The 66,520-nt window shown below is 39.6% G+C and overlaps 2 protein-coding genes across 25 annotated transcripts in view; one reads left to right on the plus strand and one right to left on the minus strand.

Annotated features, from left to right (window-relative positions):
- itsn1 (intersectin 1 (SH3 domain protein)) overlaps positions 1-13,184 on the plus strand; it is a 230,712-nt gene extending 217,528 nt beyond the window's left edge. The window contains 4 exon segments of the mRNA XM_052015098.1: positions 2,352-2,434; positions 2,524-2,607; positions 4,951-5,124; positions 7,692-13,184. Of these exon segments, the coding sequence (XP_051871058.1) occupies positions 2,352-2,434; positions 2,524-2,607; positions 4,951-5,124; positions 7,692-7,840 (490 nt within the window). The 3' untranslated portion in view covers positions 7,841-13,184.
- A 6,650-nt stretch (positions 13,185-19,834) lies between these two features.
- LOC127569099 (sodium/myo-inositol cotransporter-like) lies at positions 19,835-57,579 on the minus strand. 24 transcript variants are annotated; one of them, XR_007956147.1, is made up of 9 exons: positions 57,416-57,579; positions 41,236-41,361; positions 40,586-40,635; positions 37,271-37,481; positions 31,880-32,015; positions 29,234-29,261; positions 25,849-26,522; positions 25,262-25,341; positions 19,835-21,610 (listed from the first exon to the last, which is right to left on the minus strand). XR_007956147.1 is itself a non-coding variant. In XM_052013434.1 (5 exons), exon 5 carries the CDS (start codon positions 37,147-37,149, stop codon positions 35,002-35,004), a length of 2,148 nt encoding a protein of 715 aa, XP_051869394.1. In that variant the 5' UTR covers positions 37,150-37,481; positions 40,586-40,635; positions 40,859-40,899; positions 41,236-41,361; positions 57,416-57,579; the 3' UTR covers positions 32,035-35,001. The 24 variants fall into 24 exon arrangements, 13 of the variants coding, with proteins under 13 accessions (XP_051869394.1, XP_051869396.1, XP_051869393.1 ...); XR_007956149.1 differs by lacking the exon at positions 29,234-29,261 and having other exon boundaries at positions 25,849-25,928; XR_007956146.1 differs by lacking the exon at positions 29,234-29,261.
- Between the last annotated feature and the right edge of the window lie 8,941 nt (positions 57,580-66,520).

Raw genomic sequence — 66,520 nt, forward strand, 5'->3', positions numbered from 1 at the left:
CGCAGGGCTTGGTGCTGGGTCTTCCACTTTTTTACCATTTGTATAAAGGGCTAGGATGAAGGGACCAAAGATATAGTTGCTTTATTTGCTGATGATCCAAAGATAGGTAGGAAAGTAATTTATGAAGAGGACATAAGGAAGGTACAAAGGGATCTTCATAGATAAGCAGGCACAGTAGTGTAGGGACAGGCACAGTAGTGTAGCGGTTAGCGTAACATTATTACAGCACCAGTGACCTGGGTTCAATTCCAGCCACTGTCTGTATGGAATTTGTATGTTCTCCCCGTGTCTGCGTGGGTTTCCTCCGGGTGCTCCGGTTTCCTCCCACATTCCAAAGACATACGGGTTAGGAAGTTGTGGGCATGCTATGTTGGCGCCGGAAGCGTGGTGACACTTGTGGGCTGCCCCCAGAACACTCTACGCAAAAGATGTATTTCACTGTGTGTTTCAATGTACATGTGACTAATAAAGAAATCTTATCTTATCTTATAAGATTGTATAAGATCATGAGGGGCGTAGAGAGGGTGAATGCACTAGGTCCTTTTCCCAGGAAAAGGGAATCAAAAACTTGAGGGCATAGGTTTAAGGTGAGAGGGGAAAGATTTAAAAGGGACTTGAGGGGCAACTTTTTCACATGGTGGTGGTGCATTAATGCAACAATCTGCCAACGGAAGTGGTTGAGGCAGGTACAATAACAACATTTAAAAGACACTTGGACAGGTACATGGATAGGAAAGGCTTGGAAGGATAGGGCCAGCTGTAGGCAAGCGAGGCTAGCTTCGATGGGCATCTTGGTCAGCATGGACCAGTTGGGCTGAAGGGCCTGTTCCTGTGCTGTATTACTTTATGACTCTATGATAGGTTAAGTGAGAGTACAAAGATCTGGCAAATGGAGTATAATGTGGGAAAATGTGATTTTGTACATTTTGGCAGGAAATGTAAAAAAAAACATTATCTAAATGGTGAAAGATTACAGGGCTCTGAGATGTAGAAGGATCTCAGTGTCCTCGTGTACAACTTGCAAAAGGCTAGTATGTAGGTACAACAAGTAATTAGGAACAGGAGAGAAATGGGTCATTTAGCCCCTCACGTCTGCTCCACCATTCAATGAGACCAAGGCTAATCCAATTTTGACCTTGGCACTACTTTCCTGCTCTCTCCCATACTCGTTGACTCACTCGCACAAGCTCGTAGTCTAAACAAAGTATGGCTGATACATTCTACTTTTACCTAGATTGTTTTGCAGTAAGTTTTGTACCATTCCATTTAATTGATTTAATTATAATTCTCTAATTTTGAGTAATTCTTTTCCCAATTTTACTTTTTGGGATAACACCACTGGAATTTAGAAATATTTTCACTACTTGTACAGCCTTGAGACTCTTGTCACCCTCACTTGTCTTTTTATAGAAGTAGTCCATAGCAAGCAAAGCACTCTGTTTAATGAAAAGAAGAACACATTAAGAGGTTCTAGTTACAGGTTACATCCTTATAAATATGTGCTTTGATTCAGACCTGTGACTGGAAAGATGATATGCTAATTACAGTTCTGCTGAGATTCATCTGGAGTTTGAATCTCAAAAATATTATGGATTAATTGGAGGTTTTAGCCATACAGTAAATATTGCAGGAAAATACTGAGACTAGGCATGTGGGGAAACTGTCAGGTAATGCCAAAGAATTGTAATCGCATAACGCGCTTTTTTCAGGTAAAGAAAAGCTTTGAGTCATTTATGTCACAGTCCTTTATGGATCTCTATGAAGGTAAAAAGGACAAGTGCAAATTTGGCATTCTAGCAGAGAATGTAAGAATTTGTTTCTGGGCCCAGTCAGGCAGCTGAGAAGGTTGTGTCACCATTTCAGTTCTAATGGAGGAGATCCTTTCCCCAATTTGTCTTTGAGAAACAGATCGTACTGTATTTTCTGTTTCATTGCCCTCACATTCTTTCAAATCAGCGTAACATACATTTTTGATTTTGTATTCTTCAGCATAAAGGATGTTAGGGGGATGGAACTTTGTAATTTCATTAACACAGTCACAATTACACACTCTCAGAAGCAGATTAAAATTCTCTCTGTTCCGACCCAGCAATATGCTTCAGCCCCAATCTCATATGATTGCACTGCATTACTACTGTCATCAGCCTTCCAGAGTGATGTTGCACATTAGAGCTAAGTTAAGGATGATTATGTGCTGGACTTCATTGCCATTTAGAAATCAGAGTGCAGATTCCTAGAACAGCTATTTAATCCATCTGTTTTATCTAGATTTGAACCTTATCACAGAAATGAAAGGCCATCACGTTATCTTTCATCTGTCATTTAATCTTTGTTTTTTTTTCTTTCAACAGAACTGCTTGGGTACAAAAAATTAAAGCTGCTTCAGAACTGTACATAGAGACTGAAAAGAAGAAGCGGGAAAAAGCTTACTTGGGTACATAAGGTTGCCGTCGACATACTCAGAAAGTGAAGTTTCTTCAACAGCAGCCCCCACTTCTAAACTTATTCTCTTCTTCTTCACAGTTCGTTCCCAAAGGGCTACAGGCATTGGAAGGCTGATGGTGAATATAGTTGAAGGTATAGAACTGAAAGCATGTAGATCCAATGGTAAGAATTACTGGCTTTATTGATATACTTCTGAGTTAATCAGCAATCTCCAGAGGAAGAAGTCAGCTGGATGAATTGATTTGAATTCTTAGAACTGCTATACAACTGAATGCTGTCTGACAGCCAGGAACTGACAAAATTCATCCAAGATGCAGGAGATAGATGAATTTTAATCTTCCATTTTAGAGTCATACCCTCTACAGATTGATTTGTGCAAACAACGGTCTAGTAGTTCAAGCAACGTACCAATTTATTCCCAGTCAATAAAAGCCCATGACTTTAATTCAGACAGGAATCTGATAGAATAGTGAAGTGTAGCTGTCGTTGTAGAGAAGGGGTGAGTCTCCATGACGTTCTCTGGCCTATATGACAGATCCCCAATGGAAGAGCCACAGAAGCTCACAAAGTTGTGGCTTCATTCCAGTAGGGGCCTCTGTGAGAGTTCCACCATTGTTTCTCCCCCTCTCTTGCCTGATCTTCATCTTTCTATTTATCATCTTCAGACAGATTGGCTGCGGTTAACAAGTCTTAGCATCCTCCCTCAGTTGGTAACAGCACCACCTGTGTCATTCAATCTCTCTCTTTTTTATATACAAATTCATTCAAGGAATGAGGGCTTCACGAGCTGAGCCAGCATTTAATTGCCCATCCCTAGTGGCCCTTGAGGAGGTGGTGGTGAGCTGCCTTCTTGAACCACTACAGTCACTGAGGTGTGGGTACACCCACAGTGCTGTTAGGGAGAGAGTTCCAGGATTTTGACCCAGCGACAGTGAAGGAACGGCGATAGATTTCCAAGTCAGGATGGTGTGTGGCTTGGAGGGTAACTTTCAGGTGCCGGTATTCCCCATGCTTTCGCTACCCTTGTCTTTCTAGCTGGTAGAGGACATAAGTTTGGAAGATGCTGTCTAAGGAGTCTTGGTGAAGGGCTGCAGTGCCTCCTGTACAAACCGCTGCAACTGTGCGTCGTCGGTGGTGGACTGAGTGAATGGTTGTCATTGGGTGCCTATCAAGCAGGCTGCTAGGTCAAAACCAGACGAGCTGAGTGTAGTCAACATGTACGTACATTGAAATCGTCCCTGTTCTTACATTGACTGATGCTGAACAGGTGAGGAACAGGATGAGTTCTAGTTGGAGCAGCAGATTTCACTTCTTGACCCTGCATAGACAGGACAGAAAGGGACTGCTAGCAGATTTCTAGTCAGGAGAAGTAGGAATAAAGGACTGAGAGTATGAATTAATTTGCATGAAAACTTGTTTAGAATATTGTGTTCAGTTTCTAAACTAAAAATTAAAAAGTTCTTCAAATGTTGGGCCATGAACTGAAGCATCACTTTTCCCTAGCAGCCCTTCATGGAAGATCTAATTGAAATTTTAAGAGAGAGAGGCATTTAGAGTGGGAGTGAGGATGTTAAAGTACACAGCGAATGGATGGACAGAGGGGATTAAAAGGCTGGAGTACGTATAACCAACAACAAAATGGTGGAGCTTTACAGTATGGATCACCTCTATTAATAGGCCATTAACGATCCAGATTAGATATTTGATCAGGTTTGAATAAATTGATTTCTCAACATTAAGGGATTAGCTTTGCAATCAATTCTTCTGCAGGAAGATGTGCAATGAAAGATTAGTTCCTGCTCTGATATTCCCTCAGTGTTTAATTATTAGTCATGCACTACCTGAGTTTAGATTTTAAAATGTACCACTGTGTGTTACCATGAAACAAAATAATGATTTATAAAGCTGACAGTGCAGTTGTCAGTGTCCTAGGATTGTCACATTCCACGTGCTGATAACATCAAGCAGTATTTAAAACCACACTAAAAAAAATCTTCTCAGAAAAAGTTAAAATTAAGACAGTTTGACTGCAAGAACCAAGGTCAGTCTTTTAATTTATATGTTCAGGGGATGTGGAATCACTGGCGTTGTCCCTGAACAGACGAGGTAGTTAAGAGTTACGTGGTTGGTTTGGAGGCGTGTATAGACCAGAGTGGGGGAGGATGATTTTTCTTCCCGGAGGACATACATGAACCAGATGGATTTCTACAGTGATCCAGCAACTTTGTTACCATGAATGAGACTGACTTTAATTTCATGTTCATTTCATTACTTTAAATTCTCCCATTGTCATGATGTGACTTGAGCTTGTGTCTCTAAATCAATGATCCAGAACTCTTGACAACTAGTTTTTTTACTACAGTGCCACCTGAAAATGTAACTCCCAACAGATCTCTTCAGCAGATGATCACGGTGATTATCACCAAGAAAGCTGGGAAGTGGAATAACTTATAGCCGTTAAAACTTTTAATGAAGTTAATAGTTTTGATATTTTTTTCCTTTCAGGAAAAAGTAATCCTTACTGTGAAGTGACCATGGGTTCTCAGTGCCACATCACCAAAACCATTCAAGATACTCTGAATCCCAAGTGGAATTCGAATTGTCAATTCTTCATCAAAGACTTAGAACAGGATGTACTTTGCATTACTGTATTTGAACGTGACCAGTTCTCACCAGATGGTAAGGATAGTTTGTTTCCATTCTTATAAATTTTCTTATGACTATCATTCCCATTCCCCCACTTACCTCACTGCCATCTATGCTCTCACACGTGCCAGTAATGCCCCACTGATTCTCCTGCCAACCACCCACACTAGGAACAATTTACAGTCACCAATTAACCTATCAACCAGCACGCCTTTGGGATGTGGGAGGAAACCCACTCAGTCATGGAGTCTGCGCAAAGTCCACACTGTACTGGACGATAGAATTGAACCGGGGTTGCTGGATCTGTGAGGTAGCTGCACTATCCGCACCACCACTCTGCTGTCCTTTGTTCAATATTAATTCAGACTCGGGTGCAAATCTAGTTTTAAGTAAGCTCCTCTTGTAGAGTCATAGAGCAATACAGCACGGATACAGGCCCTACGGCCCAACCAGTCCATGCCGACCACAGTGCACACCCGCTAGTCCCAATTCCCTGCGTTCGGCCCATATCCCTCTAAGCCCCGCCCCTCCATGTACCTATCCAAGTGCTTCTTAAATTATACTATTGTACCTGCCTCACCCAATTCCTCTGGCAACTCGTTCCATATACTCACCACCCTCTGCATGAAAAGGTTGCCCCTCAGGTCCCTTTTAAATCTTTCCCTTCTCACCCTAAACCTATGCCCCCTAGTTTTGGACTCCCCTACCCTGGGGAAAAGACTGTTACCATCCACCTTATCTATGCCTCAAATAATTTTAAACACTTCTATAAGGTTGCCCTTCATTCTCCTACGTTCCACGGAATAAAGACCTAGCCTGGCCAACCTCTCCCTATAACTCAGGCCCTCTAGTCCTGACAATATCCTTGTAGAGATCAAACTTCCTATGTTTCCCTCATGTAATCGAGCAGGGATGATATTGTCCCTGTTCTGGAAACTAATCCCAAGAAAGTCAGTACATTTATCCTCATTTCTGTCACTGCCAATGTCGAGGCCTCACAGTGTGAGTAAATGATTTACAGGTTACTACTGCTCACTAAGTCCCAACTTACCAAATTACTCTCCACGGAGAACATTCACTTGACATTAATTGATAATGGCAAATCATCGCTTGGATTTGATCATAAAGAAATCCAATCTGTTCAATTGTGCCTTAATTTTCTCCCCTGATAAAATTGTCCAAACTTTGTGCTGTGCCCATAGCAGCCTATAAATCCTAAAATAAATTTATTTGGCCTCAGATGTTTCTTTTTATCTCTGCTTAGTTTCTTATTCGCCCTCTTCTTTCAGATGCAATCACCTGTTGGTTATTTAGTGTTATTGATTCATCAGTGAACAAATGCTGAGTCAGAACACTCAGATTCTGGTATGTGCAGGTTAATATGAAGGTTGGAATAAACATTATATGTTGTCTGCAGCGCAGAATGATGTGAACTTGTGAATCACCCACAGAACCTCATCAGCTGCTGTTTGGAGGCATTTGCCTCTGCAAGATTCACGGCCTCATTTTGGAGATGTGAGACAATGTTTGACCACACATAAATAAATTGTGCACAGTATCAGAAGGTGGGAGCAGGAGTGTGCCGTACAGCCCTTCCTCCCTTGTCGTTTCAATCAGATCATAGCCGATCTGATCTTGGCTGCAACTCCACCTTCCTGTATATTCGCCATAACCCTTGCCCAAGAATCTGTCTCCGCCTAGAACATATTCAGTGTCTCAGCCTCCTCAGTTCTTTAGGATAGAGAATTCCAAGGATTCACAACTCCCTGCCCTATCATCCCTGCTCGATTACATGAGGGAAATACAGGAAGTCTGATCTCTACAAGGATGTTGCCAGGATTAGAGGGCCTGAGTTATAGGGAGAGGTTGGCCAGGCTAGGTCTTTATTCCTTGAAATGGAGGGGAATGAGGGGCGACCTTATAGAAATGTTTAAAATTATTTGAGGCATAGATCAGGTGGACGGTAACAGTCTTTCCCCCAGGGTAGGGGAGAAAAGAAGTTCCAGCCCACTGCTGTTTGAAATGGATGGCCCCATATTCTGACTGTGCTTACAGATCTATATATTTCCACAAGCTCAAGGACGGCTTCAATCCCACTGTTAAACTCTTGAACGGACCTCTTGTACGTTAAAGATGAACTCTTAACCTCACAATCCACCTCGTCATGGCCCTTGCACCTTCTTGTCTGCCTGCACTGCATTTCTCTGTAACTGTAGCACCATATTCTGCATTCTGTTATTGTTTTTCCTTTGTACTACCTCTAAGTACTTATGTTTTTAAGCGATCTGTATGGATGGCTAAGTTTTTCACTGTATCTCGGTACATGTGACAATAATAAAGCAAAACCAATACCAAGGGGAAATACTCTCTCAACTTCTGCGCTTTCAAACCTCCCCAACTCTTAACTCTGTTGAGAGAGAATTAAGTCCTTCGCCCTATCTATACATTGCAGTTTATTTCTGTGTGCAGATTAACTGCCGCAATTCCCCATCTTGCAACAGAACTCTATCGGCTCCAAGATAAAGCGCGTTCTTTCTCTTGCCTTCACTGCTTCACCTGTTTAAGGATTTACTGTAACCATCTCCTTTCCCTCTGTATAGATTTTCTGGGCCGCACCGAAATTCGCATTGCGGATATCAAAAAAGATCAGGGCTCCAAAGGTCCTGTTACAAAGCGCCTCTTGCTGCATGAAGTCCCCACTGGTGAGATAGTGGTCCGGCTAGATCTCCAACTCTTTGATGAAACATAAGGGTAATATATGTATTTCTGTACATTGAGATGCCACTAATGGTGAACGAATCGAGTACCTGCGAAAGCTAGGACTGCTGCAATTTCCAATGTGCAGAATGCACGGAGCATTCTTTGTTTACTGTTTTGTATTCGACATAGAAAAACGTGAAATTAGAGTTTGTAGATGCCACCTCCATTTGTCAGTGCAAAGCTTTCATATCTTTACATTCCACTTTCAGTTTTTCAGACTATGTGACGATAAGCGACGCAGGGCTTGACTTTCCAAACGTTGATCAGTGGTTCTGAATGGAGCTGATTCGATTGTATGGTGAACGTTTTACTGACTTGCACAAATTTTTATAGTGGCTTATTACAGAAGCCAAGCTGCATTTCAGGTGGCTTCCTTTGGTTGACGGAGTGAAACATGCATTCTGGGTGCACTTCATTAAATAAAGTTAATCACTTTCCTCCGTGTGCTTGGTTATAACATTTTAGGAGCAGCATTTTAAAAATAAGGTGCCAAGATAGAGAGTCATAAATTATTATAAATCACTTTAGAAAAAATGTTTCCTAACAAATATCCAAGTGCAGATTTGACTACGATGGAACATATAAAGGAGAGTTCTTGATCTGGTGATTGTCATGAGAATAATGTAAAATTGTTTATTGTGTTAAGAGGTTAAAATACTTTTGTAAGTCTCTCTCTCTCTCTCTCTCTCTCTCGCATCAAGCAGAGAGTTTCTTTAGAAACTGAAGGTTTGAACGTCCACCTCTGACCTTTCTAATGGGCTGTTCAGAGGGCAGGTTTCTCCTCAGACTGTTGAAGCACCAAAGAGAGGTGAGATACCAGGCTGAAGGGAGAGTGATCTACCTGTAATCTTAGCTGATTTAATGTACAGCCCGATTATACACTGGAAGCTTTCTCAAGTAAGAATTATTAGCTTGTTTGTTGCTGCTGAACTGTTTCCATATTATGTATATGTTAATGAACTGTGAAATTTGGCTAAAGTCCACTTCAAGCTGCCATTGTTTATTCGCTGTTGGTAGTCATTCAAAAACACAATGAACAACCTGTCATTTAAACTAAAGCCTTTGAATGGATTGACTCATCAAAGTTTGCAGAATTAGGGTTTAAGATCATTCTTTTAAATATTTCACTAAGTTGCCTGAAAAGTTCAGTATGTTTGATTTCTTAGTATCAGTTGTAATCTGGACACATCACTTGTGCTCATAACTAGTGTAATGAAATATGACACTAATTCTTAGATTAGGTGTTCAGTAAATGATATATTAGGTTTTAAAAGCTCTGTTTGAATGAATTTATGATATTTCATGCAAACATTAAAGCAGAAAAATACACATTAACTACATTTTAGGGTTCATTTAAACATCAAAAATGTAGACTAACTCGTTCTTATTTCATATGCATGTATGTAAGGAAGGCTTCAGTTAATATTCCAGTTTACTGTTTCTTTTTACAGTACATTTTGTTACCAGATTTTTTTATGTTAAGCATATTACTGGCTGATTAACCCTTTTTTTAAAAAGAGAATATTTACAACACTGGAGGGGTCCATTCTGTGTTGATTTGAAAACAGGCACTAACAAAATTAATTCCTGCTGTATTTTTAGGGCGATAATTTTGTTTTTTGATTCAAAGCCATACTTTTTAAAATAATATTAGTGACAGTTCCAATATTAGCAAAATGTACTAATTGTTTACTAGTAAATTCTCATTTGCAAAGACAAACTGTTTCAAGGAACTAAGTACACCTTTCTGGAACCACTCGTTGCAATTCAGCAACTTCAAAGTTCTTTACTGTTGCTTAATTGGCTTCATTTGCAATCTTGTACCAGTACTAGATTCTGATATTACTGTTCCCATTACTTGTTTGTGTGACCTTAATTCACAGTGTAAAATATGGTGATCAGATTGCACTTTGAATTTAGAAACAAAAACAGCATAAGATGTGGAAAATGAGCCATGTCCTTTCTAGATTATTATTATTATGAATAACTAGCGAGCCAAGTCTGAGTTAACTTACTAGTTAACTATAGAAACTATCTTAGCATTAAAGGATTAATAATATTTTGACTTTTTACACATTAAAAAAATATCACTTGCATTTACAGCAGAACTATTCTTTTGCCCTTATGGTAAGGTACTAGTTTGCACTGATTTAATTTTGTGGAACCTGGATGCTGTTCCCATTAATTTAGCTACATTATTACTGTATTATATGATTTCTTCTATTGATGAAGGATTGTGCAAAAGAATGCACACATTTCCCAATGTTTTACACAAGTCAATTCTTAAATGATTTTCTCAGATTGTTAAGTGGGAATTTATATGCCTCCTACCCAATCAGTCTGAATTATTTCTTTAATCTACTGTCAAACACTGATTGGTAAACGTGAAAGCTTCTTGCTGCTCTTCCATATTTATGGTCAATGTTGGGATTATTTTGAAGAAGTCCTTCTTTAAAATATTCTGCTCTTAGTCCCATCTCACAGATTCCAATGGGCTTGTTGAATCTCATCTGCTGAGATCAATAGCAGATTTGGTCTAATCATCTATGCTGAGGAGGATCCTGAGAGAGTTATACAAAATTATGAGAAGGATAGACGTAGGGTAGATAGAAAGAAATCTTTTCCCGTGACAGAGGTATTTAAGGCCACATAGCCTAGGTTTAAAGTGAGAAGTGACAGGTTTAGAGGGGAACTAATGAAGAATTCCTTTCACCCAGAGGGTGACTGTAATCTGGAATGGGGTGGAAGCAAGTACTCTTGCAACATTTAAGAGGCATCTGGACGAGCACTTAAATCACCTTGGCTGTGGATCTAGTGCTGGTAAATGGGATTAGTGTGGACGATGGTCAGCATGGATGTGGTAGACTGAAGGGCCTGTTCTCTGCCATGTGATTCTAACTTTCTGAAGGGCTCAGTTAAAATGGATTAGTTTTTTCTTCTTTTTCAAGCAAACCCCCAAGTGAAGAATTTCAGGACTATTTAGGTTCTGCACATTTTTTTTAAACAGGACATCCATGTCTTACTGAGTTCTGTAAACCTAAAAACCTAAAATGTCTGCTTATTCAGTTACAAGCCTGTGTCTACAGGAAAGAAATTGTGAAATTAGTAGTTACACATCGGCAGCTTTGAGATAAAAACATATAGGTGCAGCGTACACATTTGCAAAGGGGAAAGCAATATGATGAATTGGCCTTAGCTTCTCAAAGATCATAGTTAGAATCCTGTGCCGTGCTTTCATGCAGATTAATTTTGGAAAACTAATATAATACTTGGCAACTTGGTGAGAGCCCTACACTGTGCAACCAATTCTAAACCTCAAGAGTTCAAGCTTTTGCAGTGTGGCTTGGCTTGGTAACGTGGTTGTTCTATGCTGCCCTACTTTATTGCAACAATTGTGTTCAGTTACTTTTAACTAACAGAAGCTGTTACCAGTGTTGCTTTTAGAATGTGAACACTGTCCTGCTGGTCAAGTTGTTCAGCTCTTTATGCACTTTTGTTGTCAAGGTAATAGTATTGTTATAGTTGGATTTGGATAATGATGTCTGTAACAAAAATAGATTAGTTGGAAATGTAACTGTAGTATTTATATAAAACGCTTAAAATGTTCACATCTTATTGAGGAACAAATTATGCAGAAAGACTCTGAGAGTTTTTAAACTGGAAGCTGCACTTTGAGAATGCAATTCAAAACTTTCAAACCAGCATAAATTCCGTTGTATAATTTTTATTTCTATGCTACTTGTTGTTATAACCTGCCTATTGTTATAATTTTTTTATAAAGAATTTTCCTTTTATACTAATGAATGTCATACAGACTTTGTTGGGTAATTGCATGTTTTAAAGCCACTGTATTTTTCATAATTGTGAGAACAAGACCAAACACTCTTGGAAATGGGAGAGTTTGGGCTGTGCCTTCATGGTTTGTCTTGTTCTTTACCATTTAACTAGCTATATGTCCAAGAATTTCTCAGCCTATTTTTAAAAATATAAATTCACATGTATATTCCAAATGTTAGAAGACAAGAAACAATATTTGTAATCCTTGTTTGATTGGAACTCTATTTATCGTTTTTCCACAAAGCTTGTTGGATTAAAACATGCAATCCCTTTTATTGTGCATTTAGAATCATTGCAGTAACTTGGTTATAGGGATACAGCCACTTTATATCATACTTTACACTGATAACTTATTTCAAAGATGTGCATCAATGGGCAGATGTTTAGTGGTGTACAGCTTAAGTCAACATCCTGAAGAGGATATTTATTCTCTATTTCCCCTTGGTGTACCTGGCCATACAACGCGTGGTGGTCCAAGAGGAAGCAAGGAGCGTAATCCCAGGTTTCTATCATGTTGTTAATGGCAACCATCGCAGATGAAAGAAACTGATTACTTCAGGGAGGGTTTCCTCTCCAATATTTCTCTCCTCATTGAAAGGCACCTGGCCTGTGTGGGACTTCTTGAAACAGAGCAGTTAAAATCAACAATGAGGGCGAGGGATAGAGAGAGGGTTTGCTCAGACTTGCATTCGCTCACTACTGTTGCTCTGGTGCTCCAGTTAGAGTTTGCAGTCGATACTTTATGTACCAAAATGTAATCTTGACGGGTAGGGATTGTCTTAAATTACTAGAAATATTGCTGCTGTAAGCTTTGTTAGAACAATTTGTGTGCAAAGATCTTAAAATGTAACTTTTAGCAATTAACATGAATACTGCATCTACAGAGGTTAAGCCAAACCCCTTGCTCTACTAAATGTGTGCGATATGGACATAAGTCGAAGAATCAAATCTTTGCGAGACTCCAGAATTATCGTTGTTTATGTGTGGATCTCCAAGGCCAAACTATACAATATACAGCCAAATGTTACTTTTTTTTTGCGTTGTAAATCACTGTCATGGTGCACAATCATGCCACTACAATTGAATACTGTTGTGTGTTCATGTTCACATTGTTACTTTGGACAGTTTTCATATTATTCTATCAACAGAATTATATTTTCTCAGCTTGTGTATTGTGTATTTTCACAAAGGAAAATTAAACTCTACAAGTCAGTGCTTCATGAGTCTCATTCAATGAAAAAGATAACTCTTGTGGAGAATAAAAAGTGAAGCAGACATGGAGAAACCTCACAATTGAACTATGTTACATCAGATTCCTGTTAACTACTGGTGCTGAACAGCACAAACTAGCAAGAGGAATGGAAAAGGCAGTTTCCAAACTCCTTGGATGCTTTGAGGGGCAGCCAGATACTGGCAAAAGAAAGCTGTGTATCTTATAAACAATCACAATGGCATATTGTATTGTCTTAATGTAACTCATTTACCCCAAAATAAAGTTCTCAACTTGTGTATTAAACAGTTTTAGCAAGTACTTACTAATGAGCACTATTTCAGGAGGACATAATTTTGTTAATACTGTTATTTTTTAAAAAATAACTTCTTTAAACAAATTAATTACTTTAAACTAATCAACCTAAAGATTCGGGCATGAATTATTATATGGCATTTGTGTTCTTTAGATCAGTGTTTTGAGATGTTGCGGTGGTAGTTGGCAGAGCTAATGGGTTCTGATCCATTGAGAGCACAGCCTCAGAATAAAGGGACGTTCCTTTAAACCTGAGATTGAGGAGGAATTTCTTCAGCCAGAGGGTGGTGAATCTGTGGAACTCATTGCCGCAGAGGGCTGTGGAGGCCAAGTCATTGGGTGTATTTAAGGCAGAGGTTGATAGGTTCTTGATTGGTTAGGGGGTTAAGGATTATGGGGAGAAGGCAGGAGAATGGGGTTGGGGGACAAAAAATCAGCCATGATTGAATAGCGGAGCAGACTCGATGGGCCAAATGGCCTAATTCTGCTCCTATATCTTATGGTCTTATGATGCCACTACAGAGACTTCAGCACAATATCAAGCTCAATACTCCACTGCTGGGGTGCTGTTCAAAAAGTGTTTCTTTGGATGTTATTAAGTTTGAGGCCTTGACTGCAGTCTCAAGGAATGTTTTAAAACAAAGTCTCACCTATTATCAAGAAGAGCCAGAATCAGGATCAGGTTTATTATCACTGACTTGTACGTCATGAAATTTGTTGTTTTGCGGCAGCAGTACAGTGCAAAGACATGAAATTGCTATAAATTACAAAATAGATCAATAGTGCAAAAAGAAAAGGAATAATGAAGTAGTGTTTATGGGTTCATGGACCGTTCAGAAGTCTGATGGCGGAGGGGAAGAAGCTGTTCCTGAAACATTGAATGTGGGTCTTCAGGCTCCTGTACCTCCTCCCTGATGGTAGTAACAAGAAGAGGGCATGTCCAGCATATTTCATGCAAGTATTTATTCATCGGCCATTATCCCACATAAATTATCTGCTAATCTAGTACATTTCTCCTTGTGGCACCCTACTGTCTACAAATTGGATTCTAGGTTTCCTAATATAAACATACACAACATAATAGCACTTTTGTAAAAGAGCTGAAATCCAGAAGCCTGGACCATTGACCTGAAAATGTGAGTTGAAATCCCACCACAGCAGGTTGGAAATTAAAGTTTGTCCAATAAATTGTGAATAGTATGTATAATGGTGAAATGAAAACTCCCTGATTCACCCATGTCCTTCAGGGAAGGACATCTGTCATCAGTTTGACCACTACCTGACTCGAGTCATAACAGTGTGACTTTTGATAGATTTCCTTCCCTGAAGGATTATAGTGAACAAAAAAGGCTCCTGCAATGGAAGCACAAAATTGTCAACAACACAGGAGGTGGCCATTCAGCCCATCGAGTCTATGCTAGCTTCTGGTAGAATAATCTTGTCACTCCCATTCCCCTGCTTCTTCCCCTTAGCTCTGCAAATTACTTCATGACATTTCAGTAGTTGCACATCACCCTAACTGTGGATAGCTTTTTATTTCATTGAAGTTCCCAGCTGCTGTGGTGCCCCTGGATCAATGGTTCAGACTGCTGGTTACTTTGGCCACTGGTAAAGAACTAGCAGGCTACATAAAACCATAAAGTAAGCACAAGACTAAAACAAAATAGAAGCAACAATAGGTAGGTGCTTCAGCCCTTCAACCCTGTTCTGCTACTCTACTAGATTATGATCTGATTTATATCATAACTCCTACCTGCCTTGCTTTTTTATCAAGTAATACCTTTACCTAACAGTGATCTATTTTCATTGATTCGGTTTCAACTGACTGATTGTAAACAAAAGAGGATTTTAAATTTTCACCACCACCCTTTATGAAAAAGAAGAGTTGCTTAATGTTAAGCAACACGTAGAACTAATGCAGGGTTTCGACCCAAAACGTTGACAAATCCTCCCCCCCCCCCACTCCCACAGATGCTGCTCAAACCACTGAGTTCCTCCAGCAAATTGTTGCTCCAAGTTGCAACATCTGCAGTCTCTCGTGTCTCCTGCTGAATGTTAACCCTTGCAACTAGTTTTAAGATTTTGCCCTATGGTTCTGAAGAAGGTAATTCCTTTCAGCTTCCCTTTAATCAAAAACATGTGAGTTAGATCATCTCTTTCTATACATAGGGGCATACAAACCTAATCTATGAATCTGTACAATTTAATCCTTTAGACTTGGTATCATTCTGGCATGAAGGCGTTATGCCATCTCGAAGGTTCTTCTACTTCTGTGTGATGTGGTGTCAGAACTGACTGTAGTGCTCGAACTGGTGCCTAACCATTTTTTTCTGTACAGGATCACAATACAATGTGGCTTACAGTTGATTAGCCTTTAATTATTGCTAAGATTAGCTTTAATTTCTGGCCTGAGATCCCTAAAGCTCTGATTTTAGAAAATACTCATCATTGAAATCTATTTGTAGATGACCTCACTTTCTCACACGGAAATCATTCTGCTATGGTTTTGCCTCCTCAACCTATTACTCAACTTGCAACTTCCTGTAGCTTAGTATACTACTCACTGTGTCACCTAACAATGCCTACAATCAACTTAGATGAAGGAATAGAGAGCCATTTATACAGTGATGCTAAAGTCCCACCCATTACATGTAAACTGCAGGCACAGTAGTGTAGCGGTTAGCATAACGCTATTACAGCGCCAGCGACCTGGGTTCAATTCTGGCTGTTGTCTGGAAGGAGTTTGTACGTTCTCCAAGTGTCTGCGTGGGTTTCCTCCGGGTGCTCCAGTTTCCTCCCACATTCCAAAGATGTACGGGTTAGGAAGTTGTGGGCATGCTATGTTGGCGCCGGAAGTGTGGTGACACTTACGGGCTGCCCCCAGAACACTCTACGTAAAAAGATGCAATTCACTGTGTGCTTCGATGCACATGTGACCAACAAAGATATCTCTTATAATCTGAGTACCAAATTCAATTCCTTAACCACATCAATAAGATGGAAGAGGGCAAAAGACAGGGAAAATGAAACTCACAAAACAGCAGATAATGCAAATCTGAAATAAACCAGTGCTGGAAACATGCACCGGTCAGGTAATATTCTGTGGACCTTTAACCTCTAACCTTAAAACTATGTCCTAGTTTTCGATTCCCCAACCCTGGAAAAAAGACTGCTCACCCTATCTATACCCCTCATGATTTTATATACCTCCCTGAGATCACCCCTCAGCCTCCTACGCTCCAAGGAGTAAAGACCCAGCCTGTCTAACCTCTCTCTATAACTCAATCAGTTGACTGATGTTGACAGCACTTCCTGTTTTCCTGGTTTTATTTAAAGATAGGGAGACATCCATCCGACAAAGGTGCCGGGATGGTGCTGTAGCCTGTGTTGAAAGAAGCAAAGTGAAGGTAAATTACTTGTTCTTGTCCCTATCAACCTGTTCTAAATGTGTATCCATGACATTATTGGCTGGAATTACCACCATAAAATCTCACAGGGATTGAGTTCCCTCTTTACGTTCTCCATTGTCACATTCAGAAGACAAATGTCACCTCACAAGTACCACTGTGAGCCATCAGCAACAGAATCATAACATGCCACAAAACTGCATCCACCTTCACCCTCACCTGGGTCCATCTGCCCATCATTCGTCACCCCTCCTCAGTCCACATCACCTACCAGCCCCTCTTGCTCCTCCCCCTCCTCTTTATGCCGGTTATTTTCCCTCTCCACTCAGTCCTGGTACAGCGCCTTGAACCAAACTGACGACTCCTTTCCCTTCACAGATGCTGTTTGACCGGCTGAGTTCCTCCAGCAGATTGTTGCTCCAGATTACAGCATCTGCAATTGCTGTGTCTACAATTTCATGGCATAGCCAACACATCACTCTACCATTCTTAACCAGGCTTGGTGCCCTGGTCTGTTAAGTGTACGGAAGAGCTATTTGGGAGCAACACTAGATACATTTAAGTATGTGGACAGGTACATGGATAATGAGTTTAGAGAGATATGGGCCAAGTGCTAGGAAATGGGATTAGCATGCAAATACATCTTGGATGGTATGGACATTATGGGCCGAAGGGCCTTTTCCCATGCTCTACAACTATGAATCTATTTTTTTAAAAAAAGCCCCAAACTGGGCAAGATGTCTCACCAGACTATGTGCCTGCTTAACAGAGATAGCAACATCCAAATGCCAAAGCCAACAGACTGGATGAAAGTTCTGCAATCTTTCCACATCCAGCCATTAATATGGTTGACTGCTAACAGGAGGCCTTCTCATTCTCAATGGCAAAGACTAGCAAGTGAACAGGATGAAGCATTTGCAGACATCAGAAGTGTGAAGCATATGATTCATCTCAAATTCATTCCATAAATCTCTACCTGAACAAGAAACACTCACTGTTGTTACTTGGTAGCTCACGGGGTTTTACAATGAACACCTCGTTTCAGCATGAAAAGATATATACGTACTGTTTGCTTGAAGTGAAGAAGATTGAAGATGGTGGCTAGATTGGCTGTGGCAGAAATTCACATTTAATTGCAAGACCAATATTAAGAATTTAGAATGAAGGCAACAACCAGTAGCAGGTGTCAAATCACCTGCATTGCTGTGATTCAAGTGTTGACTGATTCATCAAGGGGATAACTAAGTGCTTGCCTGGATGTGAAAGAACGAAAAAACAAGTAGTCAATCAGAAAGACTGTCAAGATCAATGGGAAGGATTCATAACAGTGGAAGATAATAAATGAAAAAAAAGTGACAGATCAATTCCCTGATAGTTGTGCAAGTGTTAAAATAAAAACAATGTTGGATATATTTAGTAAACTGGAAAACATCTGTAGAGAGAAAATGCTTCAGGTCAGTGACATTTCAGAGTAGTTGGTTGAACAAACCAGGAGTAATTTGTGACACTCAGTTTGGTTGTACACAATCTAGCCCAATAGTTCAAAAAGCTGAGCACTCCTCATCATCGACATCAGAATTTCTACCATCAGCCATTTACTTGAACAACAATCAGTTAATTATAAATATTCAGGACCTAGATTAACTTGCCAGAGTTTAATGATAACCTGCTTATTGTTCTCGCAAAGGCTTCAAAAACAAATCAGTCACATCAAAACCAATTTATAAGGGCCTGCTCTGGCCAAAGCTTCATCCAGGAATTTTGGTGTGGGACCTCAATTGAAAAATGAAACCCGAGTAAGATGCTGCATGCCATGTATAGCATTTTGGCAGTAATTTTGCAAAAAAAAGTCTGCCAGTGAATTTAAGTCACCGTGGGTTAACTCTTCAGCTACTGAACAATACTTTCTTCACCTTGCACATTTTACTCATGGGTATTACATAACCATTCTGAACTTGCACAAAGGAGCCAAGGAATACAGATAGATGAAGTGGATGGACATAAATCTGAGAAATGTAATATACTGTGGGAGAGTTAAAAATAATCTATTCTGACAGGAACATTTTTAAAAAGTATTATCTAAAAAGTGAGAAATTGCAGATCTGAGGTGAAAAGGGGTCAGTTGTCCCAGTGTATGATTTGCAGAAGGCTAGTATGTAGGTACAGCATGTAATTAAGAAAGTTGACAATGTTATTATTGCTAGAACTGAATGCAAATGTAGAGGTTCTGCTTTAGTTATAAGGCAGTAGTGAGATAACAGCTTGGATACTTGGTATTTAAGGAGAGAGGCAGCTCTGAGGTTTATTAGACTTATGCCTAGAATGAGTGGCTGGTCTTTTGTTTGGACAAGCAAACACTGGAATTTAGAAGAGCAAGTGGCTTGATTGAAAGTCTTGATCAGGTGGAAATGCGGAGGAAATTTCTTGTGGCAGAATCTACAACTAGGGTCATTGTTTAATAACCATTTAAGACAAATAAAGCTTTTATTTTGAGGGTCATGGGTCTTTAGTGCAGCCAAAAGTAGTCTTTGAACACTTTTAGCCAGAATTAGCTAGATTTTTTTTTAAAATCACAATGATGAAGGGTTACAGAAGTGCATTAACTTTATTAGATCAGCCATGATCTTAATAAATGGCAGAACAGGCTCATGGGGTTATGTCTCATACTCCTGTTCCCAATTTTGATTGAATGTTAGGATCTAATAGCTAGACACCTACATCAGAAGTAGTCGAATCCTTTACCTCTCTCCTCCTCATTTTAATTATCATTTTATGGATATTTCCTCACCCCAGTGTTCTAGGTGATTTCTCCAATTAAAGATTGTACTGGCTTTTTTCAGATGAATACATTGTATTATTTCCTGAAGCTTTGGAACCCAACTTTTTCCCTTGTACATCTTACTCAATAATTTATAGCTCCTCATTTGATCAAAGCTGAAATTACAATGACAGTAACCAGAAGATTGATTCTACATCCATCTAGTCCCCTGGAGACTTTCCTCCATCTGACCTTGATCTCTCAATGGATATTGAAATCACTAGCAGCTTCCACACCAACAATATCTGGAAATACAAACATCTTACAGCTAGTTTTTATATAGACAAGAAATTGCTAAAATTATACTGGCTATTGCACGTTTTTCTATTACTAGGGTGGTACTCGCAACACTTCACAAAAATCAAAGTTATTGATTAAAAAAATTAGACAAAATACTTCAATGAGTAACTTGAACTTTATTAGTTTATAGTTCAGCAAAACAAAATACTTTAAGAATAACATTGAAACAGCAAGAAAATGTTAAAATATCAGCAATTTTATGTTTACAATGTTTTCGGGTTCACATAACTAAATAAACTGCATGAGTATGAACATTCTTCTTGAATGCTGTTCCATCCACATGTCATGTGCAATTTCACAATACATACTTTAGTTTTTAAAAAAAAATGTCTGGATGTACTTTCTCTGGAGGCTCCCATTCTTGATCATATGTGAAGCAATTACTATGGAAAATCTTACATTCTCTCTCTCTCTCTGTGAGAAACACACACACACAAATACCCAAGTGAAGTTAAAAATTATTTCATTTACTCAAATTCTTGGGCATATTGTTTCTGCACCCCACAACCTTTTATTAAGAGATTGTCATTCCCTATATTGTCACATATTTGTGCTATATGTTCTCCAAACAAGATTTTCCTACTAAATTAAACTTTAAAATTAATCAGGCAAGGAACTGATGATTTTCAAACTTTACCACCAAAAACTGGGAAAATTTGTTTTTATTTATGAAAAAAAAATCAGCATTTCCTCTGGAGTTAAAACTACAGCAGAGTTTTGAACTTTTTGCTATCAATCTAAATATCTTTTAAAAAAAAATTACCAGTGGTACCACTTTCAGAATAAAGTCAGAAAATGTCTTCTGCAACTGGTCCAACTTGATAAAATTGTGTCAACAATGGAAACGTTAGCGAATGATAAGGTTTCAAGTTTTTGACCCTAAAATTCCAATTAAAAGATTATAGCATTGTTAATAGTATTTCCCCTCCCCAAAGTGTTCAACCACTTCATGTTGGAATGCATTACAATATAATCAAATCTACTATGGTTAATTAAGAAGTGGCTTGAATTGAGGTAATACATGGGTGGATACCTGTACATGTGTGTGGAAATGATCCAGAAGAGCAAAACGTGACACTTCTGTTGCCATTCACTAACTTAATATGTTTAAATATAATTTTGAAGAATATAGTTTTAGAAATGTAGAAATGCTTGCAAATGCTCATGCAACATTGAAATTGATTTGCCTTATCCATCACCACAAAATCCCATACTCACAAGGAATTACTTGGAAAAGGTGTCATGTGGGAGACTTAATATATAAGACGGTAATTCAATGCCATAGTATGAAGAGTTCTCTCTGAACTTTGGTGATGTACAAGACATATCAATTTCAGACATTTCTACTGTCATAAAACTAGTGAGTGTCCAAAATTATGTCTAAATATAATGTACTTTTTCTTGGCAGCAGGAGTTTGAATTCCCAACTGTGATGACAATTCAGACTCCACTCAGCCAATACAAAAGGTGGAATATCAGCAAGGGTCAACACAGAAATAGTGTGTGCAGTATATAGAGCACATTTCATATTGCCTTTTACAGACAATGTGGGATAAACATTATCTTTAATTTACAGGGTAACTGTATTGTACCAACTGCACAGAAAAATAAACAGGCAGAGGGGAACTCAATGCACCTGCTAATCACCAAGTTGACATATTTGGACATAATTTTGAATAAGGCATCATGTAAAATTTCGTGGCCACTAGGCTGGGGCAAGGAGGATAAACTACCTTAGATGGGCTTTTCAAATTGTTTTATAAACCATATTCACTTTATTCCATTCAATTCCTGGATGCCAGATGCTTCAAATGGGAACCTTCAGACTGTGTACACATTCTCTTTTTAAAAGATGGATCTTGACAAATGATTCTGAAATTTAAAAGACACAGAAAGTCAAGACAATGAAAAATGACAATACATTATGCATTTTTCTGATCCGTCTCTGTGCTTAATCTATTCTCTTAAATACAACAGCACAGAAGTGGGCTTATTGCTTTTGCCAACAGTAGTACACACCAGAAACAATTTCGTACTTCACATGAGTCAAGCAATAAACATTAATATATAAAAAAAATCAAGAATGAGTGTAAGCACACTGACAACAGTTCATGTAATTGAGACGGAACCCCGATTCAAGTACCCAAGAAGCAACTATGAATAATTTTCACGATTGAACCTTGTGAATATTCTCTCAACTTCATTGACCAGTGTGAAACTGAATCAAAAAAATGTACTGTCTTCACAAAATAGCAGGATACAGAAAAGCATTACAAAATACATCAACTGGTACATAATTTTTACAATACACATGAAATTGAGATTACACAACATACTATTTTCCTAAAAGACAAGATTTTTAGAAAACTCCTTTAAAAAACAGAAATAACATTTCATTAAAATAAGTTTTTATACAGTAATCAACTTGAATTAACACTCCATGTTGCAATTACAAAAAAAAGTTCTATTTTATTAAGGGCCCAATTTTTCTTGTAAAATCATATTTCCATGCATATGTACATATATTAATTTACCCTTTGGTGTCCAGAGTATTATGAAAAGGAAGTAGAATCAAATGAAAAGTCAATCAATCACCAAGTCAATAAAGCAGGCATAACTTCCACTTCTCCATACTGTTTGGTAGGAGTAGGGAAAAGGCCTGGACTGCAACTAAAAAACGGAATAGTCTTACTGCATCTGCAAATATCCCTCAATAGTGTCGTCACAGTTGTTGTAGTACTGCAAGATCCCACATATAGCAAGCAAGGTAAACGAGCAGTTGGTCTGTTTTACTGGTGATGGTGAGGGAAGAATATTACCCAGGGTACCATGAGAATACCTTATTTCTGCTGTGAATATTGCCATAAGAATATCCAAGTAGCTGTGATATCAGCATATCTCACAGTAGAAAGACACCTCTCATCATCAAATTGAAAGGTTACAAGAATTATGTACTAGAGTAAGATCCAAGACCACTATCTTTTGTTTCAGAGTGAAGAATGACACCAGCTAAGCCAAACTGAAAATCGTGATAAGTTTGCACAGATTGTGCCTTAAGAATTGGAACTAGGATCTCTAGTTTACGAGGAACTTTGGGTGGAGGTTGAGGGGAGAAAAACAAATTAAGCCCAGAATTAAAGATCCACTTAGATTTTTGTCTCTACAAAGTTTAGCACAATTGAGCGGGTTCAAGCAGACGAAGCAACTATGAGTAGCTTTCAATGGGCCTCATGTGAAAATTCTCTCCATGACAACATACTTAAAAGCATTTCAAGTTTGGTCAACAGGTTTGGTCAATTTTTTTCCTGTTGAGCATAAACAGAAAAATTGGACCCTTAAAGTATTAAACTGAAACAAACACATATTAATAAAGCAAAGAACAAAGAAAAAGCAATTCGTCCATCCCTCCCAACTGGCCACAAACAATTTTCAGTCACATAAATGAATACAATTTATCTGCTTACGTGAACAGTTACTGACTTGAGATTTCAGTGTATCAAAATTCTAGAAACTGAACCCCAATTAGTAATCCCACTTTACTATGGTCCCAACAGATCTCAGGCCGTAATATTTTGGAGTGCTAGGTTAATAAAGATTATCATTTATCTAAGCATGAATCCCTATTTTTGGACCAATTGTTCACATCAGGCTTTTTAAAAAAAAATCAGATTATCTGAATCTGTCCCACGCATTTATTAATCTTGCTCCAAGGACATACGACTGAGGTTTTCTGAGGTGTTCATCTTAGAACAGTAATCAGATCAAAAACTTGAAACTAATTTACTAGCCAAGAAGGGGAGCAAAGAAAAGGGTAGTATAGTTGATGGCTACTAGTACCTAGATGCAATCAGTTACAAGGGGTGTTGATTCCATCTAATCAACAAGCCTTGCATTCGCCTCATATAGAGCAGTAAAGGTTAAGCCAGCAAATGACAAAAAACAGGAAATTTAAAAGATAATATTCCCAATAATAGTACGTCTCAAGTCCCAAGTCCTTGTTCTTTCAGGATTTGAGAGACCTAATTGATATTAGCTCCGAAGTCTTTCCTCCAATTTAAATTAAAATCCTTCCTCCATTACACCCCAGGCAACCCATCGACAAATTCTTTCCAATACATCAATAGCCACCTCAAAATGTACGGAACAGCACAGAATATTACATACATAGTTTTTATAGCTTACCAATAAGATGTGAAGTTTTTTTGTCATAACCAAATACTTTCAAAATGCATCCTCATTGTTAACAGCTTCATATTCCCTGGATATTTATAATGAACAATTGCATCAAAAGTTTTTCCCCATTAATATATAGTGCCCTCCTCCATCATGTTTTGGAAAGGTGTAAATAGCATTAAAACCACAATATTGTTCTGCAGAATTCTAAAACTTATTGCTCATCTTTAACAGAACCATATTCATTCATCAGTATCCTAGATTCAATCCCTCATGCACATTTATCATCCTTAAAAGCTTCAAATGCAGAATTTATCAATGGCTTCAATAAATAAACCTTATTCAAGATACCATAATTTTCTATTTTATTCCTTACCTCTGCTCTTTAACTACATACTCAGAATCATTTCCCATTTATGCGACAGCTGTGATATAACAATTTTCTCCCCTGGTGCGTAATTGAGATTTCAACACGATAGATCACAAATTTAGTTTTGTTTTAGCTTTGCAATAAATTTGCAATCTAGATTTTAAAAGTATCACTTTTCATCATTCCTTGATCACAGTAGTCATACCTAGTTTATGCTCCTTATGTTTAACATCAATACTTTAAAAATTCTCTTACTTCTGCTAACAATCCACATCCAATCTTCTTACTCCCTAAATGTGCATTTTAGCTCTTTTAGATTTAATGATCTAGCCCTTAAGCTGGCAAATGTCAAGAGCTGAATTCTTCAAGCACTCTGAACATTTCTGCAAATATTTCACTATGTCTGCATTTTTATCAGGAGCCATTTACAGTATTTTCTCATACCTTCATTCCCCTGCCAAATTTCTCCCTCCTCATCACTTTCAAAGGGATTAATTCCAAATGGAGGTACCACTCTATAAGTTAGATCTACCATTATACTACCTCATCCAAGTGTCTGTTATTCAAATATCAATCTTTTCAGTGGGCTACTACTTCACCAGAACAAGATGTCACAGCCAATTTATCACCATTTTCTCATTCAACATCTAGTTCTGCACTTCCAGCAGAGATGATTGAATAGTATTTAAGATAATGAACACTATGCAACTATACTATACTTAACCTGGGTCATTTAGGACAATTAAAGTGTCCCAACAATTGCTTCAGATGTAATTATCTAGATGAGCATGTCAAGGAATGAACAGAACTTAAACATGGATACAGCAATAAGAACGATTCACCCTTTCCCCTACCACGCATCCACCCACCCAACCAGACAAAAATCAAATGCAAGACATATACATGCATCAACCCACCCAACCAGTCAGGCTGCAAGTCACGATTGATAGATCTGCCAAAGAAATTGGAGAATGTCTGACCTTTGTGTTATTGTTGTTCCTTTTGTGCATCAACGCACCATATATAGTCTGCTTCTAAATCAGCTCTGGATTATGCAAACCTGTAGAATATACGCAAGAACTGATCCCCACATACTGTAAACTGAAGCATATCTGTTAACATTGTGACCAGTTGATATATATATAAAAAAAATCAAACCAGCTCAGTTTCAATAGGAAGCACCTGTAATTGCCACTCTACCAACTGTCATTCTTTTCTTCTGACTAATTCACTTGTTTTATTACTGTATTCTCAATATCTGTTGCACAGCAACATACATGTCACATAACTGTTTCTGAAAGTTAAAGGCTTTTATAATTTTTAAAATTAAAATCCACAAAATGCAATTCCAGTAACTGATTTGGTACCATATATCTTTGTCTTCCACATGCAAGTATTTAATAGTAGTTAAGTAAAAAGTATAATAAACATTAAAAAGCAATAAATGTCCATTCTGAAATTTATCATTTTCTAAAAATATATGCAGACTTGAACAAATTAAATTTGGTATCACTTTATGTATTAAGAGTCAAGAGAACCTCTATATCGAATAAACTACATTACCTACCTCCACAGAGGCAGCACAAAACGAAAGCAGCAATTTTTCACAGGAAAGTGTAGCCATAAGACAAATGGTCCAATGTACTGCTGTTCATTAATCAGATGTCAGAATGAGCGAATAATGGAGAAGTAACAGCTAAATAACTATTTATATTGGTTTGTTCTGTAATAGAATGCTAGATTCTCAACAATCCTATAAAGTACTATGAGCAAAGTGGATCAAATACAAAATTTATAAAAAAAAGTTGCAGTTGGAACAACAACTGAATTGTCATAATATGGAAGTAAAATGGGTTAATGGCAGAGCTTCTGGGAATCCAATTGTAAGTGAACAATTATTTTAGCGCACAGAATAGTAGTTAGGGACTGATACTAAAACCGATATCTATACTGGTTTTAATCCTGGATGAAATGTTTTAAAACATATGCAAAAAGCTGGGGAGGCTATAACAACTATCAGTTCCTAAACTGTGCAGGTCTTTGTTTTCCCAGGAACACTTGGTTCCATGCAATTTTTTTTAAAATCACAGAGTTAATTTCCACAATGGAAATTGTGTTTAATTGTTTTGCTTCAGTGGATTGTGATTGGTTTGTGTTTTTTGGTCTTAAAAGATTTTAATGAGTAGCTTGGATTTCAAAGCACTTCCTGGTATGGCTTCAGAGTCTCCACATATATTTGCCCTGAAAGTAAAAGAGATACCATTGTACTATGAACAATTATCAAAACAATTTTGAAGGGAACAATAAAAATGCTCAGCCAATCAACATCACTCTGGCCTAGATAAAGTTAAGTACCAGACACTCCAAACCAGTTAAAGCCAGATGACTGAACAGTGTCTGTCAACAAGCGCACACCGATCACTAATTGTACACCCAAATTACTAATATAAGCCATTGCTCAAAAAGAGTAATAGTATGTGAACAATAGATTCTCACTGATATAAGCAATGCCTCCATTGGTTAAATACTGAATTAACACAGGAATTCCTTGGCCTGACTTTCACTTCCTCATCAATCTGGAGTTAAAAGGAATGCAAAACCATCAAGCCTCTATGCAGTTTAAATTTAAGGAGGGGACATAGGGATTTTTCAACTGGCACCCATCTCTCTATAGTATGATGCAATACATATAGCTCAGATCAATATGGCTCTTTGTCAAATGAATGCTCTAATTGATCAGGTGCAAATCAGCAAGGAAAATTTAAAATTTTACCTACAAGAATACAGTACAATCTTGCACATTAACAGTGAACCTTTCTTCAAAGAAGGTTTAACTGGTTGTGGAATGCCAAAATATGCAGTTCATGCAAATAATTTCCAGAACTTGACACATGGCTTCTTTGTGCACTTTCCTCCTCAATAAAAGATCTCCAATTGTATCCACAAAATAGCATCTTACCCTTAAACTCTATACAAATTACAGCAGAAATACCATTACTTATGTAGTTAATATGCAAGTAGTATGAAAGCCAGGGCACAAATATTTAGAGCCTCATCTTCAAACCAGCTTAATTTAGTAATACAATCTTCTGTATTTACAGAATTCAGGTTTACAGAGATGAAAAGGATTATGCTTGAACTTTTTGTTTGACACATGGCAAACGTTGAACTCCAAAAGGAAAGCACACAAATCTGCAAAGTATAGTTACGGATCTATTTTTACCCTAAATCCCTAATAAAATTGTAAAGCCAAAAACTAACACAGCACATCATAGGAGATTGACTTGGAAAAAATTTAACGGCGTTTTAACAAATTAAGCACATATTAAAAAAAAAGCTGGATGGAGGGTGGGCTTGCGTGCATAGTCTGTCATCTCTTAAACCCAGACCTTCCAACTAGTCCTCATTTCTGAATGCTCACTTAAATTTGATGTAAACAGACTTCTCTTTGGTATCTTGTAGAACTCGCTGTAACAAACTTTGTTAATATTGGGTATTGATCGAATCATGTTCCCCTAGATTAAAGAAATCCTTTGTACAAACCAAATGAAATCCTGAAGATTTCAGAAACAATCTCAATTATGTACCAGACCAAATGTATTTTCTGCCTTTATGCAAACAAAGCAATAACTAATCTAATTTTTAAGCCAAAGATTTCTCCACTTTTGGTGATTAAAGTCTCTCTTTCGTCAACTCCCTTCATACCTCTGCCATTGAATCAACAATTTGTGTCTTCATTGAGGATTATTACAGCACCAAATAATCAAAGTATTAGAATCCTATTGAAAATATTTTAAGCTTATTTTATGGATTCATGAGGAAGTGGTAGATCTTTCAGCACCAGCTAGCAGCAATACACAGAATGCTCAAAGAACTTTACTCACTTATCAAAATGAAGAAATTTTAGGCTTAAAAACCATAATTAAATGTGGTACTACAATTGAAATGGATAGGAATTAATTCTTTCACTTGCCTGAAATTTCCAAAAAACCAAATGCTTCCGAGCCAAAACTTCCAATGTACCAAATACCAATGTATTTGATGGTACTTTGCAAGTTTGTTATAGCGAGGTTACAGTGTTTGTGTGAATATGTGAAGGATTTGTCAAAAACCAAAGCAAAATAAGGCTCTGAAGTAGCCCCAAATTTGTCTGCATCGGACATCCACAAAATAGGTTGGAAGGTCTGCAAGTGTAGGTTTGAATCCAGCAGTAAACAGCAAAAATAGGGCAATGCAATCCATTAAATTTTTCATTTTCCCATTAAGCCAAATGTTTTGAGCGTAAAGCACCAATATAAAAGAAAGAAATCTCCGAGCATAGGAACAACTGTAACCAAGAAATTTAATGAATCTGACACAAACTTTTACTCTCTTACAACAATTCAGCTACAAAAAAAATCTCTTATCGGGCACTTAATCATATGGGAAACAACCTATGTGATATACCACACACTACTTCATCTTAATCTTGAGCAGGGCATAAGAATGCCATTGGAACAGCTTCAAGATATTTTCATTTCCTACAGTTTAATTTTCAAGGAAAAAAAATCAAAACTCCATGGGAAATATGTTCCCATGCTCGTTATAAGATTCTGTTTCATAAAAATCAGAGGAGGTGCTCTGCCTTACCTGAGACCAATGCATTCAATCTCCTTCTGGTAAGAAACGCATCTCACCAAAACTCCATCTCTGATAGTCATGCTTCAAGTTGAAGTGCATTCAGCAAGACAAGCCAAACAGGCTAAGAATTGCCTGAAAATCATTATTTTGGATCCTTACTGGACTTGCCACATTAAGCCTTTGAAGACTTTATTTTTAAAAAGTTGCATTTTTCCTCAAATGCTTGAGTTTGATTTACTCAATAAGGAATTTAGAGCCAAGATACTGAAGCACTCAGAGAAAGTTAACATTACCATTGCAACAATGAACACAACTCACATGCAAGTACACACCTGGATCATGTCAATACTGGAAAAGAACCTGTGTGGATGGAGAAAATAGTATACTATCACTGATAAGCAGCCTCTGCCATATTGTATTGTAGAACTGACCTAAAAGCCACTACTATCTAGGACCTACCGATCTAAGGGGCCAAGATCCTGTCAATTTGAAATTAGCATGATTTTAAAATTTCCCTTTGAAGACCACCATTCGCATTGAATTCAGCAAAGTCATTATAAACAAATGTCTAGGTCAATGCAAGAGTATATCTCTTAACCTTGACAGATGGTTCCACAGTCAAGTGGCATAACTAGTACAATAATTGAATTGTGCTGAATTAATCAGTGGTAAGGTCACTATAAGTTATGAATATCTATAAACCAAAAGTGTGTCAAAGCAGACTAACTGTTAAAACCAGGACCCCTACACAATAAATTGTAGGAATTAGATGAGTCATTGCCACTGGCTTGCCTCTTATTTGGAGATCTCAAAAACAATGATGCACATAGATTTTAACTTTGATCTAAACAATTAGGTGATATACACAATATACCACAATAGAATATTCGTAGTAGAGGCATCCACAAGAAACCCTAAAAACCGCCTTTCCTTTTTCGGACAGCTAATGGAGATTTAGGTGCTGGATTGGAAAAAGCAGTCTCTTCTGTCTTAAATTGGCTAGCTGATCTATCACTGATAAGCATCAGAAAAGGATTATCTTTCTAGATCTACTGTCAGCTTTATCTATGCCTAATAACATTAGCATGGCAGAAAACTCTTTGATATGGAGACAACAAAAGCATATGCCCAGGCACAAGTCACCTCCAAATCAGCCACGCACAAAGGGTACAAATTTATTCACTGGCTCAGCTGCTGCAAAGTAGGCCATCCTAATCCCAAGAAATTCCCATCAACAAAGCAGTCAGCTAGTTCATACATTCCTGCCACTCAAGCAACAACACTAGATAAAGGTTTAAATCATATAATGAAAGATAGCTATATTTAGCACTATGGGCTTCATTTAAAACTCAGATAGCATTAATCTTGCACACGCAGTCTATGACAACCAGAATGCTCGAGATTACTTGTTAGGCTATAATGCAAATAATCCAGATGAATTCATGCATTTGAAGTACATCCCCTGTAGCTACACTGACCTAATTTGGGATAGCAGATAGCTGGAATGCACTGTGATAGTTCCAATTTTCTAGAAAGCACTTTAGGTCTTTTGCTTCAGGGATTAAGTACTGACACATTTAACTATTTAGTACATTACATTTACATGATGTAGTGGTGCTGGTCTCAAGCTACCAGAAACCATGGAGAATCCAATGATACAAATGCTGCCACTAACTAGGAAAGTACAAATAACCAAAATAATGCAACAAATGTGGACTACCTAGATTCTTAAAATAATGACAAGACAGTTCTCCATTGCAAATTGGATGAAAGTGCTTGTTCTGGAAAATATTGCACCCACGACATTTTAAAGAATCTGTTCTAACCTCTTTTTAATTGTTTCCTAATGGTTGATGATGGAGGCAAGTTTTCAGTCAAGTTGCGATGTTTGATATGCTATCCTTCAAAAGGTGTAGCCAGCAATGGCATTATCCCCTAGGCCAACTGTGAGTGCAACATCTTGATCTGTATGTTCAGTAATATAGTAATTTGTACATGGATGGCAGAACCCTCTCTTGCACCAAAGAATTCTGAACCGCTTATCTTGTTTAAAGATGCATTATCTCTTTCCTCTGAGCAAAAGTATTGGGGAATTATCAGTGGGAAATCCATTGTCCTCAATGGCCAGGGGAGTTAGGGATAGGGATGGGAATGGTGAGAATGAGAAGGACTCCATAAAGCACAGATGTAAATCAATTGGTGATATCAGAAACAAGCTTAAAAAACTGAAATCACGACCAAGTATTTTGCGCAAAGTCAAACAATTTTACCATTGGGCTCTTCCAATCCAAGACTTGGCTCTGCCATTACAAATTAGTGCAGCCACCTCTCCTTCAAACTCTCAAATGGCAAACCAATTCCCAAACCCCAACCCCCCCCCCCCCCCTTATAAAAGCAAACTAAAAACACACAAACTTTTATCCCTCTTACTGAATGCTACAAACTCTGCAGTGCATGCACTGCCACCAAATAACTTCCCTGGTCCACCAGTCGTCATCTTACCCAAGATCAAATACTACTAATTTCTTCTCTAAGCTACCACTTTTTAGAAATCACACTAGAACCAAACTCAATTAATTCCTTGTAGTGTATTAAATAACCAATCCAAAAAGCACAAGGAATTATTAAAGTACACCAGGAGACGCATTGCTTGGCCTCAACATTATTGCCTTTCCCACAACACATACAGACTTTGCATGCACTGGTTGTCTCAATTCTGATGGAGTTTGGAAAAACAGGATCAATACAGTTTGGCCAGCAACTCTGACCAAAAGATTTGGCATGAAACAAGAACACAACTCAAGGTCCAATTATGGAAGTCAGGAGTAAGATTATCTTTTTAAGAATTTGTATCTCAAAAGTCACGTTTGGGCACAATTCTTACATTATACATACAGAAAATAACCATACAATTAAAAAAATGCAAAAAGTACTACATACAAAATGTACTATATAATAAAAAGTGTAAAGAAATTTACCCTTGAGGTACCAGCTCATTCCCCTTAGGTGGGCCTGGCAGATCAGGAGTGGAATGTTGGGTGCCAGACCTCTGGCATGGGGCTAATTATTTTAAGAATGGCAAGATCAAATGACCAAACGTATATCCATTATAATCTGCAGAAAAATTAAAATTATTAATCCTCATGATAATGTGAGGATTAGCTTGGCATTAGAAGTATAAATTGAGATTTTTTAAAAATTAAAAACACATTTTAAAGGCTTGTGCAGCCTCTGCATCTCAATTACAGACGACTTACAAACCTAAATGCAAAAATGATTTTTTAAAAAAAAACAGCAAACTGTTGAGAAAAAAAGGATAATTGAACATGATACAGTAATGTAGGTTCTATCCACTTGAACAATAATTACTCATGCCTAAAAACATATCTACATTCAGGAAATGTTCACGTTTTCCTTTACGTCACAAATACGTTGCCTTTGATATTTCTCCCATCTTCTTCCTTGCCATACAACTTGTGTGGCATATGTCAACTGATAACCCAAGCCTGACCATTAACTTTTGAACAAATTGTTCTAATAATACTGGTTCAAAGTTTTAGTTCTATTTTATTTTGTTTTCTTTCTGGTACTCAGTTAGTAAAATAGATTTTCAGTCCATTTTCAATTTCTAGTTTGATAATTTTAAAATTAGCAATCTATCTTTTCCAAATCTATGATGTACTCAGTTAGCTTGAACGGCTGCACACCATTAAGGTTAAACTGAAATGTACTGCGTCCAGTTTTCAGCATGCAAAAATTACTGCTTATTCGTTCTGCAATTATGCTACATTAGAAAGGTTGCTCTATAGGATCATTTTGTATTCCTCTCCCTGCCTCCAACTTGCACACTACACATTTACCTTCTCCCATTAACCCCACTCCCCAGCTACTCAATGGAAATTAATTCCATTTGGAAAATGATTCTTCATGGGTCTTCACTGTGTGAGAAGCTATTTTTGTTAACAGAGGCAGTTGAGAAACAATTTGTCTGAAACTTTCTCATTCAACCTTTTTGTCTTAGTCAAATAAATAATTCAGAATAAATTTGGAACATATTAGGGTTATAGTTAACACAAAAGGCATTGAGAACTTATGGCCTACTATATGATCCATGTTCTTCATATTCAAATGTTAAATCAACTATCAGAAGCCAAAACTCACTGCAACTGAATTTTGTTCTGAGTTAATTATTTTGAAAATAACACAAGTCCTTGGGTGTTTTCATAGTAAATGTTCCATGGAGCCTCAAGTAGATGACGTTAACAAATGCTGAGGAATTAGAGACGGCAGAGAAAACTTGGCCAAAGGAATGGATTTTGAGAACATTTTTCAAGTGTAAAAAGAGGAAGGTGGAGATGCAAAGTAGTTATAAAAGAATGCTCAAAGAGCAGAACCAATGGAATCATATGGATGAAACGAGTAGAGACAAACATGAGAAGACCAAAATTTTCAAGATCTATAAAGTTGCAGGACCTCGTACACTGAGATAAGAATATGACATATTTTCCAATAAACCATTCTAAACTTAATTCAAGAGACAGAAGATTAGGAATATGGAAATCATGGGCAAATAAAACTGTGGAACACAAGTTTTTGCTGTTTTAGGCAAGTTGCTTATAACTAGACGTTTGCACGTCTACAAGAACAACGCTGCAATAATTGGATCTTATTTTCCCTTCAGTGGAAATTTGATGTAGGGATAGAAATAATCTCAAATGATGAATAGGTCATGGATTTTAAAGCCCTGCCTGGGATAATTTACTATTGCAAATTCTATACCAGGTAATAATTTAATTGTAGACCCCAAAGACATTGTCATGGTAGAGAAAGAAAAGGCTCATTTAAGATTAATTAAATAATTAATCTTACAGGCCCATTGAAAGGGTTGATGAATTGGTTCTAAGAGTTGGGAATCATTTATGCACTTGTAGAAACCAACCTGAACTTTAGACAATGTTGCTTAGAGGTAGTACATGCATACTAGGAGAGGTGGTTTTGATGGATCAATCCAGATACACATCAGCTGACTGCATTTGATTTGGTTAGGGTGGTACTAAGCAAGAGAAAATAGATGATTCAATTCTGAATCATGTTCAATTCCATAGTTAACTCCTGGAGGACAAAAGGGGATAAAGCACCAGGATCACAATCACAAAGTGTTATTCAAGACTTTGGCAAATGCTATTTTGGTGTTGTCAACAGGTAACAGACAAATTGAAGCAGGAGATCTGATGAACCAAGGGCATTCAACTGGGTCATTGAAGACATGATCAATGACCCAAAAAGAGTAGAAAGTTTAGAGATAGAGGTGTAATTAAAGCAAATATTAGAATAATACCTTTGTAAGCAACACAATTAGGTAGCTAGGTTAGCATAACCCAATATGAACTTTCAGAAAGCATCATTGCAACACTTGCAACATTAAGTAGTAAGTACTCTGCAAATACTGTTCAACGCAAGTAATAAAGTCACTTTCACAGCAATTTATCTTAATGAGGATTGTACTCCAATCACCCTCCCAAAATTCCAATTTGACATCCATGTCAACGAATATCAATCTCTCTTACAAGTCTGTTGCACCTGTGCCTTCACTATACATTGCCAGCAACAACTCTGTTTCTATCAGATAACAAAACAACAAGAAAAAGGTAATTAACCTATATGAATAAGTGGATGGTTGGCTTTAATTATCAAGAAAGAATTTGCTGGGTTACATGTTTGTTCTGGGATTTCCGCTATACCTAAAATCAGTTCAGGTCCGTGCCCTTCAAATTCATCCTATCCTAATACAATACACGTACCCATCATTTTGAAGAAACCAACAGGAAAATAAATAGATAAATGGTTAGTTATATGAATGAAAAGGGGGCTCTACATGCTTGTCACAAAAGTATTTAAAACCATTTATAAGCCATAAACAAAACAAATAATTCAATGAACGAAGTATAAATGTGTCTTCATTTCACCAGTTACAGAAATCAACTGATACTAAAGCCTCATCTTTACTCCTTTGTATATCTTTCCCAAAGTGGACCAAAAAGGATCACCAACTCAGGGCTGGGAAGATGGAACACAATACTGTCATTAAGTAACTTTCATTTTACAAAGAGAAATAGATAAACATGAATATGCCAAGAGAACATACAACAAAAAGACCAATATTTAGTACCAATTTAATTTTTGGACTCTCTTGCAACATTTGTAAGCAAACCATTTCACTTTCTACAGAATCTTTTGCTGTCTTTTTCACACTATAATTTTTGATTCCACAACATTGATCAAAAAATCTCCACCACATATTCTTTTTCAGTTCAGGTTCCTTTTTATCCATTTGGTCCACTGGGGTTGTTTGGCCATTTACATAAGAGTCATTTGCTGTCTGAACTTCATTGACACGTGGAGTCACAGATTTGGATTCACCACGTCCAGGCATTAAAAGAACTAATTCTATTCGATCAGCTAGTGGAGATGAATCATCATCTTTGTGTTTACAATCAGAAATTTCTGCACATCTGATATCATCACCACATTTTGCCAGGCTTTTATCTGTTAATTTATCAGATTCTTCTTTATGACTACTTTGTATGATTTCTGTGTCTTTTAATGCCCAGAATGTGGTGGTGCAAATCAACTCTCTGGAAGGAGGAGGAGTCAGCAGACTCACTATGACAGCTATAATGATGGTGATCCAAAACAAAGCTGCTGCCAAGTACATATAATGAATGTTTCTGATAAAACTTGGTCTGGTATCAAACTGGTCACATTCTGGCACATGGTATACAAAGGCAAGAATCAACCTTGAAATCCCCAAAATTGATCCAACCAACCCTCCATAGAAGGCCCCCTGCTCATTGCAGCGTTTCCAGAAAATACCAAGTAGGAACACTGCTGCCACAGGTGGCGTGAGATATCCTGCTACCTCTTGGATGTAAAGATACATTTGTCCTCCCTGCATCTCCACAATTATAGGAACCCAGGCAATGCTCGTGCCTACCATGAAGATAACAAATAAACGACCCACAACCATAAGTTCTCGAGAGGTGGCAGCCTTTCGAAGATGCTTGTAGACATCAAGGGTAAAAATTGTGCTGGCACTATTGAATATAGAATCCAAATCACTCATTAAAGCTGCTATCATGACTGCCATCATTAGGCCACGAAGACCTACAGGTAAGATTCCCAACACTAGGCGTGGGTATGCAATGTTTGAGCAACCTGCACTGCTGCCACATACTTGCATGCAGTGCTCTGGATTAATGCAAACAACCTCATCAGTAAAGAGAATCCTGGAAATCATCCCTGGAATGACTATGATAAACATGGGCAAGAGTTTCAGAAAACCAGCCATCAAAGTGGCTCCTTTGGCATGAGCGATGTTCTTTGCAGCCAAGACTCGCTGCACGATGACTTGATCAGCGCACCAATACCAAACAGAGGCTGGTGTTTGACCCAACAGGAAACCAGGCCAAGGAATATCCTCATCAGTTGGTTCACGTAGCATCTTTAGAGAATCTTCTTTTGGGTGAATACGGCAAGTGTTAGTCGAACTTAGATTTAAGGAAGTAATGATTGCAGTAACATTTGGAGAGGCGAGCATGTATCTTCGTCTCAATTCGTCCAAGCCTCCCACTTTGACCATACCGACAACCATTAATGTTAAAGCTCCACCAATCATAAGAATAGCCTGCAGAACATCCGTGTAGATGACAGCCACAAGTCCTCCTGTGACAGTTAATACTGCAGTCAACCCAATCAAAATGATGATAGAGAGGTACAGGTCCCAGCCCAGTGACGCCCGGATGAAGAGTGCACCGGCATACAAATCAACAGAAAGCTTTGTGAAGACGTACAGTAGCAAGGACAACAGAGCAAAATAGATTTTTATTCTGTTACCACCATAACGCTTGGAAAGGTACTGTGGCATGGTATACACACCAGATCTAATGTAGACTGGGATGAAGACCCAACCCAATACCTGTAAAAGTAACATTGCATTAAACTCCCAAGCTCCCACTGCAAACCCACTGGCAGCTCCAGATCCTGCTAAACCAATAAAATGTTCACTGCCAATATTGCTCACAAACAATGAAGCACCTATTGCTAACCAGGTCATGGAGCGTCCTGCAAGGAAGTATCCACTCACGGTACTTCTGTTGGACTTCCACATTACAAAAAATCCAATGCACAATACAAGAACAAAATAAAATCCTACAACAGCTAAATCAGCTGTTTCCATAAAGCCAAACATTTTATTACAATACAGATATAATTTAGTCCACAAAGGTTATAAAGACAATGACCGAACCTGTTACTTGACAGCAACAAAAGAAAAAAGGGGAGAAAATGAACAATACAGAATGGCAAAATACTTTGTCCTTTAACTTCTGCCCTGATCGAAATTATGGAATTCCAGTTGTACAGATATTGGGATGGCAACTACTATTTATCTTGTTAACTTCACTTCTGACTATTTCTCATGCTCTTTATAGTAGCATTCCACAAGACTGCCAGTGCTTAATTTGTTGGTGTTGAATTTCTTAGCTGATGCTGACAGGTCTAGTGAGGAATAGAGTTACACCCCTGTAAGACAGCAAAGACAAAAGACTGTATTAGAATTACACTTTCACCATGCTTATATAAATAAATAAAGTGGCTTGCAAACTAAAATACAAGTGCCATTCAACATTTCAATACCCATGACATTCCAAAATAAACAAGATTTAAAAACATAAAACTGTATGCTGTAATGGTCAAGATAAAACTATAAAAATATTGACACAGTGGCTCAGATTTTGCATTCAGTATTGAAGGGTTCACATTGCCACTAACTTTGAAGAAAGTTGCCACAAAGATTTAGCAGTCTTCATGTCAACTTCTATTCATACATGGCTTTTAGTCTGTCATTATCTGCAAGGATTTGTGTTGCACTTATATAGTGAATTCATCAAGCAGGCTGGGCAACCAATTCTCAGATGATATATCATGAAATAAAAAGCAGTGATCATAGCATTTCAAATAATGCAAAAGACTGGGCATGCCTATGGGATTAAAGTTGAAGTTAAACTATCGAATAACTGATTTTAAGTGGATTTTTTTTTTAAACATCATTGAGTGGAACGATTGACTCGACGTTTTAGTTTCCAGCACTAGAAAGGCTGTCCAGCAGCATTATTACTGTTACCACTCATTCATGGTGAAAACAGAGCATCAAAAATATTTACATCCAATTGGTAATTACGTGTTGAATGCATGTCATCTTGTGGGAGAGGAGATGATAGTAACAACAACTAGCAACCCCACACTCAGTTGGATTACAGACCTTGCTATCAGTTTTGGAGCAACAGCAACAAATGCTGAAATTTTTGCTATTATTATAATCAAGTTCCAACTCTTGAAATGGAATTATTAACATAGATATCAGTCAAGTGGTTTTATGAAAAATAAATCCAAGTTTCCTACTGCTTACTTAAAAGGAACATAATTGCAAGACATTATTATTTTAGATAAACAATCTACACTAGACTGGTTCTATTTAATCAACATATTTGATCTGCAGTTTTAAAGAATGGTTGAACGATTTTTTTTCTTAGATTTAAGTGAACCTATAAAATTAGATTTAGTAAAAACTTTCAGATATGCACATCATTTATAGCAGGTTCATACCACCATTTGTATAAACAGTAGTTAAAATTATAATTATTTTGTTGTAGTTTATGAAACTATAAACCACTGGTTAAAAGTGTACAAACATACATTCATTCATTCACAAATTTGACACAATATACAAATGTAGGTTTCATTATATTACCAAACAATTGAAACTGTTAACTATCAAGGTATAGAATTAGGAGTATCAATTTGTTTCACTCATAAAAAAACTGAATTTATTATCCATTATAATTCTAGAGCCACAGAATGATTCACTATAATGTAATTTGTTTCTTGATATAAAAAGTTTTATGCATTTCTTAGTATTGTGATTAAGTAGTTATTACATCAAAAGTAGGCAACACTAACTAAAGTTAACCAAATATAATAAGTGATTTTAATGGTTCTGTAAAAGCTTATGGATTCACACTGCCAAGCAAAATGCTCAGCTGCACTGACAAAAAGTAGTTGTGATGACCAAAGTCCAAACAACCAAACCTGACAACTGTAAACAGATATATTGAAAGAGGATATCAAAATGAAAAAAAAAGAAAAATACAAGAATTAGCACAGCAGCGACTCTTCTCCAGCTGGACTCAAATTGTAGGTTTAATGATTATTTATCTTCAAGAGATAAATCTTCCTCGATTTTGTCATGGATACATTTAGAATTACTTCCTAGAATTACTCAAGATAAAGCTGTGGTACAAAAAAAGCCCAAAGTTCATCCGAACATTATTTAGACCAGCATCCAAATGAATTTTCAATTATCTTATTTTCAAATTAATTTCTCAATTATTCCAACTGATTTTCATTCCCAGTAGTTTTTTCTTAATGCATTTGCATTAAATTTATCTGTTAATTCAAAATACGTTGACAAAATGGTACTGCACTGCAAATGTGATCGAACTCATGAATCACAAATCCTTATTTTAACCTGTCTAGATACATCAAAAGTGCTTTTGAAATTGCTTGCACATTTTCTCAAGTGTGATAAATCTACTGTTATTTTTACATCATTTCTCATACCTCCCTCGATCAATTCTGCCTTTAATAATGCAATGCTGTTATTTTTCTCCCAATATGTAATATTCCAGGATGCAACTTTTAAAATTTAAACAGCATCCATGTGAAGATTTAAATTGTCCAAAATGTAATCATGTAAATTCCCCAACTGTCATCATGCAATTTGAACTCTTGACTTTGGATCATCAGTTGAGGCCTCTGGATTATTAGTTCAGTAAAATCAATGTAAAGGTATTGTTGATTAGGTTTATTATTTTTGAGGAATCTAATTTGGAATGGCTGGATAATGTGGCACTACTCCCTCCTGGAGCATGAAAGATTAAGGCAAATTAAATAAGATTTAAAGGAATTTGAAGGTAATAACAAATATAAATCATTTCTATTGACAGATGGGCTAGTAAATGGTTCCTTATTTATTCTAACTAGCAACAGCAAGAAAATAACTAAGTTATGATTTGGAATGCACTGCATGAAGAGACAGTGAAAGATGATCCAACAGTATCTTTCAAGGAAGATTCAGGTGTACATTTGAAAAGTAGAAAACTTGCTACAGAAGAGGTGGGAAGCAATAATGAAAAGGATAGCACCTTTGAAGAAATGTCACTGGTACAAAAGAGCTAGATACCTCGTTTCTGTTTTGAAACATTTTTGAATGTAGCATGATGTTCCTGACAACAATGTTGAGGAAAAAAAACATGTCTGTATTTATCAAACAAGTCAGAGGTAGAGGGAATAATTTTCAAAGCAATCATCCTTTTTCATCTAATTTCACTTCTATTGCTGGACTGAGATTTGAAACTAGTCTGAGTGCTCCTCCTCCACTTAGAAAATTATAATGGGTGGGATCATATCTGCTTCCACCCCCCACACCACAAAGCTGCCATTCTGAAGGCTTTATTGATAACTTGGCACTGGCTTCCATGCTGTCTGAGATAGATGTCAGAGTCTGTGTTAAGGTTCTACGTAGAGAAAATGCATTTGACAAAAATAATTTGAAAGTTTCTACCCACATTTCTCCAAGATGATACAAAATTCCAAAGATTCCAATTTAGACTAGGTTCTGCAATTGCAAAAAAATGTATTAAGTACCTTACAAATACTCATATCTCCATGACTTTAGAAGAAAATATTGCTCGCCTTCTGATGAAATAGCAACATTTGCAAACAGAAACTACTATGTCTTAGATGCTGCTATGCCTAAACTTACTTTTGTAAACATTAAAAGAGAAAAAAAAATCATTAAATGGAGCAACTTGTCTATAACTTTTCCATGCATCACTTACCAGACCAAACAGCTCGAGAAAGCACAGGTCAACTCTGTTTCCTACTAAAAGGACAGACTCTAGCAATGTCAAATTTCACAACTTTTATATTCTGCACACAAAAGTAAATCATTTTTAAAAATCTCTCAATATAACATAAGTTGCACTTAAATTTATCTAAGTTTATTTGGACATACAATAATTAAGCACACTGAAGAACACTGTTAGAAAACTCATTTGTTAGTGAAAGAATTTCATAAGTCACTTACCAAGGGAACAGCATTACTGTGACAAATTTATTATTCACTTCTAGAAAATCTTCCATTGTTTAGCCTATAAAATTCTCCAGAATACATTTCACAAATGGAAATCAGTACCTCTGTTAAAAAAACACTCACCATCTTAGTAATCAGCAGTTTTGAAAAGTGAGCACTGCAGTTCAGCTACGGAAAATGGGTCAGTCTCAGGATCACAACTTTTTTTTGCAAAGAATGCAGTCAGTTTCAGTCAGTCAGGCACACAACCTAAAGTACAGCATGTAGCACATACTTTTGATTAGAGAGTTTTGAAATAATCACTTTTTGATTCAATGTTGATACTGTAGCAATTTGAAGCCGAGCTGACTATTTACTGTAACTGAACTTCAACCCTGTTGCATTTGAATCAAAGAAAATCAACTAGTTCCCAGTCTCAAAATTATAGTATGGCTATAATAAACATGATTTCATATAAGACTTGTGCTACAAGGGACTTACCTTCGATCTAGTCTTTAATTAAACAAATAACACTGTAAACTAAAAACCGGACTTCAAATGAAAAAAAAATTGCAGCGTCTGAGCAACAAAAGAAATAATTTCTATGAAGAATTATGGCAGTCTGTACTTTACCAATTCTGGTAACACATGGCATTTACATTACAGCTGAACACCACATTCATATATTCTAAGTACTTTGGTGGAAATCGAGTGCATAACTCTAAAAGAAAATCTGCATTACTATTTTAATCTCTTTAATGTTTATGACAACAGTCGTCAGCAGAGGAAATGTGGCTACCAATAACAGGTCTTTTTGGTACAAATGACCTTTGGAGGGATGTAGTTAATAATTAAGCATTTTGACTGATTCAATCAACAGATTGGATACTGATCAGGGAGTGTCTTACAAGGCTCATGATAATCAGCTGCCTTCCATCTCAAGTTGATCAAATACTGGTCACTAAATGTGTGTACATTGGTCATGTGAACGCTCATCTACGATGACTGTATAATTGGATGATACAGGTCACATGTAATCATGCTTGGGGTACAATAATTGCTGCATGATTGTGTTTTTTAAGTCACACCAGAACTCTGTATCCTTGCATATGTATTAATGAAGTGGTTAACAAAGAAAATAGAGTCTTGATAGATTACTGAAAGTACGGGTGATGACTGAACTCCTACAAGATAGGTATAAAAGAAAAATTATGTGACCAACTAATCCCACATTATCCTCTCTTTACACTGTTACTCAGATTTACAATCTCTCAAGTGAAATGATGGATTTGTCAAACTTAATCTAACCTGAACAACCAGTTGCAAAATTTTAGTACATTGGAAAGTAATATCTGAATTTAATGCTTCATCTAATATTTAGTATGATTGCAAAATAATGAATGTCATTTGCAATTGGCTGGCTTTTGAAAAACATTTACTGATCAAAACAGCAATAGTGTTTAATTTTGTAGTGGAAAATGATCCCAGCCAATGCCAGTGTTCTATGCAGGTATTCGAGAAGATCATGGCCTCACAGATGTCTAGAAGTAATGAAGCTGATATGGGAGACTAGATGACAAAAGCAGACAGAATATGAAGCTAAAGAGAACAATATAAAGAAATGAGCCATTGAGCTGCAATTGCTGTTTAGATAAGAATAGTGGAAATAGAAAAAGCCAAAAATTAATTTTAAAATGGCAGGTAAATAGATAAATAAGGTCCCTTTATAATATTGACATTTCTAAATACAGTTATAACCATTGAATAAAACGTACTGAAGAACATGTAGCTACCCATTATAGGGTGGTTTGGTGTAGCCATTAAGAAACGTTACTAGTAGTAAGAATAGGCAAACAGCGATTTTGGGTGAGTTTTTGATCAGGGCATTAGATTCTTCTTACAGTATGATCCACAGAGGTTGTGCATACACAAAATTTTGCATTCTGTTTACAGAAATATTCACAAAACTATTTCAGTGTATTCACAGAAGATACAGAAAGCTGTAGCATGGAATGCCACCCATGAGACATCAGTTCATTATATCAAAGATGAGAGTTGACAATTCTGTCCATCAGGTCTCCAGCCCTGGGAAGAAGGCTTATAAATTTTGAAGACTACATTCTAAAGGATATTTTTATGCACTACAAAAATGCCAGATGGAAACAGGATAAACGGCAGCTATTCTCTTTGCAGTAAAGGTTGAGATGTGACAAGAAGTGTACAAGATTGTAACTAGTTTAGTTAAGGTAAATAGAGAGAAGCAATTCCCATTAGCAGATGGTTCAAGGACAAGGGGATTAAAGATTTAAAATTTTGATAATTTACCTTTATTTTAATACAAATGGGGGGGGGGGGGGGGGGGGAGGAAAGAAAACATTTTAAAAAAAACTTTAGAAGTTAGGATCTACAAACAAGATCGGTCAAAGATTTCTAAGGGAAATTAAGAGTAATATGTGTGGATATGGAGAAAAGAGCAAAGGAATGGGACAGACAACTACCCTATTTTGTGTTGGCAGAGAGCCAGATGACCTCTTTCTAATTCATAACAATTCTACAATTCTATGTAGGCTTCAACGATGACATGGAGTTTGCCTCCGAGAAAGCAAACTGGGTTTGTCTGCTGACATTAATTCTATGACTGAGGTTGGGACGATCTTAGTTCTGGAATGGAGATAAGGGTTGCAAGAAAGTGTGAGAAGACGGTTATAACGATTCAAACCCTTGAATGTTTACAGTCTACTCTAGCCTTGTTGGTTAGGATCATGGCTTGCAAGTCATTGTGTGGAAGTAGAATGGTAATTAATTTCCGAGGAGAGCCAAACTTCAGAAGGCTTCTCAACAAACCCCTTCAGTTGAAATAGCTGAAGACGGAGCGAGATTTGGAGTGGAAGATTTAAAGAGGTGAGTCTCTATGCTTGAGAGTTTTACCTTGCAGGAGTCTAAAAGAGGCACATTTGCAAGTTGTTTATAATTGATTGGCTCATTGGCTAGTTAACAGCAGCCAATAAAAAGTAAGGGCCAAGTGGAGTGGTCATTTTGGAGCAGTCAGTTTGAGAGTGAATGCCAACCTGTGAATACCAGGCTTCAGTGCAGAGGGTGAGCAATACTAAGGTGAGGGTAGGTTCTTATTTTTTAATGTCTCTTTATATTCCCTCAAAGCTTTTTAGTCATTGCAGGTGAGCTCAGACCCATGTCATACTCCTCCTGTGCAATGTGGGCACTCAGGGAGGCTGCCAGTGTCCCTGCACACAGTCATCAGGAAGTGTGTCCAGCTGCAGCTTCTGACAGACCACATGACGGTACTGGAGCTGTGCATGGATTCACCTTGGAGCATCGGTGATGCTGAGAATGTTGTGGATAGCATGTTGGTCACGCTGCAGTTTAAAGGCCTAGGAAAAGATAGGGAATGGGTGGTCAACAGGCAGCACAGTAGCAGGAAGGTAGTGTAGGAGTCCCCTGTGGTCACCTCCTTCCAAAACACATATACTGCTTTAGATACCATTGAGGGAAATGGCTCATCAGTGGGAGCCAGGATCCTGGCACTGTGAATGGCTCTGCTGCACAGGAGGGCAGGAAAAAGAATGGCAGAACTATAGTGGTAGAGATTCCACAGTAAGGTGAATAGACAGGAGCTTCTGTGGCTGCAAACAGGGCTCCCAGTTGGTGCCTTGCATCCCAGGTGCAAGGATCAGGGAGGACTCCGAGTGGCTGCAGGGCATTCTGGAAGGGGAGAGTGAACAGCCAGTTGTAGTGGTGCACGTAGATACTGATGATATAGGGGAAAAAAAGCAGGATGAGGTCCTACAAGCCGAATTTAGGGAGCTAGGAGATAGATTAATAAGTAGGAACTCAAAGGTAATAATCTCAGGATTACTACCTGTGCCATGAGCTAGTCAGTGTAGGAATAGCAGCCCAGTTAGGACAAATGTGGCTTAAGCAGTGGTGCAGGAGGGAGGGTTTCAGATTCCTGGGGCATTGGAACCAGTTCTGGGGGAGGTTTACTAGTACAAACCTGATGGTTTACACCAAGGCAGGACTGGGATCAATGTCCTAGGGGGATTGTTTGGTAGTGCTGTTTGGGGGGGGGGCGTGGTGGGCAGGGAGGGCTTTAAACTAATATGGTGGGGGATGGGAATCAACTGAGAAAGAGAGGGAAGCAGAGACCGGAGCAAAAGTTAGGAAAGAGTACAGAAAAGTCAAATGCAAAGGACACAAAGGTTACTGGATTCTAAAAGGACAATGACTATAAGGGCACTTTATCTAATGCCTGTAGTATTCTGAACAAGGTCAGTGAACTTCTGGCACAAATCAGTACAAAGGGTTATGATTTAGTGGCCATTACAGAAATGTGGTTGCAGAGTGGTGATGAGTGGGAATTAAATATCCAAGGGTATCAGGTAATACAGAAGGAAAGGCAGGAAGGTAAGGGAGTGGGGCAGTGCTCTTAATTAAGAATGCGATCGGGGTGATAGTGAGACAATACAAGTTCCAAGGAGCAGAATGTTGAGTCCATCTGGGTGGACATTAGGAATAGTAAAAGGGAGAAATAAATCACTGGTGGGACTTGTTTATAAGCCACAGAATAATAACATTTAGTGGCACAGGCAATAAACCAAGAAATATTTGATGCATGTAAGAATGGAATGGCAGTTGTCATGGGGGACTTTAACTTCCACATAGATTGGGCGAATCAAGTTGGTCAAGGCAGTCTTGAGGAGGACTTCATAGAATGCATCCATGATAGGTCAAATATGTTGGCGAAATAGTATTAATGGTAGGACTCCTGGCAGTGTGGAGGATCAAAGGGATCTCTGGGTCAGAGTCCATAGGACACTCAAAGCGGCTGCACAGGTTGACTCTGCAGTTAAGGCATATGGTGTATTGTCCTTCAATCAGGGAATTGAATTTAGGAGCTGTGAGGTATTGCTGCAGCTATATAGGTCGCTGATCAGACCCCACTTGGAGTATTGTGCTCAGTTCTGGTTGCCTCACTACAGGAAAGATGTGGAAGCCATAGAGGGTGTGAGATTTACAAGGATGCTGCCTGGAATGCAAAGCATGCCTTATGAAAGCAGGTTGAGGGAACTTGGCCTTTTCTCCTTGGAGAGACGGAGGATGAGGGGGGACCTGATAGAGGTGTATAAGATGAGGAGAAGTATTGATAGGGTAGATAGTCAGGCTTTTCCCCAGGGCTGAATTGGTGGTCACAAGAGGACATAGGTTTAAGGTGCTGGGGAGTAGATATAGAGGAGATGTCAGGGGTAAGTTTTTTTTTTACTCAGTGGTGAGTGCATGGAATGGGCTGCCGGAAACTCTGGTGGAGGCTGATACGATAGGGTCTTTCAAGAGACTGTTAGATAGGTACATGGAGCTGAGTAAAATAAAGGGCTATGGGTAAGCCTAGTAATTTCTAGGGTAGGGACATATTCGGCACAGCTTTGTGGGCTGAAGGGCCTGAATTGTGCTGTAGTTTTTCTATGTTCTATGATAGCTTTCTTGAACAGCATGTTAGTGAACTTACAAGGGAAAATGTTATCTTAGATCTGGTCCTGTGCAAAGAGACAGGTAAAATTAACAATTTTGTGGTTAGGGATTCTCTTGAAAAGAGTGATCATTGTATGATTGAATTTCTCACACAAATGGAAGGTGCAATAGTTCAATCTAAAACCAGTGTATTTATGCCTAAACACTGGAGACTACAATGGGATGAGGGAGGAGTTGGCTAGTGTAGACTGGAAACACGGACTATACGGTGGGACAGTTGAGGAACAGTGGAACACTTTCAGAGATTTTTCACGGTGCTCAAAAGTACATTCCAGTTAAAAGCAAGGACAGTAAGGACGGGGAGAGCCAGCCTTGGATAACTAAGGAAATAAAAAAAGGCATCAAACTAAAAGTACATGCATACAAAGTCGCCAAGAGTAGTGGGAAACTGGAAGATTGGGAAAACTTTTTAAAAGCAACAAAGAACCACTAAGCAAGCAATAAGGGAAAATAGATTATGAAAGTAAACTAGCACAACATATAAAAACAAATAGTAAACACTTTTATAAAGCAGATAAGTGTGGCTAAAGTGAACTTAGCTCACTTGGAATATGAGAAGGGGGAATTAATATTGGGTAATGTGGAAATGGCAGAGGCCTTGACCAATTATTTTGTCAGTCTTCATAATGGAGGACATGTCTAACCTGCCAAAGAGATGTTATGGATGCAATGGGATACAAACAGCTGTCACTAAAGAGGTAGTGATGAGCAAACTAGTGGGCCTAAAGGTAGGCAGGTCCCCTGGTCATGATGGGATACATCCCAGGGTACTGAAAGAAACGGCGGAATTTATAGTAGAGTATATGTTTGTGATAATTTGCCAAAATTCTCTGGACTCTGGGCAGGTCCCAGCAGATTGGAAGACACTGAATATCATGCCACTGCTTTTTTTTAAAGAAAGGATGTAGGCAAAAGGCAGTTAGCTTAACATGTAGTCAGGAAAATTCTTGAAGATATCATTAAGGAAGAAATAATGAGACATCTGGATAGAAGTGGTTCCATCAGGTAGACACAGCATGGATTCAGGAAGGGCAACTCCTGTTTGACGAACTTACTGGAGTTCTTTGAGGATATAATGAGCACAGTAGATAGAGGGGAGCAGGTGGATGCTATATGCTTGGATTTCCAGGTGTTTGATAAGAATGATGCACAGAAGATGCATCCCTAAGATAAGGAATTTGGGGTAAGGTATTGGCATGAATAGAGGATTGGTTAACCAACAGAAGGCAAGGAGCTGAGATAAATGAGTGTTTCTCTGGTTGGCCATCAGTGGTGAGCAGGGTGCTGGGCCTGCAAATGTTCATGATATACATTAATGATTTGGAAGAGGGATCTAAGTTTGTAGTGGATCTAAGTTTGCTGATGACACTAAAATGAGTGGAAAAGCAAATTGTGCTGAGGATGTGGGGAGTCTGCAGAGATATAGATGGGTTAAGTGAGTGGGCAAGGATTTGGCAGATGGAGTACAATGTTGGTAAATACAAGGTCCTCCACTTTGGAAGGAAAATAGAAGATTAGATTTATTTAAATGGTGAAAGATTGCAGCATGCTATTGTGCAGAGGGACTTGGGAGTGCTTGTGCATGAAATCATAAAAGGTTGGTTTGCAGGTGCAACAGGTTATCAAGAAGGCAAATGGAATGTTGGCCTTCATTGCTATAGGGATTGAATTTAAGAGCAGGGAGGTTATGCTGCAACTGTACAGGGTACTGGTGAGGCTGCACCTGGAGTACTGCATGTAGTTCCAGTCTCCTTACTTGAAGGATATACTGGCTTTGGAGGCAGTGCAGAGGAGAGATTGAGTCGCCTGGGATTATACCTGCTGGAATTCAGAAGAATGAGAGCATCTTATAGAAAAAAAATAGAAAATTATGAAAAGGATAGATGAAGTAGAGGTAAGGTTATTTTCACTAGTAGTTGAGACTAGAACTAGTGGACATAGCCTCAAGATTCAGGGAATAGATTTAGGGCAGCGATGAGGAGAAACTGCTTTTCCCCCAGAGTAGTGAATCTATGGAATTCTCTGCCCAGGGAAACAGAGGCTATGTCATTATATTTAAGACAGTTAGATAAATTTTTGGATAGTAGGGGAACTAAGGGTTATGGGGAAAAGGCAGGTAGGTGGATCTGAGTCCATGGCCAGATCAGCCATGACCTTATTGAATGGCAGTGTAGGCTCGACAGGCCAGATGGCCTACTCCTGCTCCTATTTCTTATATTCTTATGACTTCTGCAAGTTTAGTGGCTGATGGTACTTCCTTAATTTTTCTTTTATATGGTACACTGTGAAGATTGTCTGAATTACCTTTGGCTAGGTAGAATCTGCTTCACAACTCTTTGGCCACTGGGGGTGGGGGGAGTTGGTTGGCAGTTTAGGAGGATCCTTGCAATTACTTTCCTTGTAGCAGAAAGCAGGGAGGTCCCTCTAATTGATGCAATCAACCTTGTACTTTTTTTTTTGGAGATGGTCACAATTACAAAGGTCCTCTGGCATGTTCTTATTCCAGATGTGGGCAAATAAATCATGAATTCACACTGAAAGTGCTTCTTTGGTTTATTTATACTGATGAAATACTAATGTCTGCATCCTCTCCCATGCCAACATCCCCAGCATTGATGTTTTGGTCAAACTTGTTCATCTTTGGTGGGTGGACCACATCATCCACATACCTGAAGCATGCACTCTATTCCCAGCTCTGTCACAGGAAGAAATTTCCAGAAGACAGGAAAAAACAAGGACAGTCATAACATGAAGAGAAACAGCTGAAGTGCACTCTCTCAAACTATCTACCTGCCCACCCACCCTATTGAGCACAATCTGTGCAAGGATCCACTGATTTCACCTAGGACTCTTCAGCTACCTCAGAACCCACATAAGTGAAGTGGAAGCAAGTCTTCAACCAAGGACAGCTTAAGAGGATGACAATTCTTTGCATTATCAATATTCTTATGACAATGTAACAGCTTGATATTAAAAATATTGTTGAAAATGTAGCTTCTGAGGTCTGTTTTACAAAAACATCAAGGGCTCATATTACCTCAATGCACAATGTAAAATTTTTCATATGACAAAGGCTTGATGGGCCATAAGACAGTATGTTGCCTATCAGATCAATCCATTCCCTACATGTCCCTGCAAACTATTCTCTCATACATGCCTTTTAACATCTCCCCAATTCTCCTACTATCCATCTACACAGGTCAATTTACAGTAGCCAATTAGCCTAACAACCAGCACATCTTTGGGATGTGGGAGGGAACCCGAGCACTCAGGAAACTCACACGGTTAAAGGGAGAACTTCCAAACTCCACATAGACAATACTGGTGGTCAAAATCAAACTTATTTAAGATAGCTGCACTATGTGCAACACCACTGTGCTCATCAAGTGCCAGAGACATCAAAGAAACAAAATAAAACATCCTAGAATGGGAGCATGAACAGCTAGCAGTCACAGTTCATGTAGACATCAATGTATAGACAGAACAACAGATGAGCTTCCAAGATACATTTCAGCTTAAGAAGCAGAACCTTGAGTGAGGAAGTAAATTAAAATCTAAGGGCAGGTCAGTGACAAAGCTAGAAGAGCTGCTACCTCTCAGTGCCAAATACCCAAGTTCATTCTTGACCTTGGGTGCAGTCTGTGTGGAGCTTGCATGTTCTCCCTGTGACCACAGACTCTCCCACCCCGGGTGCTCTGGTTTCCTCCACCATTCCCAAGATGTGCAGATTGGCAGATTAATCGGCCACTGTAAATTGCCCCTAGTGTGTAGGCAAGTGGTAGAGTCAGGGCAGAATTGGTGAAAATGTAGGGAGAATAAAAAAATTTGGGATTAATGTAGAATTAGTATGAATGGGTGCTGAATGGTTGTCAGGGACTCAATGGACAAAAGGGCCTGTTTCTATCAAGTATCTGGCTATAACTTTCAATTTTATGGCATGGATTAGATAAAGATTGGCACTGCCATTGCCAGTCAAAGGTATAGAAACTGACATTAGGTTTTTAGGTCACAGTAAGACATCTTGGAGCCAGGAAAGGTTTTACAGACAGGGTGTCCTTAACCTAAACTGGATGGCAACCTGTATTCTTGTAGAAAGGCAAAAGTGTAAGATTTAAACTAATCAGAATATAAGAATGGAAAATCAACAGTCCATCAGAACAAGCAACAGTATCTGCTGAGTTAATTGAATTTCATAATCCAGATGGATAAATTTTTAGGAAAACAAAGGATATAGATCACAAGAGTGTGGAAATCAGCAGCACACAAGACCATCCCGTCCAAAAGCACTATCCAGCTTAATACCACTTCCCAACTGCTGCTCTGTAGTACTGTAGGTTATGGAAAATCAAATGTTCAACCAAGTACTTTTTAAAATGTGATGATGCTTACTATCTCTACCATACTCAGGCAGTGAATTTCATATCTCCACCTTCTGCTGTGTGCATTTTTTCCCCTCAACTCTCATTCAATCCTTCCAACAAGTACAAAAATCTATGCCCCCCCCATACTGACCTCTCTGCTAACAGAAAAATGAGTTTCTTATCCACTCTATTCAGCAATCTCATAACTTTTTACATTCCAGTCAAATATCCCCTCAACCTTTGTTCCATAATAATGTTAATCTAGCCAACGTTTACTCAAGCCACATTTCTCCATTCCTAGAAATATCCTTGTAAAGAGGGAGGGATTGAATTTAAGAGCAGGGCTGTTATACTTCAACTGTACAGGGTACTTACTGGTCAGGCTGCACCTGGAGTACTATGTGCAGTTCTGGTCTCCTTACTTGAGAAAGGATATGCTGGCTTTGGAGGCAGTGCAGAGAAGGTTCACCAGGTTGATTCCGGAGATGAGGGGTTAGCCTATGAGGAGAGATTGAGTCGCCTGGGACTATACTCACTGAAATTCAGAAGAATGAGAGGGGATCTTATAGAAACATATAAAATTATTAGAAGGATAAATAAGACAAGAGGCAGGAAAGTTGATTCCACTAGTGGGTGAGACTAGAACTAGGGGACATAGCCCCAAGATTTGGGGGAATAGATTTAGGATGGAGATGAGGAGGAACTACTTTTCCAAAATTGAATCTGTGGAATTCTCTGCCCAGGGAAGCAGTAGAGACTGCCTCATTAAATACATTTAAGACACAGTTAGATAGATTTTTGCATAGTAGGGGAATTAAGGGTTATGGGGAAAAGACAGGTAGGTGGATCTGAGTCCATTGCCAGATCAGCCATGATCTTATCTGCCAAGGGAGTTTACTTCAGCTCTCCTGATGGCAGTCTACATCCCACCACAGATGGACATGAAGCCTGCACTCAATGAGCTATACACCATGGTCAACAACCTTGAGACAGGATACCGAGGCCCTCTTCATCATTGCAGGGGACTTCAATCAGGCCAACCCCAAGAGTGTGTTACCAAAATACTATCAGCACATCTCCTGCTCCGCGAGGGGCACCAACACCCCTGACCACTGCTATACAACCATCAAAGATGCCTTCCGAGCCACCCCTCATCCTCACTTTGGGAAATCAGACCACCAGGCTGTGCTCTTTCTCCCTACATACAAACAGAAACTGAAACGGGAGGATCTGGTACAGAGTCGTGCAGTGCTGGTCTGAGGAAGCAGATGAGCTCCTACGTGACTGCTTTGAGACAGTGGACTGTTCAAACACTCAGCTGCCAGCCTTGATGAGTATGCCACCACCATCACAGAATTTATCAGCAAGTGTGTGGACTGTGTACCAAAGACGACAATATGGGTGTTCCCAAACAGGAAACCATGGATGAACCGGGAGATCCACTCCCTACTGAAGGAGAGGACTGCTGCACACAAATCTGGTGATCCTGACCTGTACAAGAAATCGAGGTATGACCTTCAGGAAGCTATCAGGGATGCCAAGAGGCAATACCGACTCAAAATAGAGTCCCTGACCAGCCATCAGTTATGGCAGTGCTTACATGCCATAACAGGCTACAAGATGAAGTCGGGCTGCATAGTTAACAACAGCGCATTCCTTCTTGATGAACTCAACGCATTCTATGCGTGTTTTGAACAGAAGGGAGGTGGATTGTCACCATCCACCCTGACAGCCTCCAATACAGCTGAACCTGTGATCACAGTGGAGGACCTAAGATCAGTCTTCCAGAGAGTGAACATGAGGACAGCACCTGGCCCAGATAGTGTCCCTGGCCGTGTGCTCAGATCTTGTGCTGATCAGCTGGCAGAAGTATTTGCGGACATATTTAACCTCTTCCTGCTTCAATCTCAGGTTTCCACCTGTTTTAAGACCACCACTATCATCTTGGTACTGAAGAAAAGCAAGGTAACATGCCTCAATGACTACCGACCAGTGGCTATGACATCCACCACCATGAAGTGCTTTGAGAGGTTGGCCATGGCACACATCAACTCCAGCCTCCCAGACAACCTGGACCCATTGCAATTCGCCTATCACCAAAACAGGTCCACAGCAGATGCCATCTCCCTGGCCCTACACTCAGCTCTGGAGCATCTGGACAGTAAAGACACCTACGTTAGACTATTGTTTATTGACTACAGCTCTGCCTTCAATACAATAATCCCAAGCAAGCTTGTCACCAAACTCTGAGACCTAGAACACAACACCTCCCTCTGGAACTGGATCCTTGACTTTGTAACAAACAGACCACAATCAGTGAGGATAGGCAGCAATACCTCCGGCACAATTATCCTCAACACTGGTGCCCCACAAGGCTGTGTCCTCAGCCCTCTACTCTACTCCCTGTATACTCAAGACTGTGTGGCCAGATTCTGCTCTAATTCCATCTGCAAGTTTGCAGATGGTACCACCGTTGTAGGCCGTATCTCAAACAGCAATGAGTCGGAGTACAGGAAGGAGATAAAAAGCTTAGTGGAACGGTGTCATGACAACAACCTTTCCCTCAATGTCAACAAAAGAGCTGGTCATTGACTTCAGGAAAGGGGGAGGTGTACATGCACCTGTCTACATCAATGGTGTTGAGGTGGAGAGGGTTGAGAGTTTCAAGTTCCTGGGTGTGAACATCACCAACAGTCTGTCCTGGTCAAATCATGTAGATGCCACAACCAAGAAAGCTCACCAGCACCTCTACTTCCTCAGGAGGCTAAAGAAATTTGGTTTGTCCCCTTTGACACTCACCAACTTCTACCGATGCACCATAGAAAGCATCCTATCTGGATGTATAGCGGCTTGGTACGGCAACTGCTCTGCCCAGGACCGCAAGAAACTGCAGAGTTGTGGACACAGCCCAGCGCCTCACAGACACCAGCCTCCCCTCCTTGGACTCTGTCTTTACCTCTCGTTGTCTTGGTGAAGAAGCCAGCACCCATCCAGGACATCCTCTCTTCTCTCCTCTCCCATCAGGCAGAAGATACAGGAGCCTGAGGGCACGTACCACCAGACTTAAGGACAACTTCTACCCCACTGTGATAAAGACTATTGAACAGTTCCTTTATACAGTAAGATGGACTGTGACCACACGATCTACCTTGTTGTGACCTTGCACCTTACTGCACTGCACTTTCTCTGTAGCTGTGACACTTTGTACTGTTATTGTTTTTACCTGCACTACCTCAATGCACTCTGTACTAACTCAATGTAACTGCACTGTGTAATGAATTGACATGTACAATCGGTTTGCAAGACAAGTTTTTCATTGTACCTCAGTACAAGTGACAATAATAGACCAATACTGAATGGCAGAGCAGGCTCGATGGGCCAGATGGCCTACCCCGTTCCTGTTTCTTATGTTCTTAAATTTTCTCTCATACTTTTTCCAATGCTATAACACCCTTCCTTCCTGTGGTATTGTGAATAGAATTCTACTGGGGGGTGGGGGGGCTACAATCAGAATACAGGGTATGTAGTACCTATGTAGGGGAAAAATATTCCTTCACAAGATGGCAATGAACTGGTGGAATTACCTACCACAGAATAACAGATCAGGCAGCAACTGTGGAGAGAGAAACAGTTAGTTTCAGGTTAATGTCTCTTCATCAGAACTGGGAAAATTGGAGAAAACAAGTGCACCTCAAAATGCTGTGGAGGGATAGAGAGAACAAAGGGAATGTCTATAATAGGGTGAAAACCAACATTATCCAGGAGGCAGAATTGCTTTTGGCAGCAGTGTAGGAGAAATAAAGGAATACAGATAAGGGGGGGGGGGGGGGGGGGGGGAGAGAGAGAGAGAGAGAACATGCTGAACTGTGCAAAGCAGGATACAGCAATTGCTGGAAATCTGTAACAAACAAATGCTGGAACCACTTAGCACATCAGGAAGCATCTGTGGAGAGAAAAAGTACAGTTAGTATGACAGATGGAAGGCCTTATATCAGAAAAGGCCAGTTTTCACACAAATAGGAAACTTTGGTTACACAAAATGGTTGAATTCAATTTGAAGTCCAAAGGACTACAATGTGCCTAGATGTAGAATATGAGATGCTGTTCCACAGGCTTGTTAGGCTTTGTAATAGTATTTGAGGTCAAAGAGGAGTGGGAATGGAGAATTAAAGTGACAGGTAACTGGAAGCTCAGGGCCACACTTGTGGACATTCCCTTTTGATCCTTCCATTCATCTCCCCCCCCTCTGCAACTTAAAACATGCTTGTTTTCTCACTTTTCCAGTTCTGCTGAAGGATCATTGACCTGATACATTCACTCTATATTTCTTGCCACATATGCTTCCTAACTGAGTATTTCCAGCACTTTCTGCTCCATTTCAAATTTCCAGCACCTGCAGTCTTCACTTTCCATGCTATCTGTGCTTTTCCTAAAGATTGATAATATACTGACAGAATATGAACTCTTGATCTCCCAATTTACCTTGTTATGGCCCTTGCACTGCATTTGTCTACCTGCACTGCACTTTCTCTGTAACTGTAACACTATATTCTGCATTTTTTTTGTACCATCTTGATGTACTTACGTATGGAATGATCTGTCTGGATGGCATGCAAACAAAAGCTTCTCACTGTATCTCAGTACATGTGACAATAATAAACCAATTACCATCTTCTAAAACAGTGGAGAAAAAAAGTGGGTAAAAATAGAGTTGAAGTATAGATCAGTCACAATCTGACTGAACAGCAGATATGGATCATAAGCTCAATAGCTTATTTGCACTCATACATTATGCAGCAAATGTGAAGACATGCTCAAACCAATTCTTCCTCTTTAGTCAAATCTTTTATTCACTGCTTCTTAAAAATGACCCTTATGAAGATGACATTTCACTACGGATACATTTTTAGCAAAGCTATGCACTTACTTCTTCTGAAACAATAACACGCCTTTGGAAGCATTTGGGATTCAATATAATCCAAGGAAAACGTTTTACAAGTGGCTGTATAATAATTCAGTGCATTCAGGTAATAATATCGATTACCATACTTTCAAGCATCTGAAAACATGACAACCACCCTAAACACCACACACACGGGAAGCAAAAATACTTCAATAGTACATGGGACAAAATAATACTCAAGGGGAACATCAGCCTTGAGCTAGATATTGCTGATTCGGGCATTGGTGGAGATTCCTGTCCCTATCAGTAACCGATCCTGCAAAGACGGTCCTTTCCTCTACACACCGACGGCCATGGAAACAAGCGACCAACAGGTGGCATGTTTGGCTTCGATGTGTGTCTGCATCTGCATCTGGCTAAACCGGTCGGGTGCGCGGGCGGAGCGGCAACTCATTCTCTGACTCCAGCGAGCCCGCCCTACCCCAGTGCCACGATGCCCGAGACACCCGCCCTGCCCCCAGTGCCACGATGCCCGAGACACCCGCCCTGCCCCCAGTGCCACCCAGCCACTGGACCCCAGCGTTGCCCCCCATGCCCCCAGCCACTAGATGCCCGCGTTGCCCCCCCCCCGCAGTGCAACAAGCCACTGGATGCCCGCGCTGCGCCCCGGTGCCATGGGCGCCCGCCACGCACTCCCCCCCCACCTCCCCTGCCAGTGCCACGACCACCCGCACTGCTCACCACCCCAGCCACTGGATGCCCGCCACGCACCCCCCTCCCCCGCCAGTGGGGCGGCCGCCCGCACTCACCCCGTGGGCCAGGTCCCCCGCACTGCCCTCTTCCCCCCCCCCCCCCCCCCCACACAGTGCCGGCCGAACCCTCTTACCGCACCCCCCCCCCCCACCCACTCACCGCCGCGCCGCCAACACTGGATGCACCCGTTCTCCCACCTCACGGCGGCGGCTCGGACTGAGCGACCCCGCCGCCCACCCGCCGCCCCGAGGAAGATCAATGGAGCGCGCAGCCGGGAGAGCGGCGAAGGTTCGAGAAGAACCGTCGACGGAAGACACCAGACGAGAACACACACGCACACAGACAAAGAGGAATGAAACCCCCCCCCCCTCCCTCCCTCCCTCCCTCGCTCCCCGCCTGCTTCCCGCCGAGAGGGACAGAACCCGGCTTCGGGGTGGGGGTAGCAGAAGCTTCGAGAAGGCGCGAATGCTTCGAGCGGTGAAGAAGGTGTGTGGGGGGGGGGGGGAGTGGCACACGGGAGGGAAAAATAAAAACTCGCAGGAGAAACGTCGTGGGATGGGAATGGGGGGGGGGGAGGGAAGAGGTGCAGCCCTGGCGTCGACCCCCCGGGCCGGGGGGGGGGGGGTGGCTGGGAATTGCATCCAGGACCATTTTAATCGGAAGATTATTTTTCCCCTCCTTACCTCAGAGGGGCATCCATTCCCCCCCCTCCTCCCCGCCCATCATCCTCATGTCTAACCCGTCCCGGGGAGATCCTACTCACCCGCTACAAGGATCTTGCGTTTGCTTTTTCTTTCTTTCTCTCTCTCCCTTCGCCTCTCGCCAGCTCCGGCCGTCAGGGTCTGAAGTCAGGAAAATAAAACCATTAACGGATTCTAACCTCAGGAAAAAAACACCACACTCACTCACTCACACACAAAAAAAGGACGTGGGTGGGGAAAAACAATGCCCCGGAGGAGGGTGCCAGCCTATCAGCGGGCACGGCGGGGCGGTTCCTCGCGTCCCCTTGGCCGACTGCCACGCCAATCAAGAGCCCGCTCGGTGAAGACCGGCTCCCATTGGACGGCGCTGCCGTCCATCTCGAAATCCTTCGGCATCTCGAACAATCTTACGCGCTGTCTGAAGGTTCTAGAATGTCGATGGGTGGGTGTTTCCCCATCTTACCCCCCCCCACCCACCCAGTGGTAAGGTGGACCTGTGTAACTTACTCTGTGTCTGGGACAACATGCTCCCATTGCATCCTTGCAGACAGGTCAACGTGTATTGCCAGAGAGAGGGAGAGGAGGGACGCTTGCTACACCTCCCAGCCTTGAAGGGAGTGCGTCCGGCGTCTGAGGTGTCAGTGCTGTCTGAAAACAGAAATGCAAACACTGAATACTGAATACAAAGTTTTGTTTTTAATTTCTGCAGCCCTGATGCAGGGTATTGACCTTGCTTTTCCCTCCCCTTGATGCTGCTTGACCCGCTGAGTTCCTCCATAAGTTTTTGTTTAATTTCTGCAAGACAAGTTGCTTTGTGATTGTGTACATTCGCCACTTTGAAACCTAGCAACTCGGACAGTACTGCGTATATCCCGTGCACTGATAAATATGTATATTTATATATTCAACATATCTTCCACATACATTCAAACCACCATCCCAGGGATCATATATAAACAAGCAATGGAAAAGAAGAACGCATATTTATTGCGTATGATTTTTTTGATGATGGATTGTGTTATAAAGAGAAACTAGAAGATCAAGTACATCCAACACTATAACTGAGAAGGTTCAACGTGTTGCGGAGCTTTGACCAAGATTATGAAGAGTTTGAAGTGGGGTTATAGTGATGAATTTTGCTGCCTTGTAAAGTATGCATGTTTGGTGTGTTCTTAACCTCCAACGAAGTCCATTGCTGAGTGTAAAGGCGTACTCATGAGGTCCCAGGAATGTGCGTACTGTTCATTCAAGGGCATTTCACAGACCGCCACTAGAACTTTCCATGAAGATTGATAGAGCTCAGAGAGGAGTTAGTCATCGGACATAATCCTTAAAGGCGCGAGAGTCTTAAAGTAGCAATTATCGTTCACAGCAAATGTTATGTTGCATAGAAGCATAAACCGATTTAATTTTACAAATTTACCTGAGTCATACAGTATTCCACTGCGTTGAATATACTCAGCAACTAAATTTTCACAGCCCTTCAGGGTAATGAATTCCAAAGATTCACCAACCTCTGGGTGAAGACATTTCTTCTCATCCCTCCCCTGAATGGCTGAACTCTTATTTTAATCTCTGACCCCTGATTCTAACCACTGTGGCCAGGGGAAACATCAACTGTGTAACAAGCTCTTGAGAATTTTGTATGTTTCAATAAGATCACCTCCCATTCGTCTTAACTTGCTACAGGCCTAATCTGCCTAATCTTCCACATATATTCAAACCACCATCCCAGGGATCAATATGGCAAGCCTTCATTGTGCCCCCTCTGTCACTAGTAGATCCTTCCTTAGGGAGACCAGGCTCATACACTATGTTCCAGATGCAATCTTATTTGAGTTCTATAACTGGAGCAAGCCATCTCTATCTTCTTTCAACAGCATACCATTTCCCTTATGAGTACTGACGAGGATGTAAAGAGACGTCTGGGGATATAGACAAGCTGGGTGAGTGGGAGAAAAGCATGGGAGGCGCATTATAACACAGAAAAATGTAAGTTTGTCCACTTTAGTGCACGAAATGGAAAAGCAGAGTATTCTTTCAAATATTGAGAGATTGGATAGTGTTGATGTTGAAAATGACTTGGTTGGGCTTGTACACAAGTCACTGAAAGAAGTGATTAGGAAAGCAAATGCACGTTGGCCTTTGCTATGAGTTGATTTGAATACAAATGTGTGGAAGTCTTATTGCAATTGCACAGGGCCGTAGTAAGAACACACTTGATGTATTATGCACAGTTTTAGTCTCCTTACTCTAGAAAAGGTGTACTTGCCATAAAGGCAGCATAATGAAGATTCACTAGACGAGTTGCAGGAGTGGTGATTTTGATGTATGTGCAAAGATTGGGTAGATTGGGAGTGTATTCTTTGGAATTTAGAAGAATGAGAGGAGATCACATTGAAACTTACAAAATTCTCACAGGAGTTAATAGGCTAGATGCAGGAAAGATGTTTGCCTTGGCTGAACAATCCAGAGATGGGGTCAAAACTTTAGAATCGGGGCAACTGTTTAACACTGAGTTGATGAGAACACCCTTCACCCTGAGTGTAGTGAATCTTTGGAATTCTATATCCTGGAGGGCTGTGGCATTTCAGTCGTTGAATTTATTCAAATCAGACATTGATTATGGGATATTCAGAGAATCAGAATAGTCATTATACTTCCTCTCTGACAAGGACATCCTTTCCTAGATAAGGAGACTAAAATTGTACAAAATGCATCAAGTGTGATCTTACTAAGGCCTTATGCAAAGTAATAAGACTTGCATACTCCTGTATTCAAATCATCTCATCAAGATAATGCAGGAAATTAGCATAAAACAGAAGAGCAGCTTTTATCTTGATGAACAGTAGATTAAAAGGGCCAGAAATCCTACTCCTGTTCCTAGCAACAAACAATTGGAGGAACTCAGTGGGTTCAACAACATCTGTGGGGGGGGTGGGGGGGGGGGGAGGAATTGTCGACATTTTGGGTCAAACCCCTGCATCGGGGCTGAGAATGGAGAGGGGAGATAGCCAGTATAAAGAGGAGAGAGTGGTGAGACAGGGACCAGTAGGTGATTGGTGGACTGAGGAGGGGTGAAGGATGACGGGCAGATGGAACCAGGTTGGGGAGTTGGGAGACAGAGGCAGGTGGATGTCAGGTGCAGGCAGACAGGAAAAAAAAGGCAGATGAAGCCAGGTGGGCAGGGGGGAGGGTGAAGGTGGAGACAGCTAGGGGACTGATAAAGTGGGAACGCAAAGGCTACCAGTGCTGAAACCTGATATGGAAGGTGATACTGGGAACCATTAGGGGAAAGGTGAAGGGTAGGTGGAACCTGATGAGGGAGGGGGAGAATCCGGTAGGTAAAGTGCGTGGGTAGTAGATGGATAGGACTGGGACGAGGAAGAAGAATGAAAATGGTTGGTGGAGGGCTGGGGGGAGGGGTATGGCAAGGAAACAATAATGGGAGGACTGGAGGTGGATCAGAAGAGAGAGGTGTTACCTGAAATTTGAAAATGTTTCCATTTTGCTAATCCTGTTCCAATTTCTTATGTCCTTGTATTCCTATAAACACCAAAAGCATCTAATCTCTTGCTATTAAAAAAGCTGCCTTACAATTATTTCCACAAAAGTGGATGACCTCACATTTTTCCTCATCATGTTCCACCTCCCATGTCCTTGTCCATTTGTTATCGTACGTCCCGCTAAAGCTTCCCTGCATCCTCCACACAGCCCACATTACCATCTAGCTTTGTATCATCAGAAAACTTGAAAATATCACACTTGATCATCTCATTGCTATTGATTGTGAACAACTGAATTTCCAGCACAGGGATCTGTGCATCCTGTTGGTCACAGCCTCTCAATCTGGAAATTACCTGTTTATTCCTACACTCTCTTTTCTGTCCATTCATGAATGCTCAGTGCACATAAGTGTAGAACCTCAGTTCTATGCGCTCTAATTTTGTTTAATAATAACTTTATTGAAGGTCATTTGAAAGTCCAAACACACCATACCACTGGTTTCCCATTATCTATATTGCTAATTACAACAGATTTCTCAAACATGATTTCCCTTGTGTCAATCCATGTTGACTCTGCCCATTTCTATTATAATTTACCAACTGCCCTGTTAAGATTTCCTGTATAATAGATATTAGCGTTTTTCTACCACTGATGTCAGACTAACTGGACTACAGTTTTCTGTCTAACAGACTACTGTTTTCTGTCTCCCTCCTTTCTTAAATATTGGGATTATACTCACTATTTCCAATCTTTGGAAACCTTTCCAGACCTACAGAATTTTGAGAGATGCAATCAGTGTATACACTATCACCATAGCCACCACTTTCAAAATACTAGGAGGCAAGTCATCAGTTTCTGAGGATTTATCACAGTTCTGCCTTATTATTTTCTTTTACTGATGCTAATTTTTTTAACTCCTCATTATTTCAAAATTTGTAGTGCTCTAGTGTTTCCAGGAGGCATTCTGTATCTTCTTCCATAAAGATATTATTTGTTTTGTACCAGATGTTTTTAGACTGTCAACCATTTCTAGACTCAATAATGTTATCTCATTTGACTCTCATCAGAAATATTATGTGTTGGTTCTTTTTGAAGAATTGTAGGATTCACTTCAGGAACATCTTTGATCATGCTGTCTCCTTCACTATTCTATATTTCATGTGCTTGGAGCAAGAGTTCTAAATGGACTTTTTAGAATTTCTCACCAATCTTTCCAAGTTGATTCCTGGAACATATACTTCCACTGTTTCTCCACATTTCCATTTTGTCTTCTTCACCCTGCCTGGAGGTCTCACTACACAAACTCCATAACACAGAATGTACCTCTACAGGTCTCCACCTTTCATTAAGTGAAAATTTGTATAGTGGGAGGTACATACAGGAGGATATCATTTTGTGGAGGATATCATTCCCATGGATTGTAACAAAAGTCAGAAATTAGTCAGTCTTCTCCCAATAAGGATGCAGTATATCAGAAGCAACTCTGCTTGTTTAGATGTAGTGGTTAGCGTTACACTATTAAAGCGCCAGCGACCCGGGTTCAGTTCCTGCTGCTGTCTGTAAGGAGTTTGTACATCCTCCCCATGTCTGCGTGGGTTTCCTCAGGGTGCTTGGGTTTCCTCCCACATTCCAAAGACGTACGGGTTAGGAAGTTGTGGGCATGCTACGTTGGCGTTGGAAGAGTGGCGACACTTGCGGGCTGCCCCCACCACATTCTCAGTAACGCAAAAAGACGCATTTCACTGTGTGTTTCGATGTACATGTGACTAATAAATAAATATAATATCTTAACTTATTTAAGAAAGTTAAAACATAGAAGGTGAGTCTTGCATATTATTTATCTAATGTCATTGTTGAGAGATGGATGAGTGCAAGTGCTCAAGGGTTTACTTTTTTCCTCATCTTAAGTAGCTTGTTTACTTCACAGGTTCCTTCCTATTCAAAAAAAAAGCTGTAAAATGTTATTGGTTTTCAGGCACCTGCATTTGAAAGACAATCTTCAAATGTGTTCCTATCGCTTTGTTATGGCGAATGAAACCTTTGTCAAATGACAAATTAAATAAAGCCCTTCATTGTAACAAAAATTCATTCAATAATGTTCACTTATCAGAGGAGATAACATTTACTTATCAGGCTAAAACTTGTCTGTGAACCATCCATCTATGAAGTTGGGTGTTAGAAATATTCATCAGTCCTACTTGTGTAACTTGGACAAAAGGTATAAGTGGGCTATGCAAGCTACGGCACTACAGGAAAGATCTTCCGAGGAAATGAAGTTCATGATTGTGTAGGAGATAATGGGCTGATGTTCAATGGTTGGGTAATTGCCCAGAGAGAGACATGATAATGTGTCTGAGAACTGATGTTTGGTCTCTGCGAGATAGAGGAAAGTTTGCCAGGCACAGTAGTGACACTCTTGTTGGCAAGTTTGATGAAACAGTATTGATTCTCAAGAGAGCAGTGTGCTGCAGATTCAGAAGGGGTGGGTTAGAGTGAGTTAGAGGAGTGGAAAAATCAGGTGGGTCAATGTCCAGCTGACAGTTAGCAATGAATAGATCTAGAAAAACATTGCTTTGAAACAAGTGTTTCAAAACACATTAAGTGGATGGATAGATTCAGAGAGATCTGATTGAAGACATGAAACTATTTAGTCAGAGGTGTGATGAGCTGTCCATCATCCAGGGCTGTATCAAGTAGGGTCTCGGTGCAGGAATTGTTAAAGAAGATTTTGGAAGAGCCCTATGTTGAGCACTTGTGTATAGTAAATATGAATGTGGATGGCTAGAGGATTTGCCTTGCCTGTCTAGACAATGAAATTAAAGACTTATCCATTACATGTACAATGTCAGGATTGCAATGCACAACCTCCTAAGCATGTGTGAAGATCTGGATGTATCCTACATGACTACTCCACCAGGATGGATCAATTATTGAGAAAAAAGAGGTGGACAACATTTTAGTATCAATTGATACGTATTTAATGTGGCTGGAAGTAAAGCAAGTTGGGTGATAGAATTCATGACAGAAGAGTTAAAATCATTATTTGCCACACATGGACTTTCTGAAGAACTTTCATACACAATGATCTCAGGCAGAGTCAACATAGTTTCATGAAAGGGAAATCACGTTTGACAAATTTGCTAGAGCTTTTTGAGGATGTAACAATAGGTAGATAAAGGAAACCCAGTGGATGTAGTATATTGGATTTCCAGAAGGCATTCAATGAAGTGCCAATAAATGGTTACTGCAAAAGATAAGAATGCAAAGGGTAATATAATGATTGGGATAGGGAAGTGTCCCTTATAAAAAACAGAGTAGGGATAAATGGATCATTTTCAGATAGGCAATCAGTAACTAGTGGGGCTGGAGCCTCAACTATTTATGATCTATAATGATAACTGAAGGCATATAGAGTTGTGTGAAAATGTGAGGTTATCCATTTTGGGAGAAAGAATGAAGAAGAAAATTATATTTAAACAGAGTGAAAATACAATGGATCAAGTGGTCTTGGTACACACAGGTACAGCAAATAATTAGGAAGGCACATGAAATTGAAAATCAAAATATCACAGATGCTGAAAACCTGAAATAAAAACGGACATTTCTGGAGACACTCAACAGACCAGGCAGCATGTTTGGAAAGAAAAACAGAGTTAATATTTCAGGTTGAATACCATTCATCAGACCTGTGAAAGTAAGAAAACAAGTTAGTTTTAAGTTGCAGAGAGGTGGGGAAGGCATGGATAGGGCAGATGGAATTCCTTTGTTAATGTCATACCAGGGTTACCAAGGTGATTCCACTGTTTATGGAGCCATCTAGTTGATAGATTAATGAAGATGGTCAAAGAGAGAAGACAAGCAAACGGCCATGTAAAAGCTGTGAAATGCAGGTCAGACCCATTGCTGTAACCTTAAGCCAAAAGGAACGTGCTGGAAATGAATGCCCAAGTCAGGGAGTGCCTGTGTCAACTGTCCAATTCTGATGCAAATAGAAAAGGCACACTATCTGAAATTATTGAATTTGATATTGAGTACTGAAGATTATGCCATGCTTACATGGAAAATAAGGTGCTGTTCCTCCAGTTTATGTTGTGCCTGACCGCAACAGTGCAGAAGGCCACAGAAAGATAAGTCAGAATGGGAATGGAATGGGGAATTAATGCAGCAGGCAGCTGGAAGCTCAGGGTTGCCCTGTTGATTGAATGGAGGTGCTCCATAAAGCAGTCACCCATCTGAAATGACTGTTTGGATTCCTGGATGTTGGAAGGAAGGATCAGGTGTTGCATCTCCTGTGGCTGCATGGGAAAGTGCCATAAAAAGGAGAGTGGTTGGTGGTGATGGAAGAGCAGAGGGAATGGTCACTTTGGAATGCTGAAAGAACAGGGGAGAGGAAGCTATGTCAGGTGCTGGAATTTCATTGAAGGTGGCAGAAGTTGCAAAGGATAATCTATTGAGTAAAAAGATGGATAAAAAGGATGGAAGATGAGGACTGGGAGAACTCCATCCTTGCTCTGGCCAGGAGGAGTGGGGTAACAAAGAAGTGGGAAATAGTTTTGTATGAGTGCAGAAGGCAATGCTAATAGAGTCATCAATGTATTGGAAAAGAGTTGAGGAAGGGGCATGAATAGGACTAAAACAGGTGCTGTAGAAATTGAGTGGAGTTGAATGAAAAGTTATTCAATTGGAGAATGAGTTCAGCAAAGCAAATGAGTGTATTGGTGGAGAGGAACTGGGCAGCTTCTCTTCAAGGACGGAGCCAAATATGGCCTGGAGGTGTAAAGGGATTGTACATTCATGATAAAGATAAGTTGTTGGGATCAGGAAACTAGAAACTGTCCAAATGATGGAGAGCACCTGAGATGTCATGATGTAAATGGGAAGAAACTGGACAAGGGGAAAAAGGATGAAGTCAAAGTAGGAAGAAATGTTTGGTGGTGAAGAGCTGGCTGGAACCATGTGTTTGTCTAGAGAGCCCTGCTTGTGGACCTCAGGAAGGAGAAAGAAGTGGGGCAGCTCTGAGCTTCCAGTTGCCTGTCATTCCAACTTTCCATTCCACTCCCACTCTGATCTATCTGTATGTGGCCTTGTGCACTGTTTCAACTGGGCTCAGTGTAAGCTTGAGGAATAGTACCTCATTTTCCATCTAGGAATGGTGTTACCTTTATGACTCAACATCAAACTCAATGATTTCGGATAAAGCTTCTTTTTTTCTTTTGATCAGAGCTAGTCATTGCTGCTGTAATGTTATCCATCTGTAATATTAGCTCAGGCACTGCATGATCTGCTGGGCATTTCCTTTGGTTTCAGGTCTCAGCATCAGTTCTGATCTGCACTTCATGGCTCTTACCTGTTTCTTTGCAAGGTTTCTCTCTGTCTTTCAAATTGCCCTCATTTGCCTATCAACCTGACAGCTCTATAAACAGCAGGATCACCTTGGCAACTCTGAGGTCACCCCACATGAGTTGTCCTATTCATCTCTGCTCCACCCTCTTTGCAACTTAAAGCTACCTTGTTTCCTCACTTTATCAGTTATAATGAAGGACCTTTAACCTGATATGTTAACATTGATTCCCTATCCACAGATGCTGCCTGAATGGATGACTGCTTCCTGCATTTTCTGCTTTTAATTTCAGGCTAATAGAATGTGTATAGAGTATATA

Source organism: Pristis pectinata, chromosome 4 (assembly GCF_009764475.1).
Source record: "Pristis pectinata isolate sPriPec2 chromosome 4, sPriPec2.1.pri, whole genome shotgun sequence".
Lineage (NCBI taxonomy): Eukaryota > Metazoa > Chordata > Chondrichthyes > Rhinopristiformes > Pristidae > Pristis > Pristis pectinata.

Bases quoted from the DNA above. Each gene is read 5' to 3' on its own strand.
- LOC127569099 (XM_052013444.1), bottom strand. From the start codon at position 37,149: ATGTTTGGCTTTATGGAAACAGCTGATTTAGCTGTTGTAGGATTTTAT.